At 44.3% G+C, this 72,089-nt stretch overlaps 2 protein-coding genes across 4 annotated transcripts in view; one reads left to right on the top strand and one right to left on the bottom strand.

Annotated features, from left to right (window-relative positions):
* Positions 1-2,063, top strand: part of SLC25A39 (solute carrier family 25 member 39) — a 35,077-nt gene extending 33,014 nt beyond the window's left edge. For both annotated transcript variants that reach the window (XM_082271783.1, XM_082271782.1), the window contains 3 exons: positions 1-10; positions 1,730-1,816; positions 1,899-2,063. The exon at positions 1-10 is cut by the window's left edge and continues 66 nt beyond it. In XM_082271783.1, coding sequence (XP_082127909.1) covers positions 1-10; positions 1,730-1,816; positions 1,899-2,014 — 213 coding nt within the window. In that variant the 3' untranslated portion in view covers positions 2,015-2,063. The remainder of the gene's footprint in view (positions 11-1,729; positions 1,817-1,898) is intronic.
* A 12,007-nt stretch (positions 2,064-14,070) lies between these two features.
* On the bottom strand, positions 14,071-70,639 carry RUNDC3A (RUN domain containing 3A). 2 transcript variants are annotated; one of them, XM_082271207.1, is made up of 11 exons: positions 70,265-70,634; positions 55,453-55,568; positions 46,771-46,904; positions 43,731-43,816; positions 41,689-41,778; positions 39,038-39,118; positions 38,510-38,675; positions 26,491-26,648; positions 16,978-17,115; positions 16,021-16,124; positions 14,071-14,828 (listed from the first exon to the last, which is right to left on the bottom strand). In XM_082271207.1, the coding sequence occupies exons 1-11, from the start codon at positions 70,369-70,371 to the stop codon at positions 14,686-14,688; spliced, it is 1,323 nt and encodes a 440-aa protein (XP_082127333.1). In that variant the 5' UTR covers positions 70,372-70,634; the 3' UTR covers positions 14,071-14,685. The 2 variants fall into 2 exon arrangements, with proteins under 2 accessions (XP_082127333.1, XP_082127334.1); XM_082271208.1 differs by lacking the exon at positions 16,978-17,115 and having other exon boundaries at positions 70,265-70,639.
* Positions 70,640-72,089: the final 1,450 nt, after the last annotated feature.

Raw genomic sequence — 72,089 nt, 5'->3', positions numbered from 1 at the left:
ATGGAGATAGGTAAAGTGCTGGAACGCGAGAAGAATGCACAAATGTATAGATATTGTTGGCATATACAGCACCCTTACAAACACTTTTATGTTTCTGTGTTAAAGTAAATTTATCATAGGCCTGAGCAATTAAAACTAAGTGTATGATGGAGAAATGCATAGGAAGAGGTGACCAACAGGGAAAACCTTCTGTCAAAACCGCCAGTAGATTCAGAGACATAAGCAGCTGAAGTTACATTTGCCAAAAGCTTTGCTGTTGGTTATTTTTTGGAATGGGTAGGCTCTCTGACCAATGGGGAAGATCAGACTTTCTCAGCCTATGCTGTATCTCCTAAAGCCTCGGTGAAACACAAGTGTGTAATGATCATAGATATTGTAGTTGATGTGGACTGCATGTACAAAGCAAGAAAGATTATACAATTTTCTGTCTTTCCACCATGGGTGAAAGCCATCAACACAGTCAGTGTCGATGGTGGAATCCCTCCAACAGCACTATTGTGTTCTGCCGGTGGGGAGTCTTCCCTGCCAGGAGAAAGCATTGATCGTTGCTGGTTGCTATAGCGGCCAGTGGTGATCACATGCAAAAAATCATACAGGCTGGATGTATTCAAGTCAATCGAAAGATCGACTTCAGTACAACCAGCCCGCCCATAGAATGATCGAATCTCAGGCTGGTCCCTGCTCACTTAAAGGTTTTAAAACACTGGATTTTTTTTGTTGAAAGGACATAAAGAGTTAGTGACTTTATTTACAATGAGGGAATTAACTAAGCTTCTTGTGCCATAATAATGGCTTAAGAAACTGGCATGAGGGGTGTGCAGCAAATTCAGGTCTGTTTCAGTGTGAAATAAAAACAGGCACAGGGTCTGCACCTTAAAAACAAAGAGATTCCGGCAGTTTTCAGTATAGAAAACTACCGCAGATCCCCAACAAATCCCCCCCCCCCCAGCGTACAGCATGTAACTCACTCCCATGGCTCTCTGTCTGTGCAGTTATCACACTACATGAGCAGAGCCTGCAAGGGTAGCAGTCCTGCTGTTCTAAGCTAAGTGATGGCGTAGGCCATGGGTGCTCAACCTGTGGCCCCTCAGCTGTTGCGGAACTACACGTCCCATGAGGCAATGCAAGGCCGACAGTCAGACTCTCAAAGGCAGAGTCTGGGACAGACCCCGAAAGGCAGAGGCATGATGGGACTTGCAGTTCTACAACAGGTTAAGCACCTATGGGGTAGGCAGTAGGTTCCAGAGCATGCACCTTCTGCTGAACTGCTCCCTTTGACGTTTCTGTCACAGACACAGAATAGAACATGGAGTAGATCACTGCTCACTAAAAAAAGTCTCACGCCCCTTTACTCGGATTGAGATCTGCTCTGTTTTCTCAGCATAGAAGAATAGTGCAGGCATAAGCCTGTGCCACTGTTTGTAAATTCCAGCCCAGACTTTTCAAATCTTTTTTAAATTTGAATGAAATCTTTTTTTTTTTTTTCTTTTCTCTTTCACTTAGTTTTTTTTTTTCTAAAAGATTAAGCATAATACATATACAAATTATAACAGCGTCCGTGCAGAAATTCCATTAGAATGTCTTGACCCACTTTAAAGATGCAGGGTGATGAGTACAGCAAAATCGAGAACTTTCTCCAAAAGGAAATGCAAAATATAATTCAAATTAAACAGCGGAACTATGGGGCATATCAAATGCAGTCAATGAAATCTGATGTATTTCCTTCCAGGTTCATCTAAAAAAAAGGGATCATCGTCCACATGGGGAGCCATGCGCCGAATCCATGCAGAGTCTGGAGTACGCGGTCTCTTTGCAGGTGAAGTTCCTTACCTCTGATGAGCTGGGTTTCTTGCCCCACCATTCCTGCTCCTCACGTCTCCCATTTCTTCTCTCTGCAGGGTTCATGCCTCGAGTCATCAAGGTTGCCCCAGCCTGCGCCATCATGATAAGCTCCTATGAGTTTGGGAAAAAGTTCTTTAAACAGCAAAACCAGGAAAGGCTTAAAGCCCTGTGAGGTGCAGCTGTAGAAGAGCAGAACCAAACTCTAATAGGGGCTGCTTGTGCAAGAGAGCCTCATGGAGACTAGAACGAACACCTCCATACTTAGGGAGGCATGTGTCAGACAGCCAAGTGGCCTTCCAGCTGTTAAAGGGGATTTCTATGAAAACCATAACTAAGCTTTCCAAATGAGATAGTCTTCTTCTCCAGAGCCAAAGTATAGCACTGCACCGCTTCCCTTTACATGTAGCACCGGCTGCTGGTGAAATCTGGTATTGCAGTCCAGTAATAAACTGTATATATGGGAATAGCTGTATTTTGCTGGACAGTTTGACACAGCTTCAGTGCTTACTTTGATTCATGGGAGGTGGCGATGCCTCCATTCCTTTCAAATTTAAAAGTAAAACTTAGAACATGAATGGATGAATCTTTATCTAATCAGGGATTGCCATTTCCTTTAAATCCCCTTTAAGTTATAGGGACATGTCACACTGGTCTAAAATATTGTTGTAAGACGCACATACGATCTGGAGGATCTACTTAGTTCTGACACCTAATTCACTTCTCAAGCACTTGATGTAGCACTCACTTTAAAAACCTCAGCAAAAATGAGTAATTATGACTGACCACTAGAGGCCACTGTGTGTAAAAGCACATCAATAAAAAGACATCACTTTAGCTAAGGTGCCTGAGGTCTAAGCGCACATGGGCTTGTTTATAGCAAAAAAAAAAAAAAAACTGATTTTAAAAAAAGTAGTTACATATGACAGCCAATCGGGTTCTTTCATTTGAAAGATAAACTCTCTTTGACTGCAGACAGGAGCTCCACTTTTTTTTTTTACAACAGTTTAAAAAAAAAAAAAACAGCCCCACTGTTTTCAAATTTTGCTGCTGAATTTTTTTCAGCTGGTGTATATCATAAGGATCAAAGCTTCTATTACTGCCTCTTAAATCAATGCCACTGAAATCCAGATTTTAGTTTTAGGTGGTGGGCGATTAGCTCAGTTGATGGGTGTAATCATCCAGAGCTCTTCTGTGAAGATTACGTTTCTCTGGGGATTTACTCCTCTTGCTGCTTCTGGTCAGCTTAACATTTCTCCACTCGTAAATAGTTGTAAGAGACAAAGGAGGATATTGCTGGGGAAACTTCACTCCAGATGCTTTTCCTATTGGAATATTAAAAAATGCCTTTGGAGAAAAATGTATGCTACTATTGTTAAAGTGGATTCCTGCTAAAGCCTAACTAGTCTTAAAAATGCCCCCTCCTCCTTTCCTAACACTTACACTAACCTGTGTAAAAAAGATGTATATACTTCTTTTCAGCCGTCTCCAGTCTGGTCATATGAACCAGTTCCACTCTGTCAGTCGGTGGCAGCTGCAGGGGAGAAAAGGAACTGATGACAACAGCTGAACCATGGGAGCCTAAGAGGGACGACATCGCTACTGGCTTTGTTGGGTGCTCTCTGCATTCCCTTGCAGCTGCTGCTGACACAGATAATCACATGACCAGACTGGAGCAGGCTGAAAATAGGTATATATATATATATATATATATTTTTTTTTTACACAGGTTAGTATAGGTGTTAGGAAGGGAGAAGGGCCCATTTTAAGACTAGTTAGGCTTTAGCTGGAGTTCTACTTTAATCTATTGTGAAAATGCTATATGTTATATTGATCCAATAGATTAAAGTACAGAGTTACTCATCCAGAATGAAGTACAGAGATGGGTAGCTGTGACTTTTCTCTGACATTAATTTAATTTACTGCAAATTTAATCTGGATCAAAGACTTGAAGGCAGACAGCCAAGCAACTAGCATTTATAGAACAAGGCCAGTAATAGTAGCCTCAAATTTTTTAATGAGGTATACTTTCATTTGCAGAGAGAACTTTATCCACCAATTGCCCTAATCGGCCACCACTGAGAACTAAATATTTTTGGGGGAGGTTCTCTTTAAAGTTGAATTCCAGCTTTTGTTACACTTTACATAGTTTCTTGTCTCAAACCTGGACTTAAGTGCGGTATGCTGTATGTAGACGCAGCTACATACAATTAATATCGCACATCCAGCGGCCTCACATAGTGAGGGACATAATTTGTTTTGGCTAGCTTGGCCCAAATTAACTACCGGTATGGAAGGTGTAACAAAGTTCAGCTTTAAGTACACATCAAAGTGAACATGGGATTCATGGATGAAATGAGATCAGGTAAAATAACAGATTTTGATCTAAAGAGAGTTTATGCCTGACCAGATTTCCCTGGTGCAGGTGCTTATGCTGCCTTGTGACAGCATTGAGACAACACCCAACAACAGTAGGTGAACCTTTTGGACATGAGAAGCTCTACTTATTCATCGGGTTTATAATAGACATCATTTGATCTACAGCAACCGATCGGTTTCATGGATTTATTTTGTTGCTGTCGTCTTCCACTGCAGATTTGGTTGCTGTAGGACAAAGCAGACTAAACCTATTCCAGACAATTCCTAACTTGGCAATAGGGATACTATTATACTTGTCAACACCCAGAGCCTTACACAGTACATTTCTCAATACTCTTAAAACTCCTTTTCCATTCCAAAGCAAGTTCTGCAGTCTAGAATAGTCTATAGCTCTTCAGGAAGTCAACCAGTTCAAAACCAAAGAGCCATCTCTTGACTCCAAATATTACTATACTTATTCATTACAACTTAGAAATGACGCCATAACAGATCAAAAATTACATTCGGATTTTTCAAGACATTGAGGTGGAATAATGTCTATGGACCTGAATTTTCTTCTGGAGGAACCAGGCCCACCAAAATTTGAGGCTTTGCTTGGACAGTGTTTGATAATTGCATGGATAGGGTGCATTAGATAAGGACTTGGCTCATGGACCTACTTGCCTTGTTCTAGAACCATGACAATAGCTAAAGGTCTATGGGGGAACATTTGATATTGAAATGGATTGGGGACCCTGGTCTGTGGATGAACAATGTGAAAGACACTGGACTTTGAACTTAGAAGGTGCTTTGAAAACAGAGACTGAAACATTGGACTTCCAGTTGAATAGCTCACCTTAAACCCTTCTAAGTATAAGCTATTTATTCCCAGTAGCCTCCCCATCAGAAGTCTAAATTCACAACACCCAAGGACCTATGCTGGAGCAACATGCATGATCACTTGTCCTAAAAGTGCCTATAAGCCCATTTTTCTGGAAACAATCTTCTCGACCTGCTGATGCTGACTGAAGAGAGAAAACTAAGGTCATACATTGGAACATTGCTCCTACAACCTCCATCTTTTTACATGGGTCATAAGTTCATGTTTTTTTTTTTCTTTGTATTGTAATGGTGCAAATAACCATACATGCATTTATTTTTTATTTTATTGTGCTTTAGGCATGTGCAAAAGCAGATTTTGGATCATTGTTATTTTTAGGGAAATTGGAGTCTGTTGGAGCATTGCCTTTTGCTTTAATATGTACAACTTCGGCCCGATTCACACTGCTGCAACCTTGAAGCCAACATCCCAGAGCGACTTCAGCACAACTTGCATACGACTTCTTTAACAGAAGTCCATGCAAGTCGTGCCAAAGTCGCACCAAAAGTAGTGCAGGAACCTTTTCCTAAGTCGGAGAGACTCAAGTCGCTCCTATTAGAACGGTTAAATTGCACTTAATGGGGCATGGCTTGTCCCCAGTGTGAATCGGGTCTTCATCCGATTTCTAAACAGCATTCAATTTGTTAAGATGTCGGTGTATCAAACTGCATTTTTGTTTGGGTATTAAAGGAGAGAGCAGTATGGAGGCGGTCATTGCTGACCTCCTTCTGAAAATGCTTCCTGCCTTGCTACAATATTTTCAGAGTCACTGCTTTTCAACAAGCATGCAAATTAGAAAGAGCAAATCAATGCTGCTACTCTGCACATTTGATCCAGGTCAATAATTAAAAAATATCAAAGGCACTGTGTCAGCATTTTCAGAAGGGGAGGTCAGCAATGGTAGCTATCCTCACTCACCTTATGCTAAATGAAGCCCAATATTTTGCCTGTAATTCTATGACAAGTCAGAGGTGTTGGTGATCTTGGGGATACGGTGGGTAACACAAGGGTTTATTTATGTGTTTGCTCACCATTGAGTCTGCTTATGTCACATTGGCTGTACAATTGACAAAAAAACTGCCATTATTGGACTTTGTTGATATATGCATTTGGGTTCTAAAAGAAATGAGATTTTGTATAATTATAGAAATGACCCTTTCACTGCCAAAATTGCAGGCATAACTGGCAAAGGAGGGTCTAAACTGCAGAGCAGTTGTTATGGGAGTTAACTCCTCACTGTGGGGTAGCTCCTGTGTCCTGGCAAAAAAGAAAGGGGTTGGATCAAGAACCAATATCAAGGCGCTAGCATCAGGGTACACTTAAAAGCTAAGTCCATCCATCTCTGAGTTTATGTTGACCTATTTTGTTTACGTTTAGTACCTATGACTTCAGAGGAGGGCAGTATGGTGGGGGCCTTGGACAAATCATATTTGGTTCTAAAGGAAACCTGTGGCCAGGCTATGGACATCTAATTTGCTTAACAAGCTCTACCAGATTCCAGACTGTGTAGGCAGTTAGTAGTAATTCAAACTGGATTATCATTACTAGAACCATTCCATTCAAGACACTTAGGGATTGATTTAGTAAAACTGGAGAGTACAAAATCTGGTGCAGCTCCGCAAAGAAACCAATCAGCTTTTTTTTTTTTTGTCAAAGCTTAAGGGCTCTTTCACACGGCCGCTCCGTGTGAGAGCTCCGCTGCGGGACTTTTTTTTTTTTTCACGGAGCGGATGACATTTCTGTCATCCGCTCCATGTGCCCGCATATCATCCCATCCGTTTGTGGATGATATACGGACATAATGTAAGTCTATGTGGATTGCGGATGTCAGCGGATGACACCGCTGACATCCGATTTTCCTTCCTTTCCGTTTTTTGAACGGAACAAAAATAGGATTCTGTTCCGTTCCAAAAAACGGAACAGAACTGACAGGAAGAAAATCGGATGTCAGCGGATGGTATTCCGCTGACATCCGCAATGCCATTGACTTTATGTCCGCAAATCATCCGCAAAAAAATAGGATGATTTGCGGACATACGGAGCGCCCGTGTGAAAGGGCCCTAATTGGACAAGCTGAAGTTAGAAGCTGATTGGCTACCATACACAGCTACACCAGATTTTGCACTCTTTAGTTTTTGTAAATCAACCCCACAGTCTACTTGACCACCTGCTAACCCTGCTCCCTCGCACTCCCATCTGTGAAACTGCAGCCTTCTCATCATATAACATTGAGCTTTTTTCCTAACTGTAGAGTGTAACCAGTACCTGTCACTGATCTGCTCTGTTTTATACAACAGTGTTCCAATTTACAAGTAAATGCCTAAGTGTTGCAGAGAGATCACATTGCGAGCGCTTTGGTTTGGAGGAACCAGGGGAGAGTAAGGGTGCAAACCCAGATGTTCGGAGAGAGGGAGGTAATTGCCCATCTCTGGCCATCCTGGAGGAATCCAGGATGGTGGCATCCATATCACTGCAACAAATCTGTGCAAAAATCCATGAGGAAACGAGTTTGACCAGTACACTAACAAAACCATTGAGGTAAGGATTAGGGTTCATTCATGCCCTGGCCACACGTCTACTTTGAGCCAAATGCAAACATAGGGTAGTTTAAAATGAGTCGGTTAAGCTGACGTCAGGAGTTACACACCCATGTGCTATATCACACATACCCCTTTCTACGAGTTGTTGGATGGACTTAACTTTTAACCAACTAGGGTATGGTACTGCCTTCTTCTGCCCATTGGAAGTAGCCATAATGTTGGTTGTCAACAGATCCTTGAGAGCCAATAGGCTGAAATTCCAGAAAAGGTTGATTTTCTAAGCACAAGCAATGTCTAGATTTAAAGGGAATTATGTATACCGCTATGGCTACGCTCCATGAAGATGCTAGTTGTCTGGCTTTCCCCCTTTTCTAGCAAGTCACTGTCTTGAAACAAACACAACTGGTGAAAGAAGAACTACACACTTGTTCCAAGGGAATGACTAGGTCACACAGCTAGGTAGCTAGCATTTTCAGCAAGAGGTCAGGAAAGGCTTTTCTTATAGTTATTTTTTTTATTTTTTATTAAGGGATCACTTTGAAGGGTAACTCCACTTTCTAAATGATGACCCAGCATACATAGTTGCTACACAAACCCTTCTGTGATTACCAAATCACCTTTCTATTTCAAATGGCAGACAACTACAATGGTCTAAAGCTTGCCCATAAATGTTACAGTCTGATTACATAATCTGTCTACAGTCTAGTTTAGAGTTACCAAAACTCGTCTATTAAATTTGTATCCATTAATTCAGGCTGGGTTCACACATATGCGATGAAAGACATGCAATGTCTGTGCAATATGAATTCAGCCAGTTTGTATGGCTGTATTTGTATCATATTCAAACCAAAATGGTGCAGTACCCTTCTTTTGATCCGCACTGGAATCAAATTGTATGGATGTTCACACCCATGCGATCCGATTCCTGTCTGATTTCACAGTTCGCACTGCGATCTACGACCGATTTGGGGGTGTCCTTAACTTTCTATTGACTCCCACAGCGGTTCGCAGAGTACAGCGTGAACTGCTAGCGAGTTAGATCCGCACAGGAATCGCGCTGGTTCCTGAATCGCATATGTGTGAACCCAGCCTAAGAACCAATTTAGTACATAGCTGTCTGTAGATCCAAAGTTGATTAAACATCCAAAGTTGATTAAACAATCTAAATTGAACATTTGATGTGCTAAAACCTGGCGGAAAATTGAAATCATAGTATATGGACATGTCCCAAAATATTCTCAATTTATCGCTAATTTGATTGGATTACTGCTTTTCCTATTAGTTTTTTAGTGCTCGGACTTTAATGGAAAAGACACAAGTAAAGCGCAGGAGTTCTTTTATCAGGCAACAACCATTGTGACTATGCAGTGCTAAAATCCTTGCAAATAACGGAAGCACAGAGGATTTAAACGTGGAGTTATACTTCAAATGAAACCAGTCAGAGCTATGTACCTCTACTATAGGAGAACTTTGACATGGAAGCTGATACAGAATCAGCACTCTATGAAGCTTCAAGCCCAACTGATGCTTCAGGCCCAATGTTAGACATCAAACCAGGGTGCAGTACAAGCATCACTTTGCCATGTCAGTTCCTTCTCTACATCAGTCCAACATGCCAATTAGGTAAGCAAACATTGCTGATTGACATAGCTGGAGGCATGTTGGATCGATGCAGAGGGACCGCTGCGTTCACCATTGAATACTGCATTCAAAGGGTATTTTTCTCAGGAGTGAGGGGTGGTATATGGGGGGTCTTAAATGGAAAACTTGTGGTTTTACTGTACCCTGGGTACATTTCTAGTACCGAGGCTGATACTTCAGTTGTGCTTTAAACAGGCTCTGAGTCACTTCCCTAGACTGAATATGTCATTTCAGGATTCAGCTTCCATTTGAGGTTTCTCCCTTAGGTATTTTGCTTTTGTAATCCCTTTAAATACTTATTTAAAGTTGGTTCATTTTTTATATGATTAACCTTGCAGCTAAAGTAGAAATTGCTCCTTTATCAAAAAGTAATTTTGTTTGTGAAAAACATTTTCTTGGATCTGCATACTTCTTAAATGAGACTACCAGTCATGCTAAACATTTCCAGCCAATCAGAATTCAGTTTATTGTACACAGGTCAATTAAATATTGTTGTTGCTGCACCTTGATATATTGATAAACCAGTAAGAGAAATGCAGTACAATAAGACAACCAAACTTTATTCTTTAGTAGAGTACTATTAGAAATACAAGCAATTGGTCGGTTTAAGGTGCTGCTGCTTGTAATAGGTTATTACATGGAACAAGTAAAAGCCAAGATAATTGTATGAAAAAAATTATTCACTTTAAAATTGTAATTTCTCTTTCGTTCATTGACGGACACAGCTCCTGATCTTCGTAACCACTGAGTTATACTGCCTCCTAAAGGAGTAGGACACTAGGCAGAAAAAAAGTCTGGCTACGCCTATGGGCACTCCCCCTCTCTGCTAATAGGTACTCTGTTTTTTTCTGCCTAGTCAGGAGTAAGGACCTAGTTCCTTGCTGGGCTTACTTAGCTACAGAGTCTTTTATGAAATCAGACTCACTATTTGTGCTTATGGATGGGCTTCTGAAAAGGGTTTTCCGCTTCCTCTGACCATTTCCAGATGGATCAGCTAGATAGTGAGTCAGGCCTATTCTATCAAGGGTCAGGTTCCTCCTTTCCCTGTCAAGGTGCACTCTACTCAGGCGCTCAGTGCCTCCTGGGCCTTCCATCATCAGGCATCAGTGACGCAGGTTTGCAAGGCAGACAGCTGATCGTCGGTGCACACTTACACAAAGTTCTATAAAGTGGATGTGTTGGCATCTGCGGATGCTTCCTTTGGTCGCAAGGTTTTGCAGGCTGCTGTTTAGAGGACCTGCTCCTCTTTGAGGGTTTATTTTTTTTCTTCAGGTGAGCTTCAGCTGTTTTGGTTAAGCTCCTGTTTACCTGGTTGGTTATAGTTAGCCTTGGGAATTAATTTTTCGCTGTTCCCACCCCTCATGTTTAACACTGCTTTGGGACATCCCAATGGTTAAGAAGATCAGGAGCTGTGTTCGTCAATGAACGACAGAGAAAATGGGATTTTAGACTTACTGTAAAAAACATTTCTCTGATGTTCATTGAGGTACACAGCACCCACCCCTCTGTGGAGTTGTAATTCGTCTGACACTGCTTGTAACAAAACTGACTACCTATAGCAGACAGAGGACGTATACCCCCTGGGACTGCCCATAGGCATAGCCAGACTTTTTTCTGCCTAGTGTCCTACTCCTGTAGGGGGCAGTATAACCCAATGGTTAAGACGATCAGGCGCTGTGTCCGTCGAACATCAGAGAAATGGGTTTTACAGTAAGTAAAAAAATCCCATTATTTGCAAGGTAATAGATATGTACTTATTTTATATAGGAGCAAGATATATTTTAGCTTTATCAACACTCTTTCATGTAGAGCGATCCTTTATGTGAGCTCTCTTCAGCTGGCATACTGACCTCTAGACCACTTGCTCTGTCTCACAGGGGTGACCCACAAAATGTGTGCTGGTGTGTAGTAATACAATTAAAATAAAACTGCACTCGCATGAAGCAAAAGTCTGAATCGTTCATTCTTGATGACTAAGTAGACAGTATCACAGTATTCTCCAATAAATGTCAAAACCAAGTCAGTTCCTACATTTCTCCAGGCATTGTTATAGAGCTCAAGACTAAACTACTTTCTTTTGGTGATTCGGAAACACTTAGACAGAAGACGCCCTACTAGCTCTTACCTATAATGAAGTGTGAAAGTGTCTAAAGTACGAAATTCTTCACAGCTACCAATCTTAGAAGGTTAAACCTGACCAGTGACATTCAAAAGTATTCTCTCAACCTTTTTACCATGGAGGAAGTTTTAAAATGATTTTCAGATCTGAAGGAACTTCTGTTTAAAATAATTCAATCTACTGCTCATTCCATTATGGTGGTCAATGGGATAAGGGGGTCCCCTTACATTGGTGGTCAGTGAAAAATCATACCGTTACACTTTAGGTCAGTGAAAAGAATGGCTATTACAATGGTGGTCAGTGTAGTTTCCCCATAGTTTGGGAGACAGTTGGAAGTATGCTGACTACATTAGTGGGAACATTATACCCCTACAGAGATAACGAGATCCTTGGTGCAAGCAGTTACTTAACAGAGAAGCTATGAGAGAGGTTACACTGGTTGCAGGCTGCTAGCTTTGGTGCAGTTCACATTCAATCCAACACTGCTCACTACTAAGTTGATTACGAAGAACTCACTGTAAAGTACATTGAAGAAATGTCCCGACACAGCTCTGATATTTCCTGACTAGCATTAGCAGGTTATGGCTTGATTTCTGACCTTGCCTTTTCTATAGAGCATGCAAGTGAAGCTGCCAATAATGGGCTGGTTGGGGCTCTAGGTTTCATAAGGGGCAGGTTGGGGCTTAAGGTTTTTAGTAAATCTGTCATTTGTCTTTGCAACAGGGTAACTTTAAAGCCATCACCACCAATTATATATATATACTTTACCTTTACTTCATTCTAATCGGCAGCTGACAGCTAAGTTAAAAGGCACAACTTTTAATTTTCAGTTTGTTCCTCAACCCTTTTGACAGTGCTTAGCTAGTTCAATTTTCAAAGTAGTCATCACCACAAGGTCATGTATTTGTTTTTGTTACCTGTTGAAACTTTTAAGCCAGTTCATGCTCAGTTGAGATCGGTTTTACAATGAAATGGGGCAAAATGGTCAGTATGGGTAGTGGTTATTTGGCTAGGCTCCCTTTAATGATTTTAATGCAGAAATTACTTATGATAGCTAAAAGATGAACCTAGTTCAGTTGCTATGGGTTACTGTACTCAGCAGCTCATTAAATATTTTCCACATTGGGGTGTTGGTATACTAAAATCAAGCTCTGGACAAAAGTAAACCTATCTTCACCCATTTTCAATTTTTTGTTTTTTTTTTTTTAATGTAAAACTCCTAAAAGCTTTAGACACAGGTCATCCAGTTCTGCAATCTATGTCCAAGCCAACTGGTCCCCTTGGTGTAATGTTCACACACTTTTTTTTTTTTTTAAAGCCCGTAGCGTGTGAATCACACTCAAAAAGACTTAACACCCGGTGCATAAAAAGTGCACACACACAAACGTGAGGAAACACAAAAACTGCACAGGGTGTGCGAATGGTCTGACCTCCGAAGAGGTTGGACCTATACCTTGATCCCCTGGGGCGCAAGACTCCTGACAGGGACTGAGGTACTTCCTATGGTTTGCCTGGCCGAGACCTGGCAAACCCCGTTCTCCAGGGGGACTGCCGAAACAGCCCACCCCAAGTACTGGGTGGGGCTCCCCCGAAGGGAGACCCCATGAGAGAGGGCGAACTAAGCCAGAAGGCCATGTCCACCCCCTCCCAAGACTTTCAAGGTAGGCCCGGAGACCCACACCGTACTCATCGTGCAGGAAAAAAGGTGAAAGTGAAGTGACAAACCACAAAGAAAACAACACACAAACAAAAAGGTGGGGAAGGGGAAGTGGAAGTGGAAAGGTGAATTAGTGCCAATGTGTGAAAATACAAAGGCAGGCCTTCCGGCCGGAATAAAAATTCCTCTGGTCGAAGGCAAAAGGCCTTGCCCAAGAGGCAGGTGCTGAAAAAGTGTGATGGTGCAGTGACCAAGGTGCCGAAAAACTCAAGGCGAGCTGCCCCTCACCAGTGAGAATTAAGGCACCCCTGGGCTGCCACCTCAGGGGCACATACACCACGGGCTTTTTCCGAACTCGGCCCATGGCCAGACCGAGTGTAGCCCTATCCCACCAGGTGGTTTGGAACGTGGACAGCTTAGGGAGAGCCTGCCTTTAACTGGGGACAAGCCTTTTTCAAGGCCAGATTCAACCCAGGAGGAAAGGCCCACCCACCGCCTTCCAGATTCCTCACCAATTACATCCAGGAGCAATACTAACCGTCTTTTCCCAGCTTTCTTGCTCCCTTCAAACTGATAGGGGCGGACCCATTCAAATCAGAAGTCAATGGACCCTTCCGGCTTTCTCTGGTGTGGCTTACTTCCCGGTCCTCCGGTAGTTCCAGAGCGCCCGGTTCATTTCGGCCCCCACCGATACTAACCATCAGGTTCCATACCAACTGATAAGAACAGATACTACACTTGATCTTAGCCAAAAGGCCGGTTCACACACTGCCGCAGGCTTCAGGACCTTACAGCAAGTCATTGATGGCCGGTCAATAGGCAACAATGTGGGCACCCCAAAAAGGACCCTTTTAGTTTGCAGTGAAGAAAAAAATAAATAAAAATAACACAGGACCCTGACATATGTGACCATGGATTTATGGTAGCAAAAATAAAATGTTATATTATTTTTTTTCTAACTAACTTTGTGATAACTGGGTAGAAATTGATATCCAGAGATCATCTTTAATTGACACACACAAAGCAATTGGGCATATTCAAATTCCTTCAGTTCAGCAGTTTAATGGACAGAATTGCACATATTCCTCTGACAGAGGCTTCCATAACAATCAGTTTTGTACCAGTGCTCAGTTACACAACATACAATTTATTGAAGTCCAAACCAAGGAGCCAACTTCTGCCCTTACAGGGTTCATGAGTTGAAGGTCTCCACTTGGTCCATGAAGGGAAGAGAATATTGAATATGCCTATTTAAAAGGCATTTCATTTTGTAAGGGGACAAGTATAGGAGATTTAACGGATGTCACTTTGAATGCAGCAATAAAGTCTCAGACTTTTCATTTACGAATAGCAGTAGATATCCATTTATGTATTCAGGTCCAGATCATTTCTTGTGTTTTCTACAAGGTTTACAGTGGATCAGGAACTGATTATATTGGGGTGTATTGGTTTTCTGTTGGGTGATGGATTATATACTGTGCTATTTTATTTGTTTTGCAAGTCCTTGTATTATCCTTAATAGATCACCATTAGAAGTTATGCAATTGGCCGAAGAAAAGTAACTTGGCAAGACGGTATCATAGGACAAACTGGGCTTCTTCTACGGTGGTCAAGACGTAATGCATTGATGGTGACATGTGTTTGGAAGACCTCAGCTGGGGCTTCCAGCAGGACTTGTCTCACTGCTATTACTGACAAGGCATTCATTGGATTTCAAGCTTGGCAGAGATTTACAGCTGGGGATGGATGCTAGGGAACCGCACAATCCCAGCATGGAAGGGGTTGGGTCCTTACCTATGGAGAGAAAAAAAAAAGTGTAAGTATTGTGAGAAGCCTAAATATATAGTGTACATCATGGGTGCTCAACCTGTGGCCCTCCAGCTGTTGCAGATCTACAAGTCCCATGAGGCACTGCAAAGCTGATTGTTACAAGCATGACTCTGAAAGGCAGAGGCAAAAGCAGAAAAAGGGGGTTCCCCTATGGTGGGACTTTTCAGGCACTCTAGCGAAAATACGATAGTATAGTATAATACAAATACATTTGTATTATACTATACTATTGTATTTTCACTAGAGTGCCTGAAAAGTCCCACCATAGGGGAACCCCCTTTTTCTGCATTTGCATACCTTTGGGATGTGGCACCATCATCAGGGTCGCCGTTGAGAGAAATCTCTTACATTGAAAGGCAGAGGCATGATGGGACTTGTAGTTCTGCAACAACTGGAGGGCCACAGGCTGAGCACCCATGGTGTACATAGTTCATAGATATACTGTAGCATACCCAAACTGCAGGTATTTTTGTGAAGACTTGACAATGTTAAGCTATTTTTTCCTAGCAATTTAAAGAAGCATTGTTTTACCTGTATAGGGAACTCTAATAAAAGGATTCCCCGTGACATTACTTAGTACAATACCATATTGAATTGTTCTTATTAATGCCAATAGGAGTTCCAGAAGTCCGTGCAGTATTAAAAACCATTCATTGGCTGGCAAGGGATAGAAGTGTGATGACAAGGGAGGTTTTATGCTCTGTGGGTTTTCTTTTTAGCTGGTACCCAGAATGGGGAGGAACCAATGTAACCTCAAATAAACAATGGATTAATCAAAACTTTCTTGGGAGGGGGCTTTCTTTTTACCTAATTTTGCAATAGGGGATGGATGAGGGCTCTGAAAGACCCAAATATCAATTTACAATCAATGGGGGCATCTTACTTGGCTCCTTAAATAGGCAAAATACCCACCCTATGTGTTTGAACCCATTACATGCTGAAGAGAATACAGCTAGTATTGGCGCACTCGCTATGTGGATAGTATTCTGCATAACTGGTTTGCAGCTGTTTTTGGGTGTATGGGGCGATTTTTCTAACTGATAGATCTGTATAAATTTTTACAGTATAATGGTAGCATGTAGTCAGTCCTCAATCATGCTATACACCATGCAATTACAATGATTTCACTAGCACCATCAGCACACAACTGGATTACCAATAGGACCCCAAGGCTCCCCGTCCTGCTTTCCTTCTGCCCTCTGGGATTCGGAGCTAAGACTCAGCTCAGCTGAGAGATGTTCTGTGCTCAGATAGCTGTGTCTGTGGAGAAGAAACAACTAGTCCAATAGAAAATAAGGTTCAGAAGACATGCAAAGCTCAACAAAAAGCAAGCCGTACTACACAGTGGTATTGAATAGCATCCATCACACATTTTCAGGACTGTACAGTACACCTTCCCCTTCCTGATGTAGTTGACATCATGAGACAAGACAGCTAAATGATCAGCTTTGTAAATAATTTTTTTTACCATCCTGTTCAGTTATGCCTGTACCGACTCTTAAGTATCAACTGTGCCCAGATGGAAATTGTGAAGGTTGTCCTAGAAGAGCCTATTGCTGGTCCTTCTTATGAGGTCATATCCCCATCTGCATATGGACACCATTTTCTGCAACATGGTATTTTGGCAAACAGAGCTGCCACTTTGGTTTTGGGGTCATATGCTCAGTACATTATGGCAGGCAGACCCAACACAATACCCACCCATGCAAAGCAGGAACATAGTTGCAAAGCCAGTACCTACACCATTGGTAATGGAAAGGCTGTTAATGCCGTGTAGGTATAAAGTACAAACAACTGAAGACAGCAATCTTTATTGTGTCTAAACAGGCTCTTAAAGTTCCACCATGTCCAATTCAAAATTTTCATGCTTTATAGATACAGTTCATGTAATGCTCATTTACCTAGTTACCTAAACCCTTGGTGTTGCTACCAAAAGCTTGTAGAAGCATAAAGGAACAAGAAAGTTAATGAATGCGATTTGCAAGATTAATTATTTTGCTGCACGACTTCAAAATATAGGATGCCCTGCAGGAGCTAGTCAGATGTTCCATTGACATGAGACATAGATAACGAACGTTGAATGTAAACGTGTTATGGGGTGTAGGTGTCTTACCTCCTGTACAGCGTGGGTTTAACAGATGTCTCGTTATCATTAAGGGTGCCCAGGGACGGCCACTGGTTAACCAGAGGGGCCCCAATGCTTGAGTTGAACTGTTTGATGGGGGCATTTTCAGAAGGGAGTAGGCCAGTGCTGGAATTACAGGGAGAGAATGCTCTAGTTATGAAATGCCAAGGTGCTTGATGGGTATGTTTGCTTTGGGATTGGAGTATGTCTGAATGGTGTTTGATGTGATATCATATGCAGGTCCTAGATCCTATTGGATGACATCAGTTTAGTCAAAGGAAAGCACTAAATAAATGCAAAACCACACCTATCAATCAAAAATGAGCATTTACCCAAGGCTAAGCAGAAAATGAGCGGAGGTTATCTGAACACACTTCACACTTTATGGCAATGCCCTGGTAGAAAACTTCTATACTGGGATTTTTTCAAGCACTTGGATACAATTTTTTAAGGGTTGATGATCTGATAGGTTTCAGTGGCCAGGTCATTCAAAGTGGACTGCTTTTATGCTCCTTGCCACTTGTGAGGCATAGACACTAATACTCTCCATGTGATGTGTTTGGAGTTCTAGTCATGGCCATACATGCAGATAGTTTATTCTGTTGAGTGGGTTTTTGGGAGCAGTGTTCTATGACTAGTGTCTGGTATTAAAATGGATTGTGCCCAACAGAGATAAAAGATAGACAAGTAAATCCAAAACTGATGGTAACATATGTTTCCTTTGGTATAGCCTATATGTCTGGTGTTTTGAGGACTTGGGATCAAGACTAGCATATTACCTCTAAATCCAAGTCAAAATGTAATGTTCTTTGACAGACACAGCTCCTGGTATTGATAACCATTGGGTTATACTGCCCCCTACAGGAGTAGGACACTAGGCAGAAAAGAATTCTGGCTACACCCATGGGCAGTCCCAGGGGGTATACTCACTCTCTCTCAACCATAGCCACTCAGTTTTTTTTCTGCCTAGTCAGGAGTAAGGACCTAGTTCCTTGCTGGGATCTTTGGTCCTGGCGTTTGTTTTTCGTTTTAGATTTCTCCTGGATTTTTGTTGTGAGATCTACAATCAACTGCCGGACTGGGCGACGAGCTGGAATAATCTAGATCCAGTGGTCACCCCACTCTAGCCAGCAAGTGTGCGAAGACCTCAGCTCCACACTAGGTCAACCGTAACATAGCCCCACTGGACGGGGGCTGGCCTGCGAGTTAAACGCCTCACAAGGTCGCATACGACCGGGTCTCAGCCCAAGTTGCAGCGTTCCCCCTGCCTAACAGCCCCCCCTTTAGATGGAGAAGGGTTCTGTTTGGAGCGGTGCCTGCCTGGTTCCTGGTATAGTAAGTAGCTGTCCCCCCTTTTCCCCCTGGAGGGTTTTGGGGTGGACGTGGGCCCCTCCTTGGAACGGTTGGACCCCCGGGTTCCCCTCCTTCCCGCAGGCACCCCTCCTTGCCGAGTCCCTCACCTACCCCTCCACATACGCTGGGGCTGTTTGGGTGCTCTGGCCACTGTTCCTGAGGTGGGGGCAGGGTGCTTACTAGTGATGGGGGCTGGAGGGGTGTGTCGCCGGCGACCAGGATCTGCCTTGATCTGTCCCTGAGGCCTGGTCTCCCTCCTGGGTTCCTGTATGCCTCGTGGTGCCACCATTTTGTTGTAGTCTGTGTATTCCTATACACGGTGGCCATGTTTGTGTAGTTCAGCGGCTTGACCGGGGGGTGCTGCCAGTGCAGTGGGTGTTGTCCCTTAGCAGTGTTTTACACCTTTTGTGGGATCCTCCTGTTGACTCATGGAGTCTTTGGAGCACATTTCCCCACCTGATCCCCTCTCTGAGGCTGCGGGGCCCTCTGGGTCCCAACCATCCATCCATGCACCGACGGTGGTCCTGGAGTCCCTTGTGTCCCAGGTGGAGGTGGCTTTTGGGCGACAGGATAGCAAAAAGCGCCCCCCACCTTCCCCTGTCTCATCAGATCCTGAATCTGATTCGGCCGCCGCAGACATGGGTCACCCTGCTGGGTCTGCAAACACGCGCCTGGAATCCTCTGATAGCAAGGATGATTCCTCCACATCTGCTATCGCAAACAAAAAGGCGCTGGTGGATGCACTTATTGTATCTGTGTGTGAGACCCTAAAGATTGAGGATGCAGCTGAAGCTGCGACGGAGGCGCAGGTACCCTTTGCCACTCACAAGCCACCCAAAGCGGCAAAGGTGTTTCCTTTCCCTGTCTATGTTGACAGAATGGTCAGTAAAGAGTGGGGACGAACAAAGTGTCCTTGTGGAGTTCCTAACTGCTTTACTAGGCGTTACCCCTATGAGGAGTCCCTTCTAAAGAAGTGGACTGTGCCACCGGTGGTGGACCCTCCGGTTTCCAGAATAAACTAGGCAACCATGATTCCAGTTGAAGAGTCTCCGGCCTTTAAGGACCCAGCTGAAAGGAAGACGTGGCCCGCACTATGTACTCTCTGGCTGGTTCGGCATTGAGGCCGGTATTCACCATTACCCTAGTGTCGCAAACTTCGACCGAGTGGGCTAAGCTCTTACGCCATGACCTGGAGGGGGGAACAGCTCCCCCCCGCCTTTGCTGATCTGGTTGACCAGCTGATCCAGGGGCTGCAGCTTATCTGTAATGCCTCTTTGGATGCAGCTCCCCTGATGGCTCACCTCTCTGTTTTGGCAGTGGTCCTTCGGCGTGTCTTTTGGCTCAAGTGCTGGCCTGCGGATCAGACTTAAAAAAAGGCTTGGACTGATCTTCCTTTCCAACGAGATCTCCTATTTGGAGCTACCCTGGATGACATCATTAAAGGTCTCGGGGGGGGGGGGGGGAGAGTACTTTCTATCGTTCATCGACAGACGCAGCTCCTTATCTCTATGACTCATAGGGTTATGCTCCGCCTTCTAGGAATATGCACTAGGCAGGAAAAAAACGTAACCACGCATTTAAGGGCTGTCCCTGCAGGCATAACCCCTCAGATTCTGCTATCATCAAACAGTTTGTTCAGCCTTGTGTTAGGTATAGGACCTAGCTCCCTGCTGGGACTTCGGTCTTCCCTGTAACAGGGAAAGTTTGTGATTTTTTATTTTTTAACTAGTTCGTTCCTGTGGACCAAGATCCAGAGGAACTACAAACAGCCGGCTGCGGTTTCGCACTGGATAAACTAGAACCTTAAGGTCTCCCAGCCTGGCCAGCAAGCGTCAGCAGGTTATAGTCCAGAACTAGGCCTCACCACGACAGTGCTCCGATGGATGGGGACGAGCCTGCGAGTGGACAGTCTCGCTGGGATGCATCGACCTGGAACACCCGGAGTCGCAGCTCCCCCTTGAATGAGAGTACCCTCATCCCGGGTGGGAGGTGATCTGTTTCGGAGTGGCGCCCACCTGGTACTGTGGCATTCACAGATGCTTCTTTTGGTTGCAAGGTTTTGCAGGCTGCAGTTTAAAAAGAGAACTCTGTTTAGTTTCTTTTTGAGGGTTCAATTTTTTCCGGGTGAGCTCCAGTTGTTTCTGGTTGAGCTCCATGTTGTCTGGTTGGCTAGGTTTAGCCATTGGGGACTTACGTTTTGTTTCTGCGTGGTTTCCCACCACTCATGATTATACTGCTTTGGGACTTCCCTATGAGTCATGAAGATAAGGAGCTGCGTCTGTCGATGAACGATAGAGAAAACTGGGTTTTGTAAGAACTTACCGTAAAATCCTTTTCTCTAAAGTTCATCAACAGACGCAGCACACGCCCCTCTACTTCTGAGATATAGGGTTTTTTGTTTTCTAAACACTGCTTGCAACTAAACTGTTTAATGATAGCAAAGTCTGAGGGGTTATGCCTGCAGGGACAGCCCCCTTAGGCGTGGTTAAGTTTTTTCCCGCCTAGTGCCTATTCTTAGAAGAAGCATAACCCTATGAGTCATGAAGATAAGAATCTGCGTCTGTCGAACTTCAGAGAAAAGGATTTTACGGTAAGTTCTTACAAAAATTCTATTTTTTCTTCCACAAGCTACTAAGGGCAAGAAAACTCGTCGTAGACCTGGGCCTCTCTTCTCAGCTCATAAGAAGTTCTTTTGTCCCTCAGGGTGGACTGACCTTTCAGAGCATTTTCCAAATGAACCTGGCAAGCCAAGTCTGAATTTTTAAAAGTCTGCTCTGGCTCTGTCCACAAAGCTGGACTATCTGGGCCTGACTTTGGACTCGGCCTTATCCAGAGAGCTCCTTCCTCTGGACAAACTCCACAAATTGCAGGCTGCAATTCACCTCCTGCTGTCAAACAGATGGTCGTCCCTACAGACTTGCATGCGGGTGCTGGGCCTGATGGGGTCTACTTTCAAGGCGGTTCCGTTTGCACAGTTCCATACGAGGTCCCTGTAAAGGGACACGACTCCGCAGGCTTTGGACATTTCGATCCGGCTGAGTCGGGGAACGAGGGAGTCCCTGATATGGTGCCTTCGTTCTCCGGCGCTTCGGCTGGAAAAATCCTTCCTCCCCTTGTATTGGATACCAGCCCGCCTGGCTGGGGAGGCGTCCTCAGCAAGCATTCTGCTCAAGGGATCTGGATGCTGGAAGAGTCCAGACTACCGATCAATGTCTTGGAACTCCAAGCGTTCAGACTGTGTCTGGATCATTGGATGGATCATCTTCAGGGTTGTCCAGTGCGCATTAAAATCAGACAATGCCATGGCCGTTGCTTATGTCAATCACCAAGGGGGCACAAGAAGTGTCCTGTCGGCTCTGGAGGTAGCCGGCATTCTAAGGTCGGCAGAACAGTTTGTTCCAGCCCTCTCCGCCATACACATTTCAAGTGTTGGACCAAGGGGAGTGGTTCCTTAATCCGGAGGCGTTTCATCAGCTAGGTCTCCGGTGGAGCACCCCTGAGGTGGATGTGATGGCTTCTCAGTTCAACAAAGTTGCAGAGGTTTGTGGCTCGCTCAAGGGATCCTCTGGCGGACACCACAGTTGCGCTGGTGGCCCCGTGGGGTCAGTGCCGGCTGATTTACGCCTTTTCTCCTCTCAAGCTTCTGCCCAGACTTCTACGCTGGATCGAGACAGGAGGGATTTCGGTCATCTTCGTGGCTCCGGACTGGCCTTGTCGGGCTTGGTACACTGGTTTGGTGCGGCTGGTCTCCGACATTCCTTGGAAGTTTCCTCTCAGGGAGGATCTGCTGTCCCAAGGACCGATCTTCCATCCTGCTTTACAGTCGCTGGCTTTTATGGCTTGGCTGTTGAATGCCAGGTGTTGAAGGATAGGGGTTTATCTGAATCGGTGATTCCTACACTGTTGAAAGCTGGAAAAACTACTTTTAGGAAGATTTACCATCGTACGTGGAAGACGTACATTACGAATAACCTGCTTGGGGTTCATCCTCGCTCCTTCTTCATGGCTCGGATCTTAACCTTCATTCAACAGGGGGTTGAACAGAAGTTAGCCTTGAGTACCATCAAGGGCCAGGTGTCGGCTTTGGTAGTCTTCTTCCAACGACCTTTGGCCACACATTTCCTGAAGCGTACCTTTCTTTAAGGTGTCTGACATTTGGTCCCTCCAGTGCGGGCTCCACTGCCGCCTTGGGGTCTCAATTTGGTGCTTTCAGCTCTACGGAAGCCTCCCTTTAAAAATATTTGGGAGATTCCTCTGCTTACGCTGCCCCAGAAGGTTGGCTATCACCTCTGCGCACAGGGCGTCAGAACTGGCGGCGTTATCCTGTCATTCACCCTATCTGGTGATTCACAGGGATAAGGTGGTTCTTCAACCCTGTCCATCTTTTCTTCCAAATGTTGTCTCTGATTTTCATTTGAATAAAGATATTGTGTTGACTTCCCTGTGTCCCAGGCTTAAACATCTGAAGGAAAATGCCTTGGATGTGGTCCGGGCAATTAGGGTGTACCTACCTGGCAGCTACGGAGTCTTTCAGGAAGTCAGACTCTCTCTTTGAGCTCATGGACAGACCTCGAAAAGGGTTGTCTGCTTCTTCTGCCCCCATTTCCAGATGGATCAGACAGACGGTGGTTCAGGCCTATTCCATCAGGGGTTAGGTTCCTCCTTTCCCTGTGAAGGCGCACTCTACAAGAGCGCTTAGTGCCTCCTAGACCTTCTGTCATCGGGTGTCAGTGACGCAGGTTTGCAAGGCAGCCACCTGGTCGTCGGTGCACACTTTTACAAAGGTTTATAAATTGGATGTGTTGGCATCTGAGGAGGCTTCCTTTGGCTGCAAGGTATTGCAGGCTGCTGTTTACGAGGACCTGATCCTCTTTGAGGGTGTATTGTTTTTTCAGATGGGCTCCAGTTGTTTGGTTGAGCTACTGTTTCCTGCTTAGCTAATGTTTAGCCTTGGGAATTTTTTTGGTTGTTCCCACCCCTCGTGTTTAACACTGCTTTGGGATGTCCCAATGGTTATAAATACCAGGAGCTGTGTCCGTCAATAATCCAAAGAGAAAATGGGATTCTTTACTTACCGTAAAAAACATTTCTCTGGTGTTCATTGAGGGACACAGCACCCACTCCTCTGTGGAGTTATTAGTCTCCTGACACTGATTGTAACAACTGAGTGGCTATAGTGGAGAGAGGGAGTATAACCCCTGGGACTGTCCATGGGTGTAGCCAGAATTCTTTTCTGCCTAGTTACCTACTTCTGTAGGGGGCAGTATAACCCAATGGTTATGAATACCAGGAGCTGTGTCTGTCAACGAACATCAGAGAAATGGATTTTACTGTAAGTCAAAAATCCCATTTTTTTCATTTTGGATATTGTAGAGAATAGTTAAAACTCATCAATTTTTTCCACATCTATTTCCAGTTTGGGGCATTTCCCTTTACTTTTTGTTCTAAGAACGGAACACAAAGCGAAAGGAAACCCCCCCTTAAACCATTGTCACAGGAACAAGTGTCCCCACATGACCATTCCCCCTTTTTTCCTGATCTGGTTGCAACTTTGCAAAGTGCACAGTCTATCTGTCTTTAGTAAATCATAGTTACATAGTTAGATTTGCCTTCACTTTCATTGCTAGTGACAATGGTCACTGCCAGGACAAATAAACAGGGCAAATTTCACTAGTGGGGACACAGACATCAAGAAAAACCTTTCCTAGGGAGTAGAAAAGGGTTTTGGGCTGGTATCTATATTAATAAAAGCCAAGTGTCCCTGCATCGAGAGATTCCAGATTCCCTGTGTCCGTGGAAATGCGCTACTGCGCATGTGCCACAGGACAGCCGTTGGGACTGGGGGCGGGCACTGACCTGTGTAGGCTAGGGAGAGCTCCTCGGTGTCAGAGGCCGGGTGTTGGGGGCCACCCCCGATAATGGTGCGGTGTGAGGGCCGTTGTACTGCCGATAGTTTCAGTAGCCACCGTTCGGAATTCGTATGTGCTGGGGAGGCGGGAGGCGGAGTTCCGATCAGTTGCCTTAGATTTTAAAAATGGCGCCACCCGGCGCCAACATGTCACCAACAAAGCCGTACACGTTCCGCTATTTCCGGGAATAGCCAAACGTTTTCGAGCTTTCCCGAGCGGCGGCGCATACGCAATGACGTGTTGTCGCCGGGTGGCGCCATTTTTAAAATCTAAGGCCACTGATCGGAACTCCGTCTCCCGCCTCCCCAGCACATACAAATTCCGAACGGTGGCTACTGAAACTATCGGCAGTACAACGGCCCTCACACCGCACCATTATCGGGGGTGACCCCAAACACCCGGGACCCGGCCTCCAACACCGAGGAGCTCCCCCATCCTCCCCAGCACATATCAGGAACAGGTAAGTGAGACTCCTCCACTGCCGCACTGCCTGCCATTATGCGGGGCTGCAGGCATACTACAAGAGATGCAGTGCTGCAGGCATGGTACTCCTGTACCATGCCCGCAGCCCCGAATTCCCCTGCACCATGCCCGCAGCCCTGCATTCCCCTGCACCATGCGCGCAGCCCCGCATTCCCCTGCACCATGCGCGCAGCGCCGCATTCCCCTGCACCATGCCCGCAGCCATTGCAAACTTATATTCTGAGGTTTTAATTACATTATTTTAATATAGTCAGTTGTGAACTAAAGTGGGCCGGTCTAAGGCATGAAACTCCAGGGCTGAAAATGAGTCGCACTCCGGCCCTGCCGGAGAGTCTACACTCACCCGCATGCTGGAGCCGGGCAGGAGCACCCCGTCATGGGTCAGGAGAAGAGGCAGGCGCGGGGGGATCTGGATAGAGCCGCTAGAGGAACTTCCCTGAAGAGCACCATTATCGGGGTAACCCCCAACACCCAGGACCCGGCCTCCGACACCGAGGAGTTAACCATCCTACACAGGTCAGTGTGACTTACTTCTGGGGCCCCTGACATGGTGCCCGCCCCCAGTCCCAACGGCTGTCCGTGGGGCACATGCGCAGTAGCGCAATCCAACAGACACAGGGACGGACGCAGAGACACTTGCATATTATTAATATAGAATAGATATCCTACATACACCCCAGTCGGGCGGCCGGCCAAACTCTTAAAGCGGCGGGTGTGCGCGGGCACGCGCTCGCACGCGAGAGCCGCTCGGTCAGCTCTGCGTGTTTCTCTGTTGCTAGGGCAACAGGGACGCTATGTGCAGAGCTGGCTATGTCATGCGGCTCCCGCGTTGTTAGAAAAAAAAAGAGATAAGCGAGAGCCGCTCAGTCAGCCATATGTTCTAGCGCCCGTTAATTTAACGGGCTTAATGTCTAGTGTACACTATAAGAGATATACTGTATGCAAATTAGAAATCTGATCGGAAACATACAAATTTAATGTAAAAGGTCTCATAAAAAGGAGCTAAAGATGATAAGTTGATGACCCAGAGGCTTAGCCAAAACCCCAGAGTATTAGTCCGGATCTAAGACCAGGTATGTATCCATTGTCCAGATGTGGATGTGATATACAAAAACTGGTGCAAAAATTGAAGACTGCCCAAAACAACCACTTAATTTATGTACTGAAGCAAAGCCCAGTTTTTCTTGTGCCATTCATTGTAAACCTTCTTCAATGTTCTTGTTATGAAGGGAGTGGTGAAAAACACATTTGTACAAGGGTTGGAATTGGCAAAGAGGGGTCTTCCAAGAAGCACCAAAGAAATGGAACTTGTATTGTGACGCTGGAAAAATCAAATACCACTCAATGGGTGTTCTTAGAAACCAACATAACCTTAAGTATGGTCAAAAAATAGGATTTAGAAATAGGATATAATGTTGCCAATGGATAGTGTTTAATTACAGTGTGCGCCATGTATTCAGTGGATAGGCAGTAGGTGCTCATTTCATGGCCAGTGAACTGTTGGGAGAAGAGTATGTATGTTTTATGGTGAGGGATTGATAGAAGTTATGTGTTTCTCACTTGGTCATGGACTTGATGGTTGGTGGTAGATGGTTAGTAATAGAAATCTGCTTAGATCCTCCTGAGCCTGTTGGTCAGGAATTATAGTTAGATGCTTCTAATGCAGCAGTCTTCCCTTGTGAGGGTTCTTGACTAAATTGTGTGAAGCCATTTGCCTATATGACTGTGCATTGAAAAGATAACCTCTCCAACTCACAGCTGTTCCTGCAGTTCTAGGATGACTCCCTCCAGCTGATGTTTCTCCTGAAGGCTTTGCTCTCCCTGCTCCTGGATCCTCTGAGTCAGTCTCTTGTTCTCAGCTTCTAGATTCTTCAGCTGAGACTCCCGCAAACGGACTAGTTCCTCTAGATATCCCTGTAAATGAGAGGGACAACCCCTTTAAGAACAATGAACATTTTACACCAGGCACTTCCTTAGACCAAGTTTTGTCAACCTGCGGCCCTGCTATCAGGTCATGCTAGCATTGTTGTATCTTTACATCTAGAACATTTCTGGTATCCAAATTTGGTCTGGATCATAATAAAATATCTTTATAGGACCAGGAAACCTAAAGTGGAACTCCAGACAGATATAAATGAACTTAGCTATGTATTTCTAACACATTCTTAAAGAAATTCTGAACACAAACTGTTTAATTTGCATCGGCCCTTCTATTTCTGTATATGGATGATGGCACTGTAAATATTGTATTAAAAAAAAAGTTCCTTTTTTTTTTTAATCGATATACCGCTGTCACATGACCCAGCCCTTTTTTGCAGCCTGTCTCCAGGAGGAGCTTCTAGTCCTCTGCTGCAGGTCACATGTTCAAGATAACGTAAAATAAAAAGTCTTTTGAATACAAAGTAGAAATAAAGAATATCAATATACTGTTGTAAATTGTCATACAAATATATATTTGGAATGAAATCTATATTTTTTGGGAGGGGTAAATAACATGGTGTGGGCAGATTTCTGCCAGTCACGCCCCTCCAGCCTGTGTCTTAGAATAAAAGGGAGGTGAAGCCTCCATTTTTCATGTAATATCCCATCCCATTTGTGTTTAGCTGGTTAGTGGGCATAGGGGAGTAGGGAGAGAGTGGGCTTTCATTTACCAGGGTGCATATGCCCATGGCCCACACGTGTGGCTAAATAGTCACATGGGCTTCTTAAGATGTGATCGGGAGGAAATGCTAAGCATAGAAACTCACTGAAAACTGAGCATGTTCAGAGCTGCCAACACAGCTGCAAAATCCCTAGCTGCATTGAGGACATGGACAGAAGGTGGAGACAGAGAGCAGCAGGTTCAACCAGTTTTTTTTTTTTTTTTTTTGCAGAATACAGAAAACTAATCTAAGTGTGACTAAGTGAGTATGAATAGCATATAATACACCATTTATTGATAGTTTTTTTTATTATGTGGGTTTTGTGACACTTTAACCGGTTGCTGACCGCCGCAAGTACATATACTGCGGCGTTCAGCCCCGGCCAGGCAAAGTGACGTACCGGTACGTCACTAGCCTGTCACTTCCTTGTGAGCCAATAGCGGACGAGCGCGCGCCCGCCCGCCCCGGCTCGTTCCCTGGGAAGTCCGTGTGTGTGACCAGCGGACCCGATGTCCGCCGGTCACTCGCGATCGTCCGCCGTGAAGGGAGAAAGGCAGGCGGCTGATGTAAACATTCTCCCCTGTGTAGGAATGGTGATCATACGGTTCTACTATGTAGGACCGTTGATCACTGCTCCTTCACCAGTAGCCATGTCCAATCACAGTAAGAAGCACGCCCCAAGGGACACACTTAACCCCTCCTTCCCCAATAAAGTTGACCCCTTCCCTGCCAGTGTCATTTTGCAGTAACAGTGCATATGTATAGCACTGATTACTGCAGTAATGTCACTGGTAACCCCAAAAGTGTCAAAAATGTCAATCAAGGGTCCGATCTGTCCGCCGCAATGTCGCAGTACCGCAAAAAAAAAAAAAAAAAAAAATCGCAGATCGCCGCCATTACGCGGTAAAAAAAAACACACCAAAAATGACAGAAATCTTTCCCTTAGTTAGTAAACGCAATAACTTTTGCACAAACCAATCAAAGTATTTTTTTTTACCAAACATATGTAGCGGAAAACAAATTGGCCAAAAATGTTAAAACATTTTGATTTTTACATTTTTTTGGGGGGAATTTCATATAAAAAAAATTGTGAAAAATATTGTTATTTTTGCAAAATTGACGCTCTTTTTTTGTTTATAGCGCAAAAAGTAAAAATCGCACAGGTGGTCAAATACCACTAAAAGAAAGCTCTGTTTGTGGGAAAAAAAGGACGTCAAATTCGTTTAAGTACAGCGTCGCACGACCGTGCAATTGTCCATTAAATTCACGCAGTGCCGAATTGCAAAAAAAACCCTGGTCGGAATGGGGGTAAAATCTTCCGGGGCTTAAGTGGTTAAATGTAATTTTTTAAAGGGACATTACTTCCTCTTAATCTGATGTGTCCCTTGTCCTGCTGGCTTCTGTACTGCTATAGGTATGATAAGGCTTACCTATAGGTACTGTAAATATCTCCTAAACATGCACCGTTTAGGAGATATTTACCTTACATGCAGCCAGTGACGTCACTGGCGCATGCGCTCTGAAGGAGGGAGTGAAGTGCGCGGGAGTGATGTCACCGCGGCTCCGGCCAATCAGATGGCCGGATGCCGCGATCCCGGAAGACGGGCGACTGGACATGTCGCCCATCATACAGGTAAGCAGACGGCACGGCGGGGGCTCGTTCTAAGGTAAGTATTTCATAATGAGCTAGTATGCTATGCATACTAGCTCATTATGTGTTTCTCTTTCAGGTCGAAAAAAAAAATGTTTGTATGGGTTTACAACCTCTTTAAAATCTTCATTCTCTGACGCAGCCTATCCCCACTGCCATAACCTTCAAGTGCAGCAGGGGTTATTAAAGCTGTGAGACTTGTGACAAGCATCAAGACTGCTCCACTATGCCAGTCGTTTCCGCCCAGCTCCTCCATTCACAAAAGCTGTACTATAGTTGCTATGAATGAATGTCTATGAATGCTAGAAGGAGCAGGAAGGCAAGCATAGTCGGCACTCTTGAGGAGTGCCTGTCACAAATCTGTTGGCTCTTTTAACCCCCACCGCAGAATATGTTGATAAGAAGAGAAAGATTTCAAGGAATGCAAGACCCAACAGCACAAGGGACATGTTGGATTAATAGTAGTAATGTGCCTTTTGCTGATTCTTTTTTTTTTTTAACCAAACTTTGGCTTGAAAGGTTAGCAGTGCAAGTTCCTGAATTTGACTTTGTATTAGCCTCTTGTAATCCACTGCACAACTGAGCTGAGATTTGGGGGAAGAAGCAGCACAAGGAGCAAATCGGTTACGCTTCACTGCAAGGGTCATACTGAAAGGAGGAGAGTGCAGAGCTCATCAGTCTGCTGCTTTTCTATACCAACCCAGCTGCAACAGAGAAAAATCAGGTCTCCTGCCCTGCCAAACAGGTCTGTCCTGTGTAAATCTCAGGACTGGATGGAAAGGAATACAAATCCTGTTGGCAGGTAAAGCAGCTCCCCCAGGGCCGGTGCTTCCACTAGGCAAACTAGGCAGCCGCCTAGGGCGTATTGCCACCTAGGGGCGCAGCCATGAGTCGGCACTCTCTCTCCATCATTAATGATCCTTGTGAGCTGAGGGGAGAGGCGGCAGTGGGCGAGGAAGAAGGGACAGAGGAAGATGATAGGTGTCTGGGGCAGTGGCAGAACTAGACCTACGGATAAAAGGCTGTGCTGTGGATGGGATCCAGTCGCCTTAAGGTCAGTTAAATCTGACCTTATTAAAGCATACCCATACGGATAGTTTGATCCGGGAACCCTACGCAACCAGGCATGTAACCAAAGACATAGAAATGGAGAGAGGGAAGGTACCCTCTCTGGAAGGTTGCTAAAGAAGAGCTCACAGGGATTGGTTTGTGCAAAAACAAAATATAAACTTTATTAAATTTGGGTGCAGTACATACAAAAAATATTAATCAATAAAGATACAAAGATAAAAAAACTACCTAGTTACAAATTGAAACTCGGTAGCTGATTGCCGACCCATCGGGTCGGTGTCGGTTGTGCATGAAATGCAAATGCACCAACCTTGCCTAGCACCTGTGGCACCTACTGGGGTTCTGTTTTTGGAGCTTACTGTGGGGAGCGGGTGACATATGATAAAATCATTTGGGTCACCACTTCACTCAACCCTGTGTGTGGAGGTGTCTTCTGCTCTGTGTTCAGTTTATGTAAAAGTGGTGTGTACCTAGGTAATGCTCAATAGTGAGTATAGTAATGACCGGCAGAGGGCAAAAGGACATGCTTAAGGTAAGCAAGAACTGTCTATGTTTGGGTGATATTAAATGCACATGATTACAACCAATCAAAGATTTGAGGAAAAATATGGTATTTCACAGATCTAAATATACACATTAGAAGGGGTGGCCACCCGACATGTAAACAGTTGCTGATTCCCTGTGGAGATCTCATGGACTGTTCGGCACTTCCATAAACATAGGGACAGAGAGTCCAGTCATATGATGGGGGTGGTGTATGTATCACCCGGTAGGTATGGGACACGGATAGGATCTTACTGGATCCACAGTTGGCGGGGACAATGAAGTATTTGATTGGACTTCAGTCTCAGCCTGTGGTGCACGGAGGGAGCAGGCCTGTCCAGAACTGGGGAGGTATTACCACAGCCAAAGAGGGATCCAGGATATACCTGTCCTATAATGTGTGTAGTGATACTGATCAGGGATGGGGCCCACCTAGTCAGAGGAAAAAGGGCTTAGTAGCGGTGATCCATCCAGAATCCTGGGTCAATCCATCAAAGATATGTTACATACTGTGTCTGTGTGTGGGGGATCGTGTCGCTCGCCTTACCTCTCTGATTGACTCAGATGTGGGATGAAGAAGTCCAGTACCTCTGATCAGTCATCTACTCACAGTGGATGGTGTGTCTCCTCTTGTCCTTTGCAGTGGGATGCTCACCCTGGCCGGTGCTCAGACCTCCGGAGATGCAGCCGGAAAGCTCTCTCACTGCGATGCTCTGTCTCAGACTGTGAGATGCTGCCGCTCCTGCGGCGCTGCTTGCTCTGGCGTCCCACGTGGGTGTGCCGTGCTGGTCCTCTGGAAGGTAGGTAAGCTTCCTACTGTGCCTATCAGGTGCTGGCGTTGACCAGTTGACTAGTTTCGCGTGCCCACGCACACTTCTTCAGAACATAATGGTGTAGTCTCTTTGGGCTGAATAAATAGTAGTCCAGATTTTTTTGGCAATTGATTTCAGCTGTCCCATAATGCAGACTATCGCCATCTTGTGGTCAGACAGTGATATCACATTTGTAAGTGCTCAGTGGCAGAGAAGATATTTAAAAACAGAACGGACATATAAAAACATATGTACAAATCTTAATAAGAGTATTCTGACTTTGTGGCTTGTCAATTTACAGAGATGGTAGCATAGCTATTTATGTACTACGTATGCCGTCATTGATAAGCTGATAAAGTGCAGTCCCCCAGAGAAGATCAAAAATGCTTGACATTAGCATGGAGGATCAGTGGATCGAGTCTCTGTTTTTGTAAAAAAAAATGTTTTTATATATTATTAAGGAAATTTATTATTTTGCGAAATTCCATATATTGTTTGTGGGAGGTACTTATACATACATGGAAAACAGCCTGAGGAAAATATACAATAGAGGAAGGAGTTATTAGAGGATATGTAGGGGCTAACCGAAGTATCTGGATATTTGCCCATTGGGCCAGGTTGGGGATGGATATAATATTGTAGCAGACTGGGCCAGTGGTCCTCCTCTTAAAGTTTGATGAGGTCCTAGTGGCTAAACAATCTGATTACTCCATGAAGTGGGAGCACTAAGGATCTAGGAATACCTTAAGACTGAGCTCATTGTTCAGTCCAGACGGTTTTAGGGTGCCTAGCCTAAAGATCCAGGCTTTCTCTTCACGTAGGAGTATTCTATCGAAGTCACCCCTACGTGCCGAGATGTTAAGGGTCCAAAACCCTTTCACCTTGAGCCCTTTTGCATCACCTCCATGTGTTTCAAGGAAATGCTGGGCAATGGGGGTTTCCTCCTTGAGCCTAATGCTCTTTAGATGTTCGCCTATTCTTATCCTGAGGGTTCTTTTGGTCTTCCCAGAGTATATATTTTTTTGCAGGGGCATATGATTTGATACAGTACTCGTGAGGTACTGCAATTTATGAAGGAGGTGATGTTGTACTCCTTAGAGCCAAAAGCATCCGTGAAAACATCCGTTTTCTCGACAAATCGGCAGATATGGCAGTGTCCACACGGGAACATGCCCTTCATTTTGGGGAGATCAGTGAGCCAGCTTCTCTGAGTATTGTCTTTGGTAAACTCAGACTGCATAAGGTGGTCCCCTAGGTTTTTTGCCCTTCTTGCAACTATTAATGGTCTAGGGCCTACTATGTCTTTCAACCTATCGTTTTTTTGTAGGACATGCCAGTGTCTCTCCAGCACTGTCCGGACCTCTTGCCATTGGCTACCGAATCTCGTGATCAGTCGAGGCTGTGTTACCGGGTTCTGATCAGTCATGTTGGTGTCCTTGGGTTTTAGGAGTTGTTCCCTAGTTTTTAGACCCGCCTTTCTTTTGGCACTCCGAAGAGTCCTGTGGGAATACCCACGTTCCCTGAACCTGTTGTATAATTCACGGGATTCTGCTATGTAGTCACCATGTTCTGAACAATTCCTCTTGAGTCTAATAAATTGTCCCACCGGTATACCTCTTTTCAGAGGCTCAGGGTGAGAGCTATCAGCCATTAGTAGGGTATTTGCTGCAGTAGTTTTCCTGAATGTAGAGGTCAGCAATCTGCCCTCATACAGGCGGATGCTGAGATCAAGGAATGAGATCTGCTTTTTATCTACTGTATATGTCAGGCGGATGTTGCGATTATTGGTGTTTAGCTCGTCCATAAACTCTTCAAGGTGCAATTCCGTGCCTTTCCAGACCATCAGAACGTCATCTATATACCTCAGCCACGTTAAGGCATGGCTGTGGTACATAGATGAGACCCTGACTATCTCTTCCTCCCACATGCCTAAATGGAGGCAGGCGTAGGAGGGTGCCCATGGTGCTCCCATGGCTGTGCCCCTGACCTGTTGGTAGAAGTGGCCTAGGAATTGGAAATAGTTGTTTCCAAGTGCGAATTCCAGGATTTCCAAGAGGAACTCGTTTTGTGCTCCATTGAGGGGAAAGTTTTTTTCCAGAAAATGGTATACCGCAAGGATCCCCCACTCGTTGGGGATCGACGTATAAAGTGATTCAACGTCGATTCCCACTAGTAATACCTCTTCTTCAAAATGTAGGTCCTTGATTTTATTCAAGACATCACCCGTGTCTTTTACATAGGATGGCAAGTCCCAGACCAGCTCCTTAATTAGGGAATCTAGGTATTTCCCTATCCTTTCGAGTGGGCCCCCAATAGCTGACACTATGGGCCTCCCTGGTGGTTGTGGTTGGTTTTTGTGGATCTTGGGAATAGCGTAGAAGGTGGGAATGTTGTAATCTAGAATCTTCAGGAAATTTTTTTCTTTACTTGTAATCAAATTTGCCTCTTTGGCGAAATCAAGTTTTTCATTAAGTCTCTTCACTATGCTTAGGAAAGGATATTGTGGTGTTTTCTTGTAGGTTTGTGTGTCAGAGAGTAATCTCCTTATCTCGCTCTCATACATCTCCTCAGATAATAGTACAACATTCCCACCTTTATCGCTCTTCTTGATTACTAGATTGGTGGCATGTTTAAGTTCGTATAGGGCCCTCCTTTCTTCCTTAGAAATATTGTCTGGGGGTGACCAGTCCCATCTGACCTTTTTGAGGTCCTCCTCTACCAAGGAGAGGAAAATTCCCAGCCACTTATTACTACTGAACTTGGACATTGATGTGGAGCGAATGGTGATGTTTGCTTTGCATAGGCCTGGTAGGTTTTCTTGGGCTGGTTCCTCCCCTGGTTCAGATTCTTTAATAGTGAGTTCAGTATCTCAAGGGCTTCTAGATCCGCTGGGTCAGTAACATGGTTACTTTCACTCTTGCTCCCCTCAACAGAGTAAAGTAATTTATAGTATACTTTCCTTAGGTATAGGCAGACGTCTTTATAGACCTCGAAGTGGTCCATTTTCTCACTTGGCGAGAAAGATAGGCCTCTTCTTAATAGTTTAATGTGTCTGGTCTCTAATGGAAATTGGGAAAGGTTGATCACCTTTTGATCAACTTCACTCACAGTAGTCTCCCTGATGTTCTGGGCTGGGGGGGGGGGGGTGGGATTATTATGCTAAATAGATTATTCTCTGTGTTGTCACTATTTATCGTCGGCTTTTGGCCCGATCCTTTTGTTGTCTGGTAACAATCCTTTCTCTTTCTCCTCCTCCTCCTCTTCCTTTTCCTCCTCCCCTCCCTCTTTGTGCTTTCTTCAAAATACCTTTTGGGGGGGCCAGGAGGAGGGTTCTCCTCTGGCTGTTCCTCCTCTAAAAAATATATCGAGCGATCCTCCTCTTCACTTCCTGAAATGGTGGATTCGTTCCAGGATCGGCTCCTTGAGCCTCTACCCCTTCTCTTCGATCTACCTCTCCTATTTTGGGCTGTCAGGTCAAATATTTCCCCTGTCGCCCAGTCACCAAGGTCCCTCTGGAACTTAGAATGTTTAGTCGCCCGCAGTGTTTTTTGTGCTCTTTCGATTTCTTTTTTAAGGAGGTCGTTTTGGTGTTCAAAGTCTTCAAGGTTCTTAAGTGGCTCTAATTTTACGGTAGTTTGTTTTATTTGTTCCTGGAGCTCAGAGAGCTGGATTCTTTCTTCTTCTACAATCAATCTCATAACATTTAAGCCGTGCTGGATACAGGTTTCCTTCCACTTCGCAAGGAATCTGTTTGAAGTTGAGAGGCTGGGATGACTCGTTCCCTTAGTCCTCTTGGGATGATTCCCTGCTCAATATAGGACTCTAGGGACAGAATGTCCCACCTCCGGTTGAGGGATTTAATTAATCGTTTTTTGTGTTCGCGAAACTGTAGTTTTAAATTTTCCTCGGCTGTTTCCTCTGCAGTAGAGTCCTTCCCGAAAGTTGCCCTTATCTCAGCATCAAAAGCATCGTCGAATACAAAGGCCATAGTCAGGATAACTCAGAGTAGTAAGAACTACCAGGCCTTGGCTTTCCACCGCTGTTTGGGGGGGCCCTAATAGGCAGGAAGGGAGCCCACCAGAGTGCTGCCTGCATGATGATCCTCTTTGGCTGGAGCTGAGTGGCCTAAACCCCGAGCAGGAAGTGATACTCTACACTGAGCTGGTGGGCAGCCATTCACGTCCCTGGGTCGATATTAAGCAGGGAGCGGAGGAGAGCTGAACCTGAGCCAGAGCTCGGCACTGACTGCTGCTTCTCCATCCACCACGAGCCGGTTGGAGCCGTGGTGAGCACTGTGGTCCAGGAGAGGAGCGTCCTGGGAAAAGGAATCACGGTGAAGGAGGGCAGAGTGCAGACCACTCTCTTCATACTGCCCAGTGGGTGTCCCCAGAACAGGGGATCGGGGTCCCGGGGTGTGACATGGAGGATCCCTGGTGTGAAAGGGAATCGGGGTCACCAGGTTTGCCATGGTGAATCGGAGTCACCAGGTGTGACATGGGGGATAGTGGTCACTGGGTGTAACAGGGGTTCGGGGTCACCATGTGTGCCCTGAGAAATTGGGGTCCCTTTGTGTGCCATGGGGGATTGATGTCCCCAGGTGTGACATGTAAAAACATAAGGGTGTCTCCGAGTATGACATGGAGGAACATCAGGGGCCCCTGGTGTGACATAGAGGAACATTGGGGTCACTGGGTATGACAGCATGACATTGAGGAATATTGGGGTCCCAGGATGTGACATGGAAAAACATCAGGGTCCCTGGGTGTGACATAGAGGGACATAAGGACATGAAGGAATATGGGGGTCACTGGGTATGACAGCATAACATGGAGGAACCATTAGATCAGGGTCACTGGGTATTACATAGAGGAGTTTTTAACCCTTTCCCTTTTTATTTTTTATTTTTGGGGGGGGCGCAAGTAGCTGGTTTTGCCTAGGGCTAAAATAGTCTAGCACCAGCCCTGAGCTCCCCCATATGTATTTCATCTGGGTATTTAAGCGTTTGCCTGGAGTTCAGCTTTAAAATAACAACAAATTGTTTTCTATAAAACAGTATTTACAATACAGTTATACCAGGAAGGCATAAACTAGCATTTCAAGAATGAGAACAGGGTGAGAGGGGTTTTTGTCAGTAAAGAAAAGGATTACAACAAAGGAGCACACTTATTATTATGTACGCTTGCTCAATAAAAAGGCTAACATAAAAGAAGGTGCTCTTAACTTCATCTGAGCTATAAATTTCGAACTGTGAGTCAATAAAAACATGCTTTCAGTACCAGCTGCATCATCCCACATCAATTGTGAATCACTGGTAGAGCTGAGGCATCCCACCATTTTTTTTCAATGAATGGGTCATATAGGCCACATCTTTTCCAACACTCATACGGAACAAAGACCAAAGTTAGCTTTACAATGAGACATTTCCGGTAACTACAGAACACAGTCATTAGATCATCAACAATTTACAGTACACGGCATTGACCATCACTGCAAGGAGCTTCATCAAAGGCATCTCTATTGATCTGAAATCCAACAAATTAACGTAATCTGCTAGTGGTTTTACAGTAAGAGACAGAATAATGTGCTACAAGCTAAAAAGGGATTTACTGACAGATTAGGTAGGTATCTGAACATCACCCGAGGAAGCCTAAACTAAACCTTTTAAAAAAAGGTGAACATGGTAATAATGGTATTTGGCAATATCAGGCAGGAACCCCCTCTGGATACACAGGGCATCAAGCTGCACACTATGAGACTAGACTAGAGACCTGGTGATTTGGACGTTATCCCTAGTCCATTTTCATTTAGAGATAAAACCAGCATCACCATAAAAGGTCTCAAAGGAAGAACACAAAACCTGCACTGAATGATGGGCACATATTTGGTAAATTATATTTGGTAAATTGGCATGAAGCCAATTGTCTGGTTTCAAAGGAGTAAATCCCTTTATGCATCAAATACAATAATTTAATAAATGATTTAGCTTATGTATGGGGCACAAATGGCTCTCTTGCCTACAAAATCAATATCATCTCGGATATAAAACCATTAGAAAGCAAAAGGAAGCCTAGGATTAATGCACCCACCGGAAACAGTTCCCAGCATTATACAAGTTCAGCCTGGATGCCAGATATCCAATTTTCCCAGACAGCTATGCATGGCCAAGATAGTTAAAGAAAATCTATTGCAGACTAAACATTTCTACTGGTCCACATTGCAAACACCTTTAGTTATAAGACAGAAATACTATGCATAGCTTTAGAGCAGGGGTCTCCAAACTTTCAAAAGAAAAAGGGCCAACTTACAGTCCTGCAGACATTAGGGGGGGGGGCAGATGTTGGCATCAGTGGGAGGAATAATGCCCAATCATTGATGTCATTGAGAGGAATAGTACCCCACTGTTAGTGTCGGTGGGAGGGATAGTACCTTGTCATTGGTGTCAGTGGAAGGAATTGTGCCCCATCATGGTTTTAGTAGGAAGAATAGTGCCATCATTAGTGTCAGTAGGAAGAACAGTGCCCAATCATTGGTATCAGTGGGAGGAATAGTGCCTCATTATTGGTGTCAGTGGAAGGAATAGTACCCGGTCATTGGTATCAGTGGGGGGAATACTGTCTTGTATCAGTGAGAGGACCAGGGCCAGATAAAGGCAAGCAAAGAGCCGCATCCAGCCCCCGAACCACAGTTTGGAGACCACTAATTTATGGTATGTGCTTTGAGTTATTTCCTAGCTTTCCTAGTGGGGTTTCCGCCAAGACCCAAATAATAGTGATGCGTTCGATACTTAGAACTAATGAGGATCAAAAACTCCAAACAGCAGCATGCCCACCGGATAATTGATTCTCTATAATTAGTATTGTATCTGCGACATGTACTATGGGTTCTGGAGGTACAGTTAGTGATAGGGACATGAAGGAATGATTTACATGGCTCCACCTAACTATACTAAAATAAGGATTAAAACTCCTTGTTATGTGGATTTTTGTTGGCAGTTTGCTGTTCAAAAAGGAAATACATACTCTACGATATCTCATTAATATGCAGGTTTCCACCTACCTTTTGTGCATAGACAATACGGAACTTCTGCTCCATCTTACGCCACTTGCTGTACCAGGTCTCCTCGTCTGTTAGCAGCGGTAAGTAGGGGTGTTCGGGAGAGCTGTCCTCACTGCTGCTGCCACCTATACTTTCTCGGTCTTCTTCCTCACTTAAGTAATCATAACTGGTCAGAGAAATGTTAATTAGAGTAAATATTAAAATATTTAAAGCGAGTGATGTAAAGTTCCTCTTGCAATCTCTTTCCCTTTCTGCACTCATCAAGGTAGATTTGAAAAAAAAGAAAAATGCTACGTTTAGCCTCCTACATTAGGCTAACGTGTATCCCTTCCCCCTCATCCCAATAAGCTGTGAATTACTTAAGCAGCATAGGTTGCAGGTTCAGCCCCTTTTGTGCCTGTGTCCCCTCCCCACTTCCAGTTGAAGGGCCAAAGGTGTTGCCCTCTTCTGCCCACCCCTTGTCCCAGACCCACCATATATCCACGTTGTGTATTCTAAGAGATTTATTAATTTTTCATTTGTACTCACCTTTGTGTAAACTTTAAGTATGGAGTGTAGTCTATCACTGCTGGAGTTTTGCCATCAATGCCTTCCCCTTTTAGACAAAAGCTACAAGAGGATAAAAGTTAGAGGATATTAGGCATTTACTCACATTGACACTGGGGCATTTTCTTTTCACACTGGCCACAGTCCAACCCTCCCAAAAGTCTGAATGACAGTAAACTGTCCCTTTATTTAGTAAGTTTGGAGACCCCTGTAGTAGAGTGAAGGTGAAGCTTGGCTGTATACAGTGGGGATCGAAAGTTTGGGCACCCCAGGTAAAAATGTTATTAATGTGCATAAAGAAGCCAAGGAAAGATGGAAAAATCTCCAAAAGGCATCAAATTACAGATTAGACATTCTTATAATATGTCAACAAAAGTTAGATTTTATTTCCATCATTTACACTTTCAAAACAACAGAAAACAACAAAATGGCGTCTGCAAAAGTTTGGGCACCCTGCAGAGTTAATATCTTGTACTGCCCCCTTTGGCAAGTATCACAGCTTGTAAATGCTTTTTGTAGCCAGCCAAGAGTATTTCAATTCTTGTTTGAGGTATCTTTACCCATTCTTCCTTACAAAAGTCTTCCAGTTCTTTGAGATTTCTGGGCTGTCTGTCACGCACTGCTCTTTTAAGGTCTATCCATAGATTTTCAATTATGTTGAGGTCAGGAGATTGTGAAGGCCATGGCAAAACCTTTAGTTTACGCCTCTTGATGTAATCCCCCGTGGATTTCGAGGTGTGTTTATGATCATTATCCATTTGTAGAAGCCATCCTCTCTTTAACTTCAGCTTTTTCACAGATGGCATCAAGTTACCATCCAAAATTTGCTGAAATTTTATTCAATCAATTTTTCCTTCTACTCGTGAGATGTTCCCTGTGCCACTGGCTGTAATACAACCCCAAAGCATGATCGATCCACCCCCATGCTTAACAGTTGGACAGAGGTTCTTTTCATTAAATTCTGTGCCCCTTCTTCTCCAAACGTACCTTTGCTCATTCCGGCCAAAAAGTTCAATTTTAACCTCACCGGTCAACAGAACTTGTTTCCAAAATGCATCAGGCTTGTCTATATGTTCATTTGCAAAGTTCAAACGCTGATTTTTGTGGTGAGGACGTAGAAGAGGTTTTCTTCTGATGACTCTTCCATGAAGACCATATTTGTACAAGTATCTCTTTATAGTGGAATAGTGTACCACAACTCCAGTGTCTGCCAGATCTTTCTGGAGGGATTGTGCAGTCAAACGTGGGGTTTGAATTGTTTTTCTCACAATCCTGCGAGCTGTTCTGTCTGATATTTTTCTTTTTCTTCCAGATCTTGCTTTAACTTCCACTGTTCCTGATGACTGCCATTTCTTAATTACATTCCGAACAGAGGATATTGACATCTGCTATCTTCTTATAGCCTTCTCCAGCTTTGTGAGCGTCAACTATTTTCAGTTTCAGTTTTCTAGACAACTGCTTAGAAGATCCCATGGTGCTGATTGTTGGGGCAAGGTCAGATGAGTCTGGGCATTTAAAACCTTTGAGATTGACATCACCTGGTCTTCCCAGACGATGATTGAGAACAATCCATGACACTGGCAGGTCTCAGCCTTGCAAAGGGGGCAGTGCATGCTATAAATTCTGCAGGGTGCCCAAACTTTTGCAGACGCCATTTTTTTGTTTTCTGTAAATTATGAAAGTGTCAATGATGGAAATAAAATCTAACTTTTGTTGACATATTATAAGAATGTCTAATCTGTAATTTGATGCCTTTTGGAGATTTTTCCATCTTTCCTTGGCTTCTTTATGCACATTAATACAAATTTTTACTTGGGGTGCCCAAACTTTCGATCCCCACTGTACCTTACAATCTAAGTGTATAATCTCCTAAATCAGCCTCTCTCAACCTTTTACCCCAGAGGAAACCTTGAGGTAATTTTCAGGTATTGGGGAACCCTTGCTAAAACAAATTCATTGGTGATCAGAACGAAAAAAAAAATGTTCTTTCAACGAGAATGCCTTTTTTACAGTAATGGTCAGAAAGCCACATTTACAGACAGCTAAAAAGATAATTGGGTTTGTGTTGCTCACTCTGTCAAGTGGCATTGGGCACAGAACTATCCAAGCACCATTCAATGGTAGGTCAGATAGCCATAGCTGTCCCCTAGCAACCATAGGGGTCCAATAACTATGTAATGTGGGGGTCTACCTAAACAATCCATTTGATTTATATTTTGTCAAGTAGACCCTTACAGTAGTTGTAAATCTAAAAGAAAAGGTTCAAATCAGAATAAAGGTATGTAACAAGCTTTAACATGGTTTGTTGTCATGATCTGCAGGACAGGTGAATTCTTCCTTCAGACAAAGATTGAGATTAACTAACAGAAGCTTATATTCACATAAAAATTGCCACAAAAGGATAGAAAATTGAGGATTTCATAAAACAACCTCAGGATGTATAAAAGAAAATGGTAGAAAAACATTGTTTAGCAGACAAGACATGGTATTTTTCCACAAGCTCCAAGTTCACAGTAAAAACATTTGTGGGAAAGGTTTATAAAACATGAGGGTTGAAGACCTTTGTCAAGACACACATTTTTCTCCTGACATCGTCACATTAAAGTGTACCTAGGGTCATTCAATGATCTTACCTGAAGTCAATGGCACTGAGGCCTATTAACATCCCAGTGAGGACAGATGACTCCTCTCGCAGTAAAATAGCACCATCGTCATAAAACCTCCTAAAAAGGAAAAACAGTGACAGTGTCATCTTCTTGAGGTTCCCAAGTACAAATTTGGCTCTACTGCCACAACGCCTTTGTTTTTTTTCCACACCAATGAGACATATGTTCAAGCTTGTGGTCATCAACATAGGTTAATTATATCTATATAGGAGGGACATAAATCCTATGAATGCCTTTTGGTTACTATAGGCAGAAGCTATGACTTTATCCAAGCTTTCCTAAAGCGCTTATTTTTTCCATAAAGTAGTCCCCATCTACTAACAAAAACTTGATGATGAACCTTACATATCAAAATGTTATGATGATGAACTGTATATATATGTCCTGAAAACTTCATAACTGGGCAACATGAGTTGTAGATGACTACATTGCTTAGCTAGGCACCTACAAATTGCCAGTGTGCTATGGTCAGCACCAGCTGCATTGGATAATGTGAGAAGCTAATTAAATCATCACATCAAAGCCCTACATTTTGGCTGTAGCAGCAAGGCAGAGGGTCAGAAGCGTAGCCGGTCTGTAAGAGGGAATCATCTCCTCAATGCTGGGGGTGGCTCTGACTTAGATTAGTGTCATGCATTGTCGGCTGGTAGTATGGCTCCATGCTAACACCATTGCAATGAATAACACCATGCACCCTGCCCTAGAGCATCATTAGCTGTTATGGTGCTGGCAAACAGAAACATAGAATGTGTCTGCAGATAAGAACCATTTGGCCCATCTAGTCTGCCCAATATATCTGAATCCTATAAAAAGTCCCTGGCCCTATCTTATATGAAGGATAGCCTTATGCCTATCCCATGCATGCTTAAACTCCTTCACTGTATTTGCAGCTACCACTTCTGCAGGAAGGTTATTCCATGCATCCACTACTCTCTCAGTAAAGTAATACTTCCTCATATTACTTTTAAACCTTTGCCCCTCTAATTTAAAACTGTGTCCTCTTGTGGTAGTTTTTCTTCTTTTAAATATGCTCTCCTCCTTTACCGAGTTGATTCCCTTTATGTATTTAAAAGTTTCTATCATATCCCCTCTGTCTCTTCTTTCTTCCAAGCTATACATGTTAAGGTCCTTTAACCTTTCCTGGTAAGTTTTTTCCTGCAATCCATGTACTAGTTTAGTAGCTCTTCTCTGAACTCTCTCTAGAGTATCTATATCCTTCTGGAGATATGGCCTCCAGTACTGCGCACAATACTCCAAGTGAGGTCTCACCAGTGTTCTGTACAGCGGCATAAGCACTTCTCTCTTTCTACTGCTTATACCTCTCCCTATACATCCAAGCATTCTGCTGGCATTTCGTGCTGCTCTATTACATTGTCTTCCCACCTTTAAGTCTTCTGAAATAATAACTCCTAAATCCCTTTCCTCAGATACTGAGGTCAGGACTGTGTCAAATATTCTATATTCTGCCCTTGGGTTTTTACGCCCCAGGTGCATTATCTTGCACTTATCCACATTAAATTTCAGTTGCCAGAGTTCTGACCATTCTTCTAGTTTCCTAAATCCTTTTCCATTTGGCGTTTCCCTCCAGGAACATCAACCCTGTTACATATCTTTGCGTCATCAGCAAAAAGGCCCACTCACACCATGGCAATTCATGATGCTGACCCAGGAGAAACTGTGCCCTGTGCTACCAGCATCCCAAGGGGAACCCAGCCAGCACCCTATTTGAAAAACACTGTTCAAAGCTCAGTTACTGAGTGACTGACTCTTTGCAGCGGTCAATTTTTGTAACTAATCATGTTCCCCAAAGCAGCTCCCCAAAAACCATGGCACACCAGCAAGTTTTAGCTGCCTAAATAAATGTTTTAGTTAGCCAGAACAACCCTGTAGCCGCAATCTAAATAACTGCTTTAAATCTCATATACAATGTTACTAGTCTGACATACTGTAGCCCTTTGTAAGGACATGTTGATACTTCAGGTCCTATTGGGTTTCACGTATGGTCTCACCTGGTGGTTCTGGTGTCTCTTAGTGCAGTTACAATGTATTCTGAAAGTCGTTTCTCCATCAGCGCAAGACGTATCCAGGCCCGACCCTACGACGACAGCATACATGACCACACTATGTACCTGAAAGTAAGGACTGCAACGGTGGTCCTAATGTAACATAAAAGTAAAACTGAACTCAAAGATTGAAGATTTGCTATGTTATAGGAAATATTTAGTAATATTAAGGTGCCTAAGCAGTACCCTAAAAAATCAGTGCACTTCCTGGTATGCAAGGGTTTCTACAGTCTCAAAACTGTATATCTACAGTGTGAGATTTAAGGCACTGCAGTCTGACTGCTAGTTTCAGGAGATTTGGTGATATCACTTCTGTGCTCTTCACTGTTCTCCTTACTGGAGGCTCTGAGGAAGCAAAGACCTGCCTCTACCAAGATGGCCAACTCCACACAGACACACTGCATAGAATAAAGGCATGGAAGGATAGTAATGGGGAAAAGATCTGCGTCAAGAAGGCCACATTCAATACTAATGATTAGTCCCTGCCCCCTGCTTGCCTTTTTTGTCACAGCTTCCAGAGTTCAGTTTCTCTTTATTGAAGATAACCCAACAGGTAAGGCAATTAACCAACATCTATCGGAAAATGATAAACTACGTTCACTCATTTCAAATGACATTTGAATTGAATAAGCCTTCTGTAAAGCTGGCATTTTGAATGGCCAATCCAAAACATGGCTCAAACTTTGCCCGATTCCTGTGAATTGGCTGACATTCAAGCTGTGAGCAGCCCTCCTGACGCCCAGGTAGAAAAAAGTCATTAGAAAAGTGACTGCAGTCAACTAGTTTCATTTGGCACTGTTCAGGTATGCCGATAACCACGGGTGCCGTCTGCCAGAATACCATAGCTGGCAGCAGGGGATTCCTTCCATCTACACCGTTTAGTGTGTATAAGGGAATCTATGATTTAGCTTAATGGGCTGTAAGAGAGCAATCTTAGTGGGTATGGCCACAGATCAAAACAAATGTTTGTACATTTACCCAGAGGTCGATACATCAGACACATCACAAAATTAACATATACAGATAATTTAGGTCTACAAGCCATGAACATGATTGGTGGGGTTGGACGTCATGCTGGAGCCCGAAGAGAACTGGATGTTTTAAATTGTTGGTTTTGTGCTAGAATGTGGCAAGTAGGCTGCTCCTAAACTACTGAAAAACTTTGGGAATCAAAGTATGAAAGACAACAGAGCACCAAAGAAATGTTTCAGTGGGACGTTCAGGTGCCATAAAATCATTTATTTTGGTGTAGTTAGCCAAATAGACATAGGGATAACATGCAATCATGCTTTGGCTGGGATTTGAACCAGGGACCCCAGTACCGCAAGACAGGGCTGCTTAGCTGCTAAGCCACTGTGCTGCCCACCAGACATGGGAGTAAGTCACACATGTGCAAGTCACAAGCAAGTCTCAAGTCTTAACCTTCAAGTCTCAAGCAAGTCCCAAGTTACTGTGGCGAAAAGCAAGCAAGTCAAGTCCCTGCTAGAAGTCAAGCAAGTCAAGTCAAGTCATTTATTTTGGTCAAGTCACAATTTAAGTCAAAATACTGATCTACCCCAATTTTCACCTTTAAATCAGTTAAAAGTCAGTGGTCAGGAAAGGTTTTGTTTTATTTTCAACATTAACAAAACTGCTTAGTGCTTTTTTCTTGGCATATTAAAGAAACACTTTGAATGCCCAAACAGCTCAAAATCCTTCGTCCGGTCATGTTTCAATACCACAGTCACTAAAAACATGTTAAGTATTTCCATTGTTAAACAGCCAGTGTCCTACAAATCAGAACACACTGAGGTGTCTTAAGTGACTGTGGTGTCAGAAACATAACAGGCACATTCATTTTGCTTTAACACATCTTGAGAAAATGCAAATATTTAATAACTTAAAAAAGTAAAGTCATTTCGAGTCATATGTCTCAAGTCAAAGTCAAGTCTGAAGTCATGAATACCAAGTCAAAGTCAAGTTGAGTCTTTTATTAATTTTAGTCGAGCAAGTCTCAAGTCCTCAAACTGGTGACTTAAGATTGATCTTAAGTCAAGTCATGTGGCTCAAGTCCCCCACCTCTGCTGCCCACTAACCACTCTTTTCACTACTATAGGGGGATTTTATATGTTCCTTCTTCTTTAGGGCCTTAGAAAAGATAAGTGTAGGACAATGCTGCTGAAGTGGATGTATATGGATTCTTGACAGATCGGGAACACAGTGACTGAGTAATTGGTTATCTATCCTAAAGAAAGGAAGAGGTTATTACATCTGAATATCCTGCTGAACTATTTTGCAAGTGTTTGATTGTCTTTTTTGTTTCAATAGAAATTAAAGGAGTCAAGATGACCAAGCTCAAAAGCAATGTTCTACATATAGTTTTTTCTTGTCATACATTTGTATTTGAAAAGTGATTACATTTGTTTTTATCGTATGTCACTGCACATTGCCTGTTCCTATCTTTTGAATGGAAATGTACTGAGAGAATAAGTTGAATGGCATTGCTGAACTTTCTCTTGAAAAATGTCACTTTCTAACCCACTGATCTGGAACAAGAATGCAGTTCAGGAGTTCTGACTTCACTGGTGCATGCTTGTTTTGGAACAACAACTCAAAGTAATGAGGCCTGACACAGCCAGGCTAGTAGCATTTTCAGCAATGGCAGTCTTCATATTTCTCCCAGTGCAGGTTTCCTTTACTATTCATTAATTGCCTTTTCTGCATGAATTAGCTAATAGGATTTGCTGCATCATCCCATTATTTAAATGTGTCCAGCCTTGTTGAGTATCAGCTGTGACTCAGGACTTTGGGAGGCTAAAATATACAAGCAGCAGCTCTCAGCCATTCTTATTTTTTACAATAATTTAATAAAGACAAGATCTTAACTACACCCAATACATAGCTTAGCTTCTGCCTTATCTGTAATGAGCAGAAATAAAACCACAGTATAATGGGAGAACACAAGGTATGACAATACATGCAAGATTTAGAAGCAGCAATAAAACACCTTTGCTCTAGCTGTGCTAATGTTCTCCATGTTCTCAATGCTGCTGATACAGTTGTTGGGAACTTTGCTGCAGGCGATACGTATATAGTCCCAGAATCCTCTTTGGCCATCTGTGCTAAACCAGCTCACGTGACCTAAGGGCAACAAAAGAAAGGTCAGTGACATATGTGTACGAGACGAGCTGTGCAACTACTCCTGATCGAACACCCAGGATCCGGGATGAAGGTATCTACAGTACACCTGCAGCCCATGGCTCATTTAGGATGTGTGAATGAGGCCTTAGGTTCAAAAAGATATATTTTTAGCACACCAGACCAGAATCTGTCTAAACTTGGAGTGCTGAAGTTGCGGATGGTGCCAGAGAAAATCTGTTGCTAGTGTAGCACCCTCCTAGGTAGGTGCTAGTGGGAAAGTATAGTTTTGAGCTCTGTCTGATTACCAGAGGGGCTGCAGGTAAATCTATATTATTCTCCACTTACCAGAGAACAGGATCGGTTAGTGAGGTCTGCTCATTGTGCTCAGGATGCAACTCATTCTGTCTAGATAGGGTCCAATAGGGAGGCATGTTGGACAGTGGTGGGAAACCTGACGAATGGGTGCACAGGCTTATGATACAGTCCTAATGATTGGCAGTGGGAAAGGGCCTCTGTGCATGTTGGGATACTGTATAAAAACCAGGGGCACATGTGCTCGAGGTCTATTTCGTCTGGATAGCGCAGTCCTGGAGGGAGGGTGGAGGCTGCCTCCTCCTCTGTAGAGGTGCCATGTGGCCTCAGGGGCTCATCCTGAGGGCCTGGAGAGTAGCAGTGAGGAACTGAACCCAGAGGTCCAGAGAAGCTGACTGAGAGGGGAGACAATGGAGGATCTGTCTCTGCAGTACAGCGAGTACAGAATCTCGTGTCAAGGGGCCTTACCTGAGGGGGGCCACTCCTGCTCCTAGGATAGTCAGTGGACAGGTGTTGGTTCAAAGGGGATGCTAGGGAGAGTGTCCTAGAGATAAGTTATCATCCACAAAGTTGTCTTGCTAGGAAGTAAAGAGCAAGAGACTTAACCCTTTATGCACTTGTGGCAGTGTGGATTCAGCAGCCTAGCTGTTTCCAATCAACCTAGAAGGCTTAAAGATAGAAGTCCTCAACTAACCTGAATAGTTCAAACTGGAGTATCCCACTATTTCCTTCTCCTATCCCAGTTCCAAATAAACATAAAAATCCACCACCCCTAGACAGTTTGTGTGACGAGCCACCAGGAGCAAGGAAGTGATCCACAAACTATATCTCAAGGTAACCGTGTGCTGATAATTAGGGGACCCCGTCAAGTCATTATTCAGCAGGCCCTGCTGGGACAGTGCTACACTAGTACACCTCAATCTTTTTACAATTATAGCCCCTAGGTCACTTTACCCCATGAAGGGAACCTTGGTGGTTCCAAAATGTTGTTTCTTGACATGCAAATACAAGTGGTTTCAATGTGGCTTCTAGGAGACTTAGGGGACACAAAAAAGAAAAAAATGGGTGACTGTAAGGGCACTTCTCAAACACCCAAGTGAGAACCTTCAAGTGAACCAATGGCAACAAGAAACAAGAATGGAGAGCCACACACTAATGTGAGAGCCCAAGTATAAAAGTATGTTCCAATGCGTTTCTGGATCAGAAAATGCCTCCATCAGGGTTTGAAATGTTGATGCTGCTAGGGATCGGACTGGATTGTGAATGTATTATAAGAATAAGATGGTATAATACGCTCCTCAGCAGCTGGTTGTTGCAGGGTGCTTTCTGTAGAAAATACCTGGAATTTTTAGGTATGGACCATCATGGAATTCATTCTATGAGGGGGATTTACTAAAACTGGTGCACTCAGAATCTGTTGCAGCTGTGCATGGTAGCCAATCGGCTTCAAACTTCAGCTTGTTCAGGGGCGTGACTGAGCAGCGGATGTAACAGGATGTGTCCCTCGCTCTCCCTGCCAATGATCCTGCTTTTAAGATACTCGGGGGCTCACTCAGACGAGGATGACACAGTTGCTCTGGAAGATCCGTCTGAGCCACTAACCATCTGGGATGCAGTGAGTAACCCGACTAAATCCTGCACTTTATCAGCCTCTCTTAATGGGGGAAGATCCGGAGCCTACCCTCGGCGATATTATGATGGCAGTAACCCCCTGCAACACTTCAAGCACAGCTTTTACTAATGAGATAAAAGGAGTGAAGGCAGAGGTCTCCTTTATCAGGCATGATATGCAAAAGCTCAGAGAGAGAACATCAGCTCTAGGGACGGGTCAGCACAGTTGAAGATGACATAGCACCACTGCTGAGAGGTGTTAAACAAAATGTGCTCATTGTGGCCCAGCAAGTAGCACAACTAGATGACCTGGAGAATAGAATGAGGCACATTAACATACGTGCCATTGGCATCCCAGAAAGAGATGAAGGGAAAAACGTTGTGGCATTTATTGAAAATTGGTTGCTGACAACATTTGGCAAGGACACTTTTAAACCCATGTTTTCAGTGGAGCGAGCGCACAGTACCCATGCGCCTGCTACCTCTGGGTAACCCACCCCGCACTTTTGTGTTCAAACTGTTGAACTATAAAGAAAGGAAAGTTATCCTCGCAAAAGCCAGGGGCATGGGTGAAGCGCTAGTCATTGATAACCCTAAAGTTTCCTTGTTTGCAGATTACTATGCGGAACTGCAGAAACAAAGAGCCAAGTTCTCAGATGTTAAAAAAACCTCTCCGCAAACTCAACCTCCAGTGCGCCATGTTATACCCCACTAAATTACAAATTGTCGCCAAGGGGAGGTCCACTTCCTGCTGCTGCATCCTATTGGCTTGACAGAGCTGAGGTCCCTTCCCTTCCCCTTGAGCACCTTCCAGACCTACCGTACCCTGATCGATATTGCTAATTCTGTAATACCAGTTTTTTTGTCCACAACACTTGGATGTTAAGGAACAGGCAGAATATAAATGACTAATCAAATGAATCAAACTCAAGGTGAAACCTTGGTTGTTGTGAAGTTTGCTGCTTCACCTTTGATTTTTCATTGTACCCCCACCGAAGTCCTGTATGGACAGTCCTCCTTGAGGTTTATATATACATGGATCATGTTGGTCCTCTATTTGTTGGATCTTTTCTTCTTTTTTCCTAAATACTTTTTTAACTTTTTGTTTCCTGGTTGCCTGGTGGGGTTGCTCTCTATTGCTACAAAGAGCCCGCACTTACTCTCCTCTTCAAACACCCGTTATGACCACAGACCACCAAATGGGAGTTAAGTGCTTTCTCTTGCCCTCCTTTGGCTAAGGAGAGGACACACTGTGGTGCTTTTCTTCAGAGATATATGTTTTAGAACACCCAATACCTGACATATGCGTGACTCTGTTCAAGTGCTGTCCTGGAACATTCAGGGACTCAGCAATCCGGTGAAAGGTACAGCGATCCTCCAAAATATTAAATGGCTCAAAGCAGACATAAGTCTCCAAAAGACTCATTTATCTTCTTCTTCACCTTCTTACTCTTCTACACGCTTGTTTAGTCATCAGTGCCATTCCACCCACTCTACACGCTTGTTTAGCCATCAGTACCACTCCACCCACTCTGCTTACTCTAAAGGTGTGAGCCTCCTAGTGAGGTGAGGAACCCCATTTGTGTGTACTCAGGCAATTATTGACCAGAATGGTCATTATGTTTTTGTATTGCACAATTTTGATGGGTTGTCCTGTATAATTGCGGGTGTGTATATTGCTCCTCCATTCTCAGCAGAGGTTCTTAAAATACTGGCGAGTTGTATGGCTCAATTCCTTGATATCCCACCTCTAGCATTTGGTGATTTCAACAACTTGCTAGACAACGTGGGACAGGTTAACAACTTTATCTCAAATTCCATCCCTGGTAGGAAGCCCCACTCCTTTTTCTTGCCTGGTAAGGGAGTTTGGGCTGACAGATGTGTGGAGGTTACACCACCCTAACAATAAACAGTTTTCGTGTTTTTCTGCTACCTACAAGGATCTCTCAAGGATAGATCTGGGATTGGGTAATGCTTCGCTCCTTGCTCTCCTTGCCTCCTCTGGCTACGAACCCAGGCATATTTCCGATCATTCCCCCTTGTGGGTAGAACTCACCATCCCCTCTACTCCTAAAATACATAGCTGGAAGCTGAACCCATTCTGGTTATCCCTATTTCCAACTCTAGACCAAATTCCTGGGCTGCTGTCATCTTTCATTGACCACAATATAAACTCTACTAAGCTGTGAGTGGTTTGGGATGCAGCTAAGGCATATTTAAGAGGTACATTTTTTCACCCTACTAACGGAACTAAAACATCTACAAAGGCCTGGGAGACACGGGTGCTTGCGGAGACTGGGAGAGCAGAGGAGGCGTACATTGCTATTCCTTCTGACGACGTTAGACAGACTTGGCTGGCAGCCCAGTCGGGTCAATGAAGAACTTTCAGAGCCTTTTAATCTGCATAGGGGTACTAGCAGGGGTGACCCTTGTCACCCCTGCTGTTTGCCTTAGCCCTGGAACATCTGGCGGCACATATTCGTGCATCGCTGGATGTGATTGGATTCATACAGGGTCCATATACGGACAACATATCGTTGTATGCTGATGACACCTTTTTGTACCTGGAAGATACACAGAAGTCTAAACAGGTGGTTATGACCAATGGATATAAATATTTTGGAGCCTTATCTGGGTTCTCCATAAACTGGGACAAATCAGTTCTCAAGCCCTTGGACCCTTTACCCTGCCCCTTGCCAGACTGCGCTTCATCAATACAAATAGTATCCACTTTCAAATGGTTTGGCATCATTATCTCTCCCGATCCGAATACATTGAGTTAAACCTCCTTCCACTGCTACGTAGGTTTCGTGAAAAATGCACTTCGTGCAGTAAACTTCCATTATCTGTGGTGGGGAGAGTTAGCTTAAATAAAATATGGCCCCCCAATTATTGTATATATTTAACGATTCCCCGATTTGTATACCCCAGAAGTGGTTCTCACGCATAGATTCCCAATTTCGCAATCTTATCTGGCGTAAAAAAAATCGTCTCAAATTAGTCTACCCGCATTGCAAATGGGAAGGGAACAGGGTGGTATGGCGGTCCACACGATCCAGAGCCTACTACTTAGCCTCCCAAATACAACTAGGGGGTTGGGGCACATGGATCCTTTGACTTCCATCAGGATACTACTCACGCCATGGAACACCACCTACTTGGCTCTTGCCTATCTGGGGACAGGATTTACTAAAATACTGAATATAGTACCTAATGTCATACTCCTTAAAACACTATGGACACATGTCAAATCAACCCTGGGTATCCAGGGTTTCCTTACTAGCACTCCAATTTGGTGTAATTCTCAATACGAAGAGCTACTAAAGTTGGAGGGTTTAGAGTCCTGGGAAACGTCACGGATCAGATATAGGTCTCAGCTTAATACAAATGATCTACTCAATTCTTTTGGAACGAAATTTGTTAGCTCATTGTTGGAGAAGTAAATATATACTTACAGGTACCTCATCCCTAGTAGAATAGCAGAGATTTGGGGGTGTGGGGCATAGGTTGGGACTTTACAGGGTACCGTTGTAGAACCAATAAAAGTATGGTAGATTAAATATATTAAAATATACTTTATTAAATACACATAATTCCCCACAGAGAAGGGAGAAAGGGCATATGGTGTTGTCAAGGGGGTTCCGAGGTCCTATATACTTGCCGCGGAGGCTATATATATATACTTGTAAGTGGAATTTCTTTATTGACACACTATTTCCTTACACATTTGTAGGAATTGGTGAGTTGTTGGATCCTCAACTCACATCTACAGTATATACGTTCCTTGTGTTTGTTGTACACCTGTGCCTTGCCTGTCCACCCCACCATCTGACCATCATGCAGTTTCTGACCATTAGTACTGGTAGGTTGATATAATTTTACTATCCCTTTGAAATTAGTATCCCTACATATGTCTCTATATAAATGATATATCTCCCCTGCATATATATATATATGCCATTTTTGATGGACATACATCATTATTGAGGCATGTTTGTCCTTTACACTCTATACCCCTTATATATTCTTTTTTCTATATACCATACAGGCCAGATATCCTGTTCCAGCTATAATTTGCCTTGTGGTCGTCCATGTCCGCCGGGGGGACTTAGTTGGCCTCCAGCATGGCCTATCTTTGATCTGATACCACCAACCGCCCAGGTGGGAGTGTCCACGTCTACCTTGGCCTCTGTGTCAGTGTAGGTTACAATTTATTATGTACATGCAATGTATTTTGGACTATGTTACTAAGTATGTGATGTGTGTATGCCACGATATGGAGGGAATTTTCCCAATTTTTCCATACCCGACGTACACATAAATCAGATATAGTTGTTTTCTGGAATCTGAATACACCCAATATTGATATATGTATGGTAATTAATTATGTGTTTTTCAACTATTTTGCAGTTTTCCTCTTTCACAAGCTCTATACCCCTGCGTCCCTGAAGAAGCGGTACACACCGCAAAACATGTTGGGTAGTGGATCAATTAAAGAAATACATATTGGTACCGGATCACCCTGGCCCAGCTGTAGTCTCTGGTGACTCCACCTACTTAACGAGGATGCAATTCTGTTCTGATATTTTTAAATATGTGTATATGTCTTGATGTTGATATATATGTTTATATGATTTATATTTTTGTCTTTGCATTGTTCCCCTTTCTCCCTTCTCTGTGGGGAATTATGTGTATTTAATAAAGTATATTTTAATATATTTAATCTACCATACTTTTATTGGTTCTACAACGGTACCCTGTAAAGTCCCAACTTATGCCCCACACCCCCAAATCTCTGCTACTCAATTCTTTTACAGATCTACAAAACAGAATTCGCACTTCCTAGAACTCAGTTCTATAGGTATCTACAATTGAGACACATTCTAAACTCTCAGTCCCATCTTTCTATGCTCAAACTGGCTGAACATCCCCTTGTTAGAGAAACACTATTGACAAAGGACAAAAGGGGTATGATCTCAAGGGCATAACTCCATATAGAAAACTTTCACATTAACATGCAAAAGGAAAGGAGAGAAAGATGTAGGCAACATTAATGATGACATTTGTGATTTACGTTTGTCATCTGCACCTCTGGTATCAGTATCAGCCTCACAGAAGATTTCACACCTTTTTTTAACTGCATAGAGCTTATAGAACACCAATCCATTTGCACAAATGGGGTAGTAGAGACACTCCTCTTTGCCCAAAATGTGTAAAGGAGCATGAAGACCGTTTACATTTGATATCGAGATGTCCTAAACTATTTCGATAGTGGTCAGAGATTATAGGTACTATTTGACAGATATACAACTTGTAGCTTCCCAGAGACCCTATGGTTTGTCTCTTGGGAGCCCTAGAGGTAGAGACTCTCACTCCTACGGCGCATGTGGCAGTGTTGCCTTTACTATTCATTGCTCGTAAATTAATTGCTCGTTATTGGATATTCCCCCATGTTTCACCAAGGAAACAATGGGTGGAACAGGTGAACTCCTCTCTTGTACGCGAAAAGTTAACATATCAGCATCGAAAAGTACCTTAAAAATTCTTCTCTTTATGGCAACCGTGGTTAGATATTCTGGGCCTAGAGCCCCATCAGTTAATACTAAATAGACTTTTAGAGGGCTGAGAGTAATAAAAACAGAGCTATCTTGTCAACAGCTGAAGGGCTTTTCCACTAGGTGGCTTTTTCTTTTTGCCCTCCCCCTCTTCCGCCTTTTTGTTTTCTTCTGGTTTGTTTGACTTCTATCTCTTTTGCCCTATCTTAGCATTGAAATTGTGTATTTTGCGGTGTGTGTTTGTTTACGCCTCAGCTATACCATTTTGCATTCTATGTTGTTATTGGTACTGTACTTTACTCAGGTATTACGTACTTTGCATGTCTTTGATGTTTAGATGTATATTAGCAAATTTTATCACAAAAGCTGTACTCTAGACCATTGTTTCATTTATCATGTGCCTGTTGTAATTTGTACAACCTATTTTTCATACAATAAATATTTTTCTTGATCAAAAAAAAAAAAAACTTCAGCTTGTTCAGTTAAGTTTCTGTGCAGAGCTGCACCAGATTTTGCACTTTCTAGTTTTAGTAAATCAACCCAATGTGACAGTGCTGAGCCAATTACCAAGCACCAGTGCAGTTACATGGAAAAAGTCTACATCCTTGTGTAAGCTATGAATTTTAGGACTTCTAGCCTGCATAGTCAAAGCATAGGTTCACTTTAAGAATAAATAACTTTTTATTGAAAAGGTGCCCAGAGCAACCAATCATAATCCATCTTGAGCTTACTTGACTACAACAGAGATGATATGGTTGAGTGGGCACACATTGACCTACTGCATTGACTGTATGCACCCATCTGTATGTCTTGGCATGAAGGCAGTGCAAGTCTACTGACATACATTTAGGTAAGTTACTTTTTCACAGCCTATACCTTCAGCCAATCAAATGCACCATATAGGAACTACAAAATTGAATCAACAAAAAAGCAAAAAAAAAAAAGGTGGAGTGAAAAGGTTTTTGGTATTTGTGTACAGCACAGATTATGCAATCATGTTTACTAATTAGAATGGAGGTACCCTTTAAATCATCTGCTATACAACCCGCCTCCCCATGCCTCTCGCTTACCCTTGAATCGATGACTCAGAATGTGTTCCAAAATTGCAGCAAAATTCACAAACTCTTCTGAGGAATCATCGATGGGCTCCGCTGTGTATTTCTCAAGGAGCGTCTTCACTGAAAACCTAGGAAGGGAGTGAACAGTGTCAATTATTGTACAAGATGTACATAATATACAGCTACAAGATCTATAACACATAACCAATACAAGGGCTACATGTACAGTACATTATTATAGACATTTATATAGCATTGACAATTCACACAAATTGTCCCTCAAGGCCATCAAGCAGCTTAAAATCTAAGGTTGTTATCTCGCACACATACACAATTTGGACAATTATTCTAACAACATTTCTTTGGAGTGTGGGAGGACACCTACGCAAGCACAGGGAAAACATGAAAACTCCATACTCTGCCTGGCATTTGACCCCAGTACTGCAAGGCAGGGCTGCCAACCACTAACCCACTATGCTGCCTACTAACCCTTCTTTTCATTACTAAAATATTTGTTTTTCTGTTCAGTTGGTCCTGTAATCCAGATGCACTTCACAGACAGCACAGCCATGTCCTGGCTGGACCCCTCTACGGACTACATCATGGTTAAGTAGCACAACATGGTCCAGCAGCTGTCCAAGTTGGCGATTGGACAACTGAACAGAGGTTATACCTGTGCTTTTCACCTCCTCATTTGTCCTTCAGTCCAAATGCTGCTATGGTAGAAATTATAGGAGGCTTCTTAAAATTCTGTGAAATTGTGGTTTTGAAAGAACGAAGATGCTGGAGTTGGGTTTATATAGGTAAATGGGCTAATGTTGAGTCTAACCATGCACCAATATAAATTAATTAAGCTCTATTTCCAAATAGCCAAAAAGGCCATGGTTTAAAGACTTTATCCAGACTGCCACCCTGCCTACCAGGACCATCTACAAGAAAAAAGGAAGAGCTGGGTACAAACTTTCAATGGGTCAATCAAATTATCACTGTCAATACTAGCTTCAGCTTGGCAGCACTCCACAACACATGGACACCCCATAAAACCCAAAGTTGAGAATCCACCTATCTACAGTTCAATGAGATAAAATTTGTTCATAGCAGAAAATATTCAACGTATTTCAGGGGCCAAACAGACTACCTCCCCCACCCAACCCAGATAAAGGTGGAGTCTGTTTAGCTCCTGAATTGCATTCAAAGTATTTCTGCCTCAAACCAATTTTATCATAAAAAATGGACTCTTGGATGTTTGTTTGGCACCCTCATTGGATGGTTATTGCTGCAATATTTAATTAGGTGCACCGTTTCTGCATTTTTGGTGGCATAGTGTACATTTTTCTTGCACACCATTCAATAGACGTGGTCAGAAGGTGGAGGGGTGCAGGGAACAGTATAGCTGGCCTAGGAGGGCAGCACGTATAAATCTGGCCCTGGACATTAATTGTCAATATACACTAGAAGTATCTTTATTGGGCAGAGGGGTCATGTTAGTGTACATTGACCTACTAATCACTACTGTGAAATGTCAAGGGAATTTTAGTGCTAACACAGGCTTCCTATAGCGGGATGATGTCATCAGGCTCCAGCCAGTATTAAAGATTAAAAGGTAGGGTGGCAAGCCTACAAGATCAGCTCATGCTTAGCTCACAAGATCACTAAGGGCTGTGAACATCACTACTTCCTTGGACATTTGCATACCAAATATTAAAGGAAACCCTTCACTGTAGCAAATATGAGGGCTGGCATGGCTAACCTTCTGAAAATGCTAGTTTCCTGGCTGTCCCTGGTCTCAATACTTCACCAAATCACTGACCATTCATGCTACTACATTTAGTGCAAACACACTTGCTCGTGGCTAGGGACTCAATATGTTAAAACCTTTGGATGACATTTATGGATAACGGACATTTTTAATACAGTGCTCAGCAATGGCAGTCTACTTATTTTCTCAGCACAGGCTTCTTTCGCTGGGTAGTTCCAGCATACTCCATGTCACTTTGACACAATAAAAAAAGTGCCTTAAATCAGAACTAAACCTAAACAACGCATTTTTTATTTTGTCCTTCCCCCTCCCTCTATTATTTTATTTTATTCAATATTTTTTTATTTTCTTACGCTTATTTCGCTGCAAGGCAGTACAGGGTTTTTGGTCTAGGCCTGGCCCCATTGCCTACTGGAATTGTTACATTATTTTACAGCTATCCCAGGTGGCAGTGGGCTACTAAGCAGCAGATTTCCACATATGTGTACATATGGCCAGATCTAGGAAGGTGCTGGGGTTAGCTGCACCACCCCAGATTTCAGCTGCAGCCTCCCACTACCCCTAACACTGTCCCAGCCATCATTCATTCCAGCACAGGCACGAAAATCTTCTACTCCCCACACAGAACACACTGTAGCTGAAATATGATTCCACTACACACAGCCATGATTTGCACAGTGTCTGCCTGTGCTCAGGCTGTGTACCGCACAGCGCAGGGATGGGAAAAAGAACTGTGCCAGCTGCAACACCCTCTGCCAGCAGTGACCCCTGCCCTCTCCCCTGCCAGCGGTGGCCCCTGCCCTCTCCCCTGCCAGCGGTGGCCCCTGCCCTCTCCCCTGCCAGCGGTGGCCCCGGCCCTCTCCCCTGCCAGCGGTGGCCCCTGCCTTCTGCTCTGCTCACCCCTCTACACTGCCCTACTGACCACTATCCTCCGCTCTGCTGACCCATGTTCTCCGCCCTGCTGATCCCCAGTACACTGCCTTACCGATTCCTGTACACTCCCTTGCTGATCTCTCATTCTCCGCCTTGCTGACCCCTGTCCTCTGCCCTGCTGACACCATGTACACTTCCCCACTGACCACTATCCTGGGCCCTGCTGACACCCTGTATACTGCCCCATTAACCTTGGGCTCTGTTGACCCCTGTCCTCTGCCCTGCTGACATCCTGTACACTGCCAGCAGTGACCCCTGCCCTCTTCCCTGCCAGTGGTCGCCCCTGCCCGCTCCCCTGTCAGCGGTGGCCCCTGCCCTCTCTCCTGCCAGCGGTGGCCCCTGCCTTCTGCTTTGCTCACTCCTCTACACTGCCCTATTGACTACTATCCTCTGCTCTGCTGACCCATGTTCTCCACCCTGCTGACCCCCAGTACATCGCCTTACCGATTCCTGTACACCCCCTTGCTGACCTCCCATCCTCCTCCCTGCTGACACCCTGTACAGTGCCCCACTGACCACTATTCTCAGCTCTGCTGACCCCTGTCCTTTGTCCTGCTGACATCCTGTACACTGCTCTACTGACCCCTGTTCTCCACCCTACTGACCCCCAGTACACTGCCTTACCAATTCCTGTACACTCCCCTGCTGACCTCCCATCCTCCGCCCTGGTGACCTCTGTCCTCTGCCCTGCTGACACCCTGTACACTGCTGACCCTTTCCCTTGCCCCCCTGACATTTTTACTGCACCCCCTCATCAGACAAGCTATATGGCCCTGTGTGCACAAATTCCACTGGGCAATTTAATGCCCATCCACCAGAAGCTGGTGGCATTTCCCCGCATGCACAGAAATCCACAGCGCATAGGCAGCTATGCCACTGGTCTCTTCCAGCTCCCAAATGCCTGAGCCTGACCAGCTGAGCATCTATGCACCTCTATGAGGTAATTCGGGAGGAGTTTAGTTCCTACGCCTATTACCTTTGTAAACCTACAATATGACAATCCCCACACATTTACTATGGCCTGTAGGTAGGCACTGCTGTGTCACGCATTTTACAGAGCCTGCCTTGTGAACTACAGAGGTGCTGAGAGTAGATGTTTCAGGAGTCAGTACAGGAACCATTGCTTGCAGACAGCAAGGTACCATGGGATATTTAGTCCTTAGAAATTGGGGAGAAGCTGCAAAGCAGGCAGTTTTTTTTTAACTCACCAAACATTCTCTAAAAATGCTCAAAGCAGGATTTCTTTACCCCCACGGAAGTACACTGCCCCAGTGTGAACACATTCATTGATTTTAAAGGGAAGCATTTTCTTGAACTTTTCAGGTGCTTTTTTAATGCAAAAGCGCCTTAAAAACTCCTCAGTGTGAAAGCAACCTTAGGTCTAGGGGGCATAAGAAAGAAGATTTACTTACCTGATCCTCTGCACTGCTTGACCAGTCCCTGCAGAGTGCTCTCCCCCATGCACCAGCAGTCTAAAAAGGTCCAATGCAGGGACCATAGCCATGCAATGGGCAGTAGGATGCCAAGGGGCAGCTTCTGTAGCGTGGGGGGGAGCACTGTCTGCCAGAGGAGCAGAGTATCAGGTACAGTGCATCCAGAAAGTAATCACAGCGCTTCACTTTTTCCACATTTTGTTATGTTACAGCCTTATTTCAAAATGGATTAAATTCATTATTTTCCTCAAAATTATACAAACAATACCCCATAATGACAACGTGAAAGAAGTGTGAAATCTTTGCAAATTTATTAAAACAAATAAAATCCCATGTACACAAGTATTCACAGCCTTTGCCACAACACTAAAAATTGAAGTCAGGTGCATTCTGTTTCCACTGATCATCCTTGAGCTGTTTCTACAACTTGATTGGAATCCACCTGTGGTCATTTCAGTTTATTGGACATGATTTGGAAAGGCACACACCTGTCTATATAAAGGTCCCACAGTTACCAAAAAAGGGCTGAGAAATATCCCGGGAAACCATAGGCCGGTCAGCCTAACCTCAGTAGTCTGCAAAATTTTGGAAGGGATGCTATGGGACTATATACAAGACTTTAGTAATAAAAATGGTATTATTAGTAATAACCAGCACGGATTCATGAAAAAATCGTTCTTGCCAGACCAAACTATTAATCTTCTATGATGAAATGAGTTGCCATCTAGATAAAGGAAGGCCAATGGATGTGGTGTATCTGGACTTTGCAAAGGCATTTGAGACCGTTCCCCACAAATGTTTACTGTACAAACTAAGGTACGTAGGTATGGACCATAGGGTGAGTACCTGGATAGAGAACTGGCTCCAGGGGAAGAGCCCAGAGGGTGGTGATAAATGGGGAGTACTCGGATTGGACGGGTGTGGAAGTGGGGTCCCCCAAGGATCTGTCCTGGGACAAATCCTGTTTAATTATTTCATAAACTACCTAGAGGAGGGGATATCTAGCACAATCTCGGTATTTGTGGAAGATACAAAGCTACCAGGCCAATATCATCTACACATGACATTGTAACCTTACAAGCGGACCTGAACAAAATAATGGGGTGGGCAACTACATGGCAGATGAGGTTTAATGTTGAAAAATGTAAGGTAATGCACTTGGGTGTCAGAAATATGAATGCAAGTTACTCGCTAGGAGGGGAACCTCTGGGTAAAACCAAGATGGAAAAGGGCCTGGGGGTCCTAGTGGACAATGGGCTTGGCAGTGGCATGCAATGCCAAGCAGCTGCAAGCAAACCAACAGAATACTGGCATGTATAAAAAAGGGGATTCACTCCAGAAAAAAAGAGAATATTCTTCCACTTTATAAGACTCTGGTCCGGCCACATCTGGAGTATGCTGTCCAGTTCTGGGCACCGGTCCTCAGGAAGGATGTGCTGGAACTGGAGAGAGTCCAGAGAAGGGCAACAAAGATAATTAGAGGAATGGAGGACATCAGCTATGAGGAAAGACTACAAGCACTGAACTTATTCTCTCTGGAGAAGAGACGTTTGAGAGGGGATATGATATCAATCTACAAAATACTGTACTGGTGACCATAGCATAAGGAACAAACTATTCAGAGAAAGGGAATACAATAAGATACAGAGCCACTAACTAAAAATAGAAGAAATGCGGTTTAACCTTGAACTACGTAAGCGGTTCTTTACTATCACAGCGGTAAGGATGTGGAATACTCTTCCACAAGCAGTGGTATCTGCAGGGAGCATTGATAGTTTCAAAGAACTATTAGATGGGCACCTTAAAGACCACAACATACAGGGGTATACGATGTATGGTTAGCAGTAAACACACACACATTATGGGTTGAACTGGATGGACTGAAGTCTTTTTTTAACCACAAACCATGCCATGAAGTCCAAGGATTTGTCTGTAGACCTCCGAGACAGGATTGTACTGAGGCACAGATCTGGGGAAAGGGTACAGAAAACTTTCTGCAGCAATGAAAGTCCCGATGAGCACAGTGGCCTCCATCATCCATAAATGGAAGAAGTTTGAAACCACCAGGACTCTTCCTAGAGCAGGCCACCTGGTCAAATTGAGCAATTGGGGAAGAAGGGCCTTAGTCACAGAAGTGATCAAGAACCCGATGGTCACTCTGACAGAGCTCTAGCATTTCTCTGTGGAAAGAGGAAAACATTTCAAAAGAACAACCATTTCTGCAGCACTCCACCAATCAGGTCTGTATGGTAGAGTGGCCAGACAGAAGCCACTCCTCAGTGAAAGGCCCATGACAGCCAGCCTGGAGTTTGCCAAAAGGCACCTGAAAGACTCACAGACCATGAGAAACAAAATTCTATGGTCTAATGAAACAAAGATTAAACTCTTTGGCCTTAATGGCAAAGCGTCATATCTGGAGGAAACCAGACACTGCTCATTACCATTCCTACAGTGAAGCATGGTGGTGGCAGCATCAGGCTGTGGGGATGTTTGTCAGCGACAGGAACTAGGAGACCGGTCAAGATCAAGGGAAAGATGAATGCAGCAATGTACAGAGACATCTTTGATGAAAACCTGCTCCAGAGCGCTCTGTACCTTAGACTGGGGTGAAGGTTAATTTTCCAACAGGACAACGACCCTAAGCACAAGATACCAAAGGAGTGGCTTCTGGACAACTCTGTGAATGTCCTTGAGTGATCCAGCCAGACTTGAACCAGATTGAATATTTCTGGAGAGATGTGAAAATGGCTGTGCACCAACGCTCCCCAACCAACCTGATGGAGCTTGAGAGGTCCTGCAAAGAAGAATGGGAGAAACTGCCCACAAATGGGTGTGCCAATCTTGTAGCATCATACTCAAAAAGACTTGAGGCTATAACTGGTGCCAAAGGTGCTTCAACAAAGTATTGAGAAAAGGCTATAAATACTTATCTGCCTCCCCGGTGCATTCTTTCCCCCTTCATCAGTGTACTCATTTTATTTGTAAAATAAAAACTTTTCTTTTAAATTTTATATCTTGTGTAGCCCCCTCCTAGTTAGGTGCTAGGTTCAAAGCAGTTTATGCTCTATCTGCTTATCAGAGGAGCCTGATCTATTAGGCTGCCTGTTGCATGTTCCCAGGTGCGATTCACTGGGTCTGAGGGAGTGTCCCCACTGTATCCAATAGGGGAGCCTGTTGGACAGTGGAGGAAACCTGGCCAGTGACACAATGGCTTTTCTGGGAGTCCAATCCTTCATCCCCAGTTAAGTCAGAGGATAAAGGGTCAGCTCACACAGTGTGTCAGAGTAAAGGGGGTGCCAAGTAAAACCCTGAAGAGTAGGAAAAAAGGGGGTGCCAAGTAGGACCCTGAGAGTGATTCACAGTACAGTGAAGTTCGCTTAATTCTACTTCACTTTAGTGGCATGTTGAAGCAGCAGCCTTGCAGCACCCATTTATAATAAGATGTCCCAGTAATTGTGCATAGTTTGTTCAGTTGGAGTATCCCACTCATCCCTTCTCCTATCCCAGTTCTCAAATAAAACAACAAAAAAACAAAACCCCCGGACTGTTTTCTGACTGAGCCAAGCACTTAGAATATGCTAAATCGTCAAGTTGTTGCTATAGGTAACCCAGGGGATCCCATAACCAGCAGCTCCCACGGGAGTAGTGCTACATTTGGGGGATGTCGTCCTGGATTACTGGCCCAGTTGCTAATGGCAACGGCCGAAGAAAATTTTCAAAAACGTAATTTTTTGCTTCAGAGACTGTGTTCTAATGCTCAATACAAGTGTGAGGCCTGCTCTACAGGAGATAGGGAGAGTGGGATGAAGAGAAAATTGCACAATAATGGTTGCTCAGGGCAACCGTAAGATTCCTGTCAGGATCGCAATCTATATGTCCAAATGCCGGAGAGTTTCTGTCTGAGCTATAAGTTGTTCACTCCCATGAAGTACTGGAAGGCGGGAGAAATGCATTCTTCTGTGAAAATAGACTGTGTCTGCTTAACAGTAAATGGTGCAAGTATGGACGGAGAAAATTCCCAGGGCACATGATCGGTGTGTCGGGGGCCATGTGTGTGCCAAGACTATATGGAAAAGTGTTGACCATGCACATAATGACAGCGGGACATTCTTTCTATAAAGTGGCAGTGTGGATACTGTGAAGAAATCTGTCGGCCATGCAGTTAATGATAGTGGGACATTTTTCGGAGACAGTATGGTGACGGGCCTTGCTTGTACATGTGCTGGGAAGAGAACTGTTGGCCGTGCATACGACAGCAGGACAATTCTCCACACTAGCAAAGAGGGTCAGCTGACTCAGAGTGATGGAGGTGCAGTTGGAGCCCTGTTACAAGCAAGAAGAGTGGATGTGTGTCAGGTCAGAGGCACGGTCCACTTTGCAGTAACTTCCATGTCGGCTGAGTTGAGAGAGAGAGCGGCATTGGAGGGGTTACTGCACCAAGCGGAAAAGCGCGCGCTGGAGAGTTCTGCCTAGCAGGAGGAGCCACTGCCAATAAGGAAATGTGGGTGGAGACGCCGCTCACACACAGCCAATCAGGAGCAAGAGGTAGAGTCCATAAATTACTTCCGCCTCCGGGTGTGGCTGAGAGGGAGACACGTGTGTGGAGGAGCAAGATGGCGAGTGTCGGAGTTGGAGTGCATTAGTGATTGACTCACATGTTGGTGAAGAACCTGCTGGGCAGGTCGGGGAGCAGACCGGAGAGCCGACAACGTCCACCCTGTGGGATACAGGGATGCGGATGGTGCCCGATGGAGGACTGGCGGTATGCACCGGAGGAGGCATGGAGCATTTGGGCCTGGTATGTCCCTAGTGTTTGAGTGTGACCCTGCGGATGAAAGCTTGGAGCCAGTGCGAGCATTGCGGCCATCTGCTGCTGCAGGCGGAGAGGACTGAAGGTCGGCCCAAGAAGTTGTGTGTGCTGTGGGAGATCAGAGTCACTTGGGCCTCATCGGCTGCGGAATCGGTGCCTCTCCAGGATCGTGGGAGAGGAGTGCTGAGCTTGATGATGCAGCTGGAGGCCATGCAACCTGTCAGTGGTCCAGTTTGCTCATGGAAAGAGACCTGAATGTCCGAGCCAGGATGCATGCAGGTAGTACGGGCCGGGGAGTGGCCACCTGATGCATTGAAGACTGCAGCAGGAATAACTAAGTCTGCTCCCATAAAACTTGAGGAGAAAGATGGCCCGTGGTAACCAGGGCTACTAAAGTGAGTGTAAGCAGTGAGGAAGAAGCCGGGGTCATCAATGTGGGGTCTCCTAGTTTCCAGAATCGGTTTGGGTCCTTAGAAGAATGAATAGATGTCTGGAAATCTGAAGAAGAGACTGAGTGGGACTGGGGGTCCGAGGAGCGGAGCAGTCCACCCTGTCTTGACATGCCTGAAATGCCGGATGAAGAGACTAGGGACTCTGTGGCGCGGAGAGAGCGTGCCAAGAGTCTGGGGTTCTGCGAGGCCTATGTCAGTCGGGTCCCAGACCTAACCCCACCCAAGAACTTTGCCCGGGCTTGGGACCAAAATGAGGATTATGATTCTCTTATCAGGCGGGAAGAGACCCCATTTTCTCCAGCTGGGAGAGGGAACAGGAAAACCCATTCCCAGATTTTCAAGGCTGCAGAAGAAAGTGGCCTTGGCGTATGGGTACGACTACCCCTATGCTCCACTGGAGGTCATGTCTGAAATTGAAGCAAAAAGAGAGTCTTGGTGTGACAAAGCCAGATGGGATTTCCTGTTTGTCCCCAAACCATACAGAAATTCCTCCAGGCTAGATCTGTGGAAGAACTTTCTGACAGTAAAAAAGCAATGGAATCACAGGTGGTCCATCTATCTGGACCGAGTGGAGGTCGGCTGCCTAGACGGATCTGGCCAGGCCTGGTCAATCCGCATCCAAGACGACAATGGGAAGTTAGTAAGGATCCCTCATCCTGACTTCTACATTTAAAGGAGCACTTTCGAAAAATTCAAATAAATGCCGGCTAGCCTATGTTCGTGAGCTAAACAATGAAGAGAAGGAATCTTTTTCAAGCTCAGTTGCTCATGGGGCATATGTCCCCTTTCTACTGCCCCTTCCCCTTCTAACTTGCGGAAGGAGTTGGGAAGACAAAAAGGGTGCTAACAGCCCATGGATTTAAACCTAGAGGACTGACCCTCTCAGGAGCACTTTGAAAGAGATTTTTCCAATTTCTTGTTTCAGAAGACCCTTTGGGCCATCGGGCCGGGGTCCCGGATTACAAATGGAGAAGTAAAACTTCTACCTCAGAGTTCCAGATGAACTTCTTGGGCCAAAGGGCCAGACCTGGGACTCTTATCAGTAGCTGCCTAGGGAGAAATAGGCAGCATGGCAGAAGTTTGGTGGGGGATGCCCTGGTGTCATCAGGGGCCCCTGAAGAGGCTTTCTTTCCTTCCCCACTGGACTATCAGGTTGCTCAGGCTCCAGCAACCGACCTCCTGTGGGGAGAAGCAATAAGGACTAACGTAGGTAGTCAGTGACAGGACTCAGGGCCACCTAGGAGGAGTGGAACGGATCGTCGGGTCAGGACTACAGAAGAGGCTGACTGTCTTAGTCAGAGATTTCAGATGAGAAGGTTGCCCCTGCGGGGAGAGTTTTCCCATCAATTTGAGTTAGGCTGTCATTGTGTTATTATAACCCTTTCTTTCTTTTGCAGGTTGTACAGAATTTAGTAGTAGTTATTTAGGATGTTGTATACACCCACCATGGCAGGCTTTGCTTGGTGGGGGGTGCATTGCCTCTAATGCACCTATGTTGTATAGCAGATATATATATTTTTCACCTAAATTATCTCTTGTACATTCGTTCCTCCCTCTCCCCCTTTTCCAGGTTTGTGGGATACTCCTATTCTTTTTGATAGAATTTTTGTTGGGGGCGGCTGCCCCAGAGCCAATGGGACATGGCTCATTTTTGGTGAGGGGTGGATGTAGCACCCTCCTATTTAGGTGCTAGGTTCAAAGCATTTTATGCTCCATCTGCTTATCAGGGGAGCCTGATCTATTAGGTTGCATGTTCCCAGGTGCGATTCACTGGCTCTGAGGGAGTGTCCCCACTGCATCCAATAGGGGAGCCTGTTGGACAGTGGAGGAAACCTGGCCAGTGACACATTGGCTTTTTTGGGAGTCCCAGTGGGAGGGCACTCTTGCAGTGCATCCTGGAATTGCTAATAAAAGCCGAGGGGACATGTGACAGGGTGTCTTTGGTGGGAAGCAGAGTCCCAGGAGGAGGTGGACGGCTGTCTCTCCTCCTGTTGCATGAGGAAGGTGGTCAGAGGCGGTCGGCCTAGTGAACCAGGTGTGTAGCTGAGCTGCAGAGGATCCTGCAAAGCTGACAGTGGTGCTGCTGGCAGAGTCTCCCGGGAAAAAGAGTGTCCGGGAGTACCAGGGGAATTGCCAAAGGTTCTCCCCAGGAAGGGGACCACTCCAGTGAAGTCAGAGGATAAAGTGTCAGCTCACACAGTGTGTCAGAGTAAAGGGGGTGCCGAGTAAATCCCTGAAGAGTAGGGAAAAAGGGGGTGCCAAGTAGGACCCTGAAGAGTGATTCACAGTACAGTGCAGTTCGCTTAATTCTACTTCACTTTAGTGGCATGGTGGAGCAGCGGCCTTGCCACATCCATTTATAATAAGAAGTCCCAGTAATTGTGCATAATTTGTTCAGCTGGAGTATCCCACTCATCCCTTCTCCTATCCCAGTTCTCAAATAAAACAAAAAAAACAAAACCCCTGGACTGTTTTCTGACTGAGCTAAGCACTTAGAATATGCTAAATCGTCAAGTTGTTGCTATAGGTAACCCAGGGGATCACGTAACCAGCAACTCCCACAGGAGTAGTGCTACACTTGTTTCAGACCAAATGCCATCATCACTGGGTCTCTGTGCTGCTCTATGCAACGCAGGGAGATTATGGCTGGTGGGAGTAGCCAGCAGGGTGCTGTACATAGCTTACTGAAAACCTCATAATAGCACCCTGCCTTAATACTAATAGCTCTCTGCCCTGATGCAAGCAGTGGACTGGCTCTTGGGCATTATGCAAATTTTAGCTCCTTGGAGCCTAAGCCTTTTTTCTGACATTCGTTGCTTACAAGTTAAAATCTGTATTTTTTGCTAGAAAATTACTTAGAACCCCCAAACATTATATATATATATATATATATATATATATATATATATATATATATATATATATATATATATATATATATATATTTTTTTTTTTTTAGCAGAGACCCTAGAGAATAAAATGGCGATCACTGCAATATTTTATGTCACACGGTATTTGCGCAGCGGACTTACAAACACAATTTTTTGGGGAAGAAATACACTTTCATGAATTAAAGAAAGCAGTTGGGAAGTGTGCTAATTGCTAAACACAAGAGCCAATCAGAAATTATTGAAGAACATTGAGGCCAGTTCTGTGGTGGGACTTTTACAATTATTCTAGAATAGAATTTACAACAGTCTATAATACAAATATGAAATGTAAGGCCGTTTGGTTTAAACTGAAGCAAAAAGGAAAAATGTATAATAAAGAATATCCAGATCTATCAATACCAGTATAAAAGCTTTAGCCGTATCCATGAACTCTCCCATGTCCTTTAATACCCTTCATCATTTTCCACATTGATGTATATCACACATCTTTTCCTACTCAGCCTATGATTTTATGGCTGTGATGTCATTTCCTTTTCCATCACCACCGGCATTCCTCTAGAGCGGAATCCTCCACCCCATCAAGGCTACATGATTGGTCTTTGCATATCATCACATAACGTTAACCTCTTCTACCCATTTTCATTGCCTTTTGTTAGGTCTCCTCCACCCCTAATAAGGCCACCTGGTTGGTCCATCCATGTCATTTTATACCATTAACCTCTTCTACCCATGTTCCTCGGGGTCTGCCAGGTCTCCTCCGCCCCCATCCAGGCTACCTGATTGATCCTTGCACATCATTACATACAGTTAACCTCTTCTCCCCATGTTACTCTGTGTCTGCTAGGTCTCCTCCACCCCTACTAATAAGGCTACCTGGTTGGCCCATCCATATCAGTCCATACTATTAACCTCTTCTACCCACGTTCCTCAGTGTCTGCTAGGTCTCCTCCACCCCTATTAAGGCTACCTGGTTGGCCCATCCATGTCATTCCATACTATTAACCTCTTCTACCCACGTTCCTCAGTGTCTGTTAGGTGTCCTCCACCCCTATTAAGGCTACCTGGTTGGCCCATCCATGTAATTCCATACTATTAACCTCTTCTACCCACGTTCCTCAGTGTCTGCTAGGTGTCCTCCACCCCTATTAAGACTACCTGGTTGGCCCATCAAAGTAATTCCATACTATTAACCTCTTCTACCCACGTTCCTCAGTGTCTGCTAGGTCTACTCCACCCCTATTAAGGCTACCTGGTTGGCCCATCCATGTCATTCCATACTATTAACCTCTTCTACCCACGTTCCTCAGTGTCTGCTAGGTCTCCTCCACCCCTATTAAGGACACCTGGTTGGCCTATCCATATCATTCCATACTATTAACCTCTTCTACCCACGTTCCTCAGTGTCTGCTAGATCACCTCCACCCCTATCAAGGCTACCTGGTTGGTCCATCCATATCATTCCATATCATTCACCTCCTTTACCCATATTGTTCAGGGTCTTTTAGGTCTTCAAATTACAATTCTTAAAAGCCTTGGTGTCAGCCTACCCCTTGTCTGCCCCTGCCATTACCCCTTCTGTCCCATTTTTTAAGCAGTACAAAGACTGGTGCCCTACACAGTACAGGGACTCGTAACAACCTAACCATTGGTTGGCCCCCTCAAAAATCAATTTAGGTTGCCCTTTTCCTTCATTGAATAAGGCTACAAGTTTTACTGGTACCCAATTATAGTTATGTGTAACCCCAATGCCAAGCTACCAACACATTTTTTCCAAAGGCCATTAAAGGTTCTTCTCGAAGAGACCTCTTTCCTGTAAATTGCCTTTTTCCCCATTGAATAAAACTAGAAGTTCTATCGGTACCCAATCACAATTATGTGTTACTCCATTGACAATCGACCACATGTACCCAATTATAGTTATATATTACCCAATTGACAACCATCCTTTACATTAATATTATAGGCCATTGTAGGTTCTTCTCAAACGCAAGAGACCTCTTTCCCAAAGAAAACCTTATTGCCCGTTTCCCCACTGAATAAGGCTGCAAGTTTTACCAGTACCCAGTTACAGTTATGTATTACCCGATTGACAATCTACTACCGGTATCCAATTACAAGTGTGTATTATCCTACTGACAATCTACTACCGGTACCTAATTACAAGTATGTATTACCCCATTAATACCATTCTCTACATTTATTCTATAGGCCTTTCTATGTTCTTCTTTAACACAGGAGATCTCTTTCCCATAAAAAACCTTAATGCCCCTTTCCCCACTGAATAAGGCTACAAGTTTTACCGGTACCCAATTCCAGTTATGTATTACCCCAGTAAAAATCTCCCACTGGTTCCCAATTACAAGTATGCATTACCCCATTGACAACCATCCTCTACATTTATTTGAAAGGCCATTATATGCTCCCCTTGAACAGAGGAGACCTCTTTCCCACAGGAAACCTTATTGTCCATCTGTGTATTTCTAAAGATCAAACCTTTCAAGTCATCCTTCCCTACAAAGATACATAAAACCCTCCCAATCTCTCACCTGCAGACAGTGAGCAAATTTTTCCTCTCCACAGCAATGTTCCTTGAAGAAGCCTTCTTAGATGGCAAGCCTAAAGCCATGGCCGACTGGATGAAGCTTGGTTCCATAAAAACTGTTCAAATCCCACAAAGGATTGCCCACCTCCACCAGCAGGCCTGCAGGCTCCTCTCCAGCAGCCAGGACCCCCTCCCCACCTCCTCCTGCAGGCCTGTGGCTCCGAGTGTCCTCCTATGGGCTATCAGGATGGTTGGATGGATGGATGGAAAGGATGGGAGAAGCTGCCGCTCTCCCTGGTGCTGAAGCTGAGACACGGCCAAGTGACGTCACCCAGCCTGTGAAAGAGCATGGAAGGGAATAGAGAGGAGGAGGAGGAGGAGGAGGAGAGGAAAGGATGGAGGGAGGGGGAGACAGCTCAGGTTAGTGATGGAGTCATGTGACAGAACAAACAAAAACCTTACAATGGGCACAACAATCAAAGGGATGCTACAGGGAATACAAATTATATCTAGACAGAAACAGAGCACAACATGGAATCCCTGCACACACTTCATTGACTCTTATTTTCCTGGGCACTTCCATTTTATCAGTGATGAATCATTTATACAGAAGCATTTGATCATAGATTTCTCATAATAAAAAATTGCATTAGATAAACTTAGAATGGTTTAATACGGCAATAAGCAAAATGCAGTGAGTCATAAGAAATCAGAATCCACTCTTACTGCAGGGAATTCATATCAGAATCAGCTTTATTGGCCAATATTGTACACGGAATTTGTCTTTGATTGGTTTTTCGGGGGTTATTGCACTTTGCATGTCATCATTTTACTTTTTATTACCTTATTAACCATCATGTAGTTTAAAGCAGTTGTTCACCATATTGAGACCTGGTAAATACCGAAACCTTCCATGCCCCAACAGTTATAAAAAAAAATAAATACAAAATGTATACATAAAAGTACGGGAATACAAAATATGTATTAAAATTCCGGAGGGCTCTGCATGGGATGGGTGTCACTATTTATTTATTTATTTATTTCAGGTACTTATATAGCGCTGTCATTTCACGCAGCGCTTTACATATACATTGCACATTCACATCAGTCCCTGCCCTCAAGGAGTGTACAATCTAAGGTCCCTAACTCACATTCATACATACATAGTAGGGTCAATTTTTTTATACAGGATCCAATTAACCTACCAGCATGTCTTTGGAGTGTGGGAGGAAACTGAAGTACCCGGAGGAAACCCACGCAGGCACAGGGAGAACATGCAAACTTCAGGCAGATAGTGTCATGGTTGGGATTCGAACCAGCGACCCTCTTGCTGCTAGGTGAAAATGCTAACCACTACACCACTGTGCCGCCATTATGGGGGGGTTTGGAGAGGGTTAGGGGACTCTGCAGCAGACTTGGTGGCCCTGTAGGAGGTGAGGTTCCTGAGGGAGCAACTGTAGGGGATGGGGGTCTCTGGAGGGGGATGGGGGCTTTGCAGGGGGCGACGTGAGAATGAAGGGCACTGCAGGGGCTTGGAGGCACTGTGGTACACTGTTGATGGTACTAAAATGGGGATGGAAGCTGGGGGGGCACTGTGGGAACTTGGCAGGCTTTTATGAGGCTGATGGCTCTTAGGGGTCAGGGGCACTGTGGGCCACTATGGGGGACTTTCTATTCAAATACTGCGCTGCCCTGACTTGAAAAAATATTATTCTTCATTACTCTTAATTTTGCAGCTTTTAACCAAAATAATACTGGGTGATTCTGCCCTGAAGATCCCTGCTCAGACATTTCCTTTAGGGTGACAACACAATGTCCATACTGTGCTC

This window comes from Pelophylax lessonae (genome assembly GCF_965119305.1).
Source record: "Pelophylax lessonae genome assembly, chromosome: 11".
NCBI lineage: Eukaryota > Metazoa > Chordata > Amphibia > Anura > Ranidae > Pelophylax > Pelophylax lessonae.
This window is presented reverse-complemented; position numbering and strand designations above follow the sequence as displayed.

What these genes read in the sequence shown, in the direction of transcription:
- RUNDC3A (XM_082271207.1), bottom strand. Translation starts at nt 70,371, where the DNA reads ATGGAACCAAGCTTCATCCAGTCGGCCATGGCTTTAGGCTTGCCATCT. An exon ending in GTATTGTCTATGCACAAAAG is followed by an intron (nt 26,649 to 38,509) that starts GTAGGTGGAAAC and finishes TCTCATTTACAG; the next exon opens with GGATATCTAGAGGAACTAGT. An exon ending in GGAGCCTTGGGGTCCTATTG is followed by an intron (nt 14,829 to 16,020) that starts GTAATCCAGTTG and finishes TTCTCTCCATAG; the next exon opens with GTAAGGACCCAACCCCTTCC.